This window comes from Camellia sinensis, chromosome 11, assembly GCF_055761805.1.
Source record: "Camellia sinensis isolate YWXY chromosome 11, ASM5576180v1, whole genome shotgun sequence".
NCBI lineage: Eukaryota > Viridiplantae > Streptophyta > Magnoliopsida > Ericales > Theaceae > Camellia > Camellia sinensis.
The window spans coordinates 141,305,340-141,377,428 of NC_138971.1; the positions used below are offsets into that span (position 1 = coordinate 141,305,340).

Below are 72,089 nucleotides of genomic sequence, written 5' to 3' on the forward strand. Positions count from 1 at the left end.
GTTTACCCGAATTTGTGTTTAATGGGGTTGGAGTAGTACCTCCTCCGTATTTGATTTCATCTGTGAAAGCCGTTAAATTGATTAGAAAGGGTTGTAAGGGATATCTGTGTTCTGTATTGACTGTATCTGCTGATGATAGTGCTAATGTGAACAGTATTCCTATAGTCAGAGAATTCCCAGATGTATTTCCAGATAATCTGCCAGGGGATTTGACTGACAGAGAGATTGAATTTACCGTTGACGTGATTCCGGGAACGCAACCAGTATCTAAAGCTCCTTACCGAATAGCTCCAACTGAACTGAAAGAATTGAAAGTGTAACTGCAAGAACTGCTGGATAAGAAATTCATCAGGCCTAGCACTTCGCCATGGGGCACTCCTATTTTATTTGTAAAGAAGAAAGACGGCTCACTGAGACTGTGTATTGACTACCGTGAACTGAACAAGGTAACTGTGAAAAATAAATACCCATTGCCACGTATTGATGACTTATTTGATCAGCTACAGGGTGCTCAAGTGTTCTCTAAAATCGACCTCAGATCAAGATACCATCAGTTGAAAGTTAAATCAGAGGACATTGACAAGACTGCTTTTCGAACGAGGTATGGACATTACGAATTTTTAGTTATGCCTTTCAGAGTTACCAATGCACCTGCTGCATTTATGGACCTCATGAACAGAATCTTTAAACCATACCTTGATGACTTTATTGTAGTATTCATTGATGACATACTGATTTACTCCAAAAGCATAGAAGAACATGAACATCATCTGAGACTTGCCCTACAGACCTTAAGAGAACAGAAACTTTATGCTAAACTGTCTAAATGCGAATTTTGGCTTGATCATGTTATGTTTTTGGGACATGTTGTTAGCAAAGATGGAATTTCCGTTGATCCACAGAAAATTGAAGCTGTAGTAGACTGGCCTAGACCAACAAATGTGACAGAAGTCCGAAGCTTTTTGGGACTAGGCAGATATTACAGAAGATTTGTCAAAGATTTCTCCAAAATTGCCTTACCGTTGACTCAGTTAACTCAAAAGGGGATATCGTTTAACTGGACTGACCAAAGGGAATCTACTTTCTTAGAATTGAAAACTCGACTTGTAAATGCACCGGTTCTTACCCTACCTTCAGGTACGGACGGTTATACTGTATTTAGTGATGCTTCTCATAAAGGTTTGGGATGTGTTTTAATGCAGAATGGGAGAGTTATTGCTTATGCTTCCCAACAACTGAAACCGCACGAAAAGAACTACCCGACCCATGATCTGGAACTTGCTGCAGTAGTATTTGCGCTGAAAATCTGGCCTCACTATCTGTATGGGGCGACATGTGAAGTGTATACCGACCATAAGAGTCTGAAATATTTCTTCACACAGAAAGAACTGAACATGAGACAGCGGAGATGGCTAGAACTGATTAAAGATTATGACCTACAGATTTTGTACCATCCGAGAAAAGCCAATACCGTTGCCGATGCATTGAGTCGGAAATCGACTGGAAATTTAGCCTGTTTGCTTACCGGGCAGAAAGAATTGCTTTGTGACCTTGAAAAATCTGAAATTGAAATTGTTTTACGAGAACAAGGTGGAACCTTAGCTGCTATTTCTGCTCAACCAGCACTGATTGAAGAGATTAAAGAGAAACAGCAACTGGATGACTTCTTGAAGAAGATCATCGAAGAAAGGGAAACTAAACCCAGACCGGGTTTCAAATTTGAAAGTAATGTACTGAAATTTCAAGAAAGACTGTGTGTACCAAGAAGAGTTCTGCAAGAGGGCCACAATTCAAAATTTTCTATCCATCCAGGGAATACGAAAATGTACCAAGACTTGAAACTAAATTTCTGGTGGTTGGGAATGAAGAAAGAAATTGCTGACTTTGTATCGAAATGTCTTCATTGCCAACAAGTTAAAGCCGAACATCAACGACCCGCAGGCTTATTGCAGCCCTTACCCATACCGGAGTGGAAATGGGAACATATCACCATGGATTTTATTGTAGGATTGCCTCGCTCCAGTAAAGGTATGAACTCAATTTGGGTTATCATTGATAGACTGACTAAATCTGCTCACTTCTTACCTGTTAAGACAATTTATAATGCGGACAAATTGGCTATACTCTATATTAACGAAATTATTAGACTGCATAGAGTGCCTATGTCCATTGTTTCTGACAGGGATTCGAAGTTCACATCGAGATTTTGGCAAAGCTTACAGACTGCATTGGGTACTGAATTGAGATTGAGTAGTGCTTATCATCCTCAGACCGATGGCCAGTCAGAAAGGACCATCCAGACTCTGGAGGATTTACTGAGAATGTGTGTCCTTGATTTTCAGGGAAACTGGGAAAGGCATTTGCCATTAGCTGAATTCGCCTATAACAACAGCTATCATTCAAGTATTAGTATGGCGCCTTTCGAGGCAGTGTATGGCAGAAAATATAGATCTCCGATTTGCTGGGTAGAAGTTAGAGATGGACCATTGCTTGGGCCCGAGATTGTATACGAAATAACTGAGAAAGTGAAACTGATACAACAGAGACTGAAAACCGCACAAAGTAGACAGAAAAGTTATGCTGATGTCAGAAGACGGGATAGAGAATATGAAGTGGGTGATCACGTGTTTGTGAAAGTGACACCGATGAAAGGCCAGACTCGTTTTGGAGTCAAAGGCAAGTTAGCACCGAGATACGTCGGACCATATGAGATTATTGAGAAAATCAATCCGGTGGCGTATCAAGTTGCGCTTTCTCCTGAAATTGAGCATATGCACAACGTCTTCCACATTTCAATGTTGAGGGACTACCTCTGGGATCCTTTCCATGTAATAGAGCCTACTCGTGTAGTGTTGAGTGATAACTACACTTACGAGGAACGACCTATACAGATTATAAACAGACGGATCATGAAGTTGAAAAACAAAGAGATCCAATTAGTGAAAGTTGACTGGCAGAACCATGGTGGCGTATATGCCACTTGGGAAAGGGAAGATGACATGGCTAAAAGATATCCTGAACTGTTTCTACTGAACCCTCTTTTCTTCCAGAATGAAGGTAACTCGAGTTTAGAGGACTAAACTCTTTTTAAGGAGGGGAGACTATAACAACCCTCCTCACTGTTTACCGAATAACCACTGATTACCGTTAAACTGAAACTGATTATGACTGATAAGTGAACTGAATAAACTACTGAACTGACTGATTGAAATTGAAACTGAATTAACTGAGTATACCTGTTTAATTATAATTCTATCTGTTTGGTTATTTGATTATCTGTTCGTGTTTTTGTGGTTAAATTGTGAATTGAAGGCCTTATCGGCGGCCGAACCGAAAACCGATTAGTGTTTTATGATCATCGTGATTTATGTGATTTTATAGTGTAATTATCTAAAAACTGATTTAGTATGATTAAACTAGATTAATTTAAGTTAAATTGCATAATTTGACTTAACTACAACTTTGCCATTTGAGTGGCCTACTATTTGAATCATTTTTGAGCCTTATTACACCCGTGGCCAAAACATTTGATCAGCTTTATTGCTTGCTTCAGCCAACAAGAGAGAGAGAGTGAGCTAGAAGAGTGTTTCATCTTGTTTTGCTTGAAATTGAGAAGATTGGAGGAGCTTATGATCAATTGAGCTTCTAGACTTGTATTTGAGGAACCTAGATAAGGAATTTATTCTCTTAATTGTGTTTAGTTAGTTCTTGCATGTTTCATGCTAGATTGAAGAAATAAGGTCTAGAATTGGTTCAATAGTGTTGAATTGAAGCTTAATCTTTGCATGCATGGCATACTCTTGCATTTTTGAGGTTGTTCTTCATGGATTTTTGCATGCATGTCCATGCTAATGCTTAGGACCATGTTTTCATCTTGTTTTTGGAACAATTGGCTCCTTAGAGCATCAAATTAAAGCTTTGAAATGATTTAAATTCATGCATGTTTGCATGTTCCTCGTATTCATGGAAATTGGTTTGAATTGGATTCATTTGAAACACCCTTGGGCTTTGGTTTTACGAATTGAGCTTTGAATCATGTTAAAGTAAGAGTTTTGATGTGTTTTCTGGAAAATTGGCCCAAGAGGATCAAAATTTATTGTTTAAAACTTGGTTTTGAGCTTGAGGTTCAAATCTGGAATTTCCAGAATTTGGACTCACGCTCGAGCGGGGTGACTGGCGCTCGAGCGTGGAACTCGTGCTCCTAGCATTCTGTTCTGTTTTGAAGTCTGCTCGAGCGAAATAATTGACACTCGAGTGGGATATTGTGTCTCATGCTCGAGCGGGTGTCGAGGGCCCAATCGAGCGTGATTTTCACCCATCTAGCACTTTTGACTGTTTTGCAGAACGCTCGAGCGGGTAAGTCTACGCTCGAGTGGAAATCTTTGTCTGCATGTCCGCTCGAGCGGATAGACCTACGCTCGAGCGTGACCCCTGTTTTCTGAAAAGTCTGAAAATACTTTTAAAGTGCATCTTTGTATCCTCATCTCATCCTAGGCATTCTTAGGCCTAGTTTACAACATCTTAATGAGGAAATAGATGTAGAACCACACCGAGGCAAATTAGGGATTAAGTTACTATCTTTCCCAACTGTGTAGCTTAGTGTGTGTTCAATCTGTAAACTGTGTAGGGTTGGCTTTCCGAGGAGACGCTCTAGCTTACTGTAGCCCAGAACTCTGTGAGTAACAACTGTGTAAAGATATGTTCAAAATGATTATCTTCTGAACAATTGAACTGTACTGCTTTCTGAACTGATACTGTTAATTGAATGAATGTATGTCTTATATTCTGAACTGTACTGTGGCATCTTTAGCAACTACTGTTTACTGATACTGTTACAGAGATCTCTGTCGGTTCCCTTGTTGGAACCACTACTGTTTACTGATTGGTGGCCATCATTTACTACTCGGTCTTTTAAGACCTACTGTTTACTGTACTGTTATGCTAATGGATGTACCACATATGATTGTACTGACTGAACGACTGAAATACTGATTTAATGAACTGTTTTCATTACTGTAAGGACATTCATTCTTAACCCCTTTACGCATTGTGTTATTCACTGGGTTTTAGCTCACTGCTCATATATATATGTAGGTGTACAGGCACCAGACTGCAGCTAGAAGCGTCGGGGTAACTCCAGTTTTGTCGAGCCAACCTATGTGCCTCAATGCGAGGTTCCGAGCCTGACAAGTTATGGCTTATGGGTGTTTGAGTTCCCCCTTCTGTCTCTGTAACTGTTTTGTTACTGTACTATACTGTACTGTTTAATAGGGATTAGGTCCCTGACTGAATGATTGTATATATGTACATACTGTTTTATCCGACTGCATATGTTTGAATGAAAAGTCTTTTTGCATACAGATTGTCACAACTCATTGGACATTGTTTATTTACTGTATTGGCTTCCGCCAGCCCCTGTACTCTTTATTATTGTATTACTGTTAAGCAGGCCTTCGGTGATCTCGGATTACTGGCCGGTTACGGTGCTAAACCCATAGGGGCGGGTTTGAGTCGTGACAGTATTTGTCCTGTAAATTGCTTATAAGTTTCAACAAGGATAAACATATAAAGGTTATAAATTTTTATAAACTTTTCTCAAGTTATAACAAGTGTTAAGCAATATATTTGCCTAACTTCAACTTGTAAACTGCTACAAATTTCAACAAGCGTTAAGCATTACTTTGGTTTAACTTCAACTTGTAAATTGCTACAAATTTCAACAAGTGAAGATAAACAATTATCTCGGCTTAACTTCAACTTGTAAATTGCTACAAATTTTCAAGCGTTAAGCATTGCTTCGGTTTAACTTCAACTTGTAAATTGCTACAAATTTTAATAAGTGAAGATAAACAATTATCTCGGCTTAACTTCAACTTGTAAATTGCTACAAATTTCAACAGGTGAAGATAAACAATTATCTCAGCTTAACTTCAACTTGTAAATTGCTACAAAATTCAACAAGCGTTAAGCATTATTTCGATTTAATTTTAACTTGTAAATTGCTACAAATTTCAACAAGTGAAGATAAACAATTATCTCGGCTTAACTTCAACTTGTAAATTGCTACAAATTTCAACAAGCGTTAAGCATTATCTCGGTTTAACTTCAACTTGTAAATTGCTACAAATTTCAACAAGTGAAGATAAACAATTATCTCGGCTTAACTTCAACTTGTAAATTGCTACAAATTTCAACAAGCATTAAGCATTATTTCGGTTTAACTTCAACTTGTGAATTGCTTCAAATTTCAACAAGTGAAGATAAACAATTATCCCGGCTTAACTTCAACTTGTAAATTGCTACAAATTTCAACAAGCGTTAAGCATTATTGTCTTCTCTCTGCCCCCAATGTGAACCTGAGTTCTACTTGGGTTCTCATTATTCAGAAGCAATCATTATGTATCTTTTATCAATTCACAAGTCTTGGAGAATTCTGCTAAGATTTTATTGATGATGTTTGGCAAAAAATAACAAGGAATATCTAATGATAGAAAAATTTCAAATTACAAGTGTTTCAAGGTCTTGGCAATGCTTTGCCCTCATTATTTTCAAGCTGGTATGCTCCATTGCCCAATACCGAAGTAATTTTGTAGGGCCCTTCCCAGTTTAGGCCAAGCTTGCCCTCTCTTGGATCCTTCTTGTTGCCAACAACTTTTCTTAGGACTAGGTCGCCGACTTGAAAATCCCTTGGATTAACCTTCTTATTGTAAGCTCTAGCAAGTTGCTGCTGGTATGTTGCGAGCTGAATTGCAGCTTTCTCCCTTCTTTCTTCTAAGAGATCCAAATCTCGGGCTAGAAGTATATCATTTGTGTCATTCTCTACTCCTTCGGTTCTGATCCCTGGGATGCCGATCTCTAGTGGGATGACTGCTTCTGTGCCATAAGCCATGGCAAAGGGGGTTTCCCCTGTTGATCTTCTCGGCGTAGTCCGATATGCCCAGAGTACATTGGGCAATTCGTCTACCCACTTTCCTTTTGCTGCCTGCAGTCTCTTTTTTATCCCATCCAAAATTACTTTGTTGGATACTTCTGCTTGCCCATTGCTTTGGGGAAAACTTGGTGTTGAAAAGTAATTTTTTATCTTGAATTTCGCCCAGAAGTTCTTGATGAGTTTGCTGTCAAACTGCGTTCCATTGTCGGCAACTATTTCCATTGGGATGCCAAATCTGGTGATGATGTTTCTCCATATGAAATTCTTGACGTCCACATCTCGGATTTTGACAAGAGGTTCTGCTTCTATCCACTTTGTGAAGTAATCTGTTACTACCAACAAGTACTTCCTTTGCCCAGTTGCTTGGGGCAACTGTCCAATGAGATCCATGCCCCATTGGGCAAATGGCCATGGACTGGATACAGGGTTTAGGTCAGCAGCTGGCTGGTGTATCAAAGGTGCGAACCTTTGGCATTGTTCACACTTTTTCACGTAGACTTCTGCATCTTTTTGCATGTAGGGCCACCAATACCCCTAGGTAATGGCCTGTGAGCTAGTGATCTGCCCCTAGCGTGGCTTCCACAAATTCCTTCATGAATTTCGTATAGAAAGTCTTCAACCTGCGAAGGGTGTACGCACCTTAAAAGAGGTCCTGTGAAGGACCTTCTGCAGAGATAACCGTCCGCTGTCAGACTGAATCTTGCTGACTTCAATCTGATCTTGTGTGCCTCCTTATGGTCTTCGGACAGCTTTCCCTCTTTCAGGAATGCAACAATTGCATCCATCCAGCTTGGACCCAAGTCCACACACATTGCTTCTTGTTCTGTGATCGGCTGTTTTATGCTCGGGCTTGACAAATAGTCAATCATTATTGTTCTTGTTTTTCCAGTTTGCATTGAGCTTGCCAAGTTGGCCAACACGTCGGCGTGGTTGTTATCATCTCGACTGACTTGAAGAAGTCAGCAGTTGCGAAAACAAGGCTGCCAGTCTGATGACCTCTTTTGCTTATACCGACATCCTCTCATCTCGGGTTGCAAACTCTCCTGTTGTTTGATTTACTATAAGTTGTGAATCACAAAAAATTATTACCTCATCTGCTTCTACTGCTACTGCTAACTTCAGTCCTACAATCAGTGCTTCGTATTCTACCTCATTGTTTGAGGCCTTGAACCCCAATTGAATAGACTGTTCCAATATCCACCATCAGGAGATATTAACACTACTCCTGCCCCCGCTCCTTGCCGGTTTGAACTCCCATCGACAAACAGGCGAAAGGAGTCGCCGACGTAAATGCTGCAGGGTCTTAGTTTTTCTTTTCCTTGTTCTTTTGTCCTTGGCTAGGCTTCTCCTTGTTTGCTTGGACATCGTTCATCTCGACTCAACGGAGCCTGATGTTTGATGGATTCTGGCGTGAATTCGGCCACGAAGTCGGCCAAAAATTGGCCCTTAATTACTGTTCTAGGCCTGAACTTCAGGTCATACTGGCCCAAGGCCACTGCCCATCTTGCTATTCTTCCTGTTAAGTCTCCTTGCTGTAACAAGGACTTCAATGGGTGCTCAGTTAGCACTATAATCTTGTGCCCTTTAAAGTAATGGTTTAGCTTCTTTGAAGCCATTACTAAGGCCAGCATTAGTTTTTCCAGTGGTAGGTACCTTGTTTCTGCATCGGCCAAGGTTTTGCTTACATAATAAACAACCTTTTGCTCCCCTTTTTCTTCACGAATTAATACCGCACTTATTGCATGCTCTGAAACGGCTAAGTACAAAAATAGTTCTTCTCCAGGTTCAGGTGTTGAGAGGACTGGAGCCGTCGTCAGATAATTCTTTAGGTCGCCCAAGGCGGCCTCACATTCCTCAGTCCATAGGAAGTCTGTGGCCTTCTTTACCAGGTTGAAGAAATGTTTACAGTTGTCTGAGCTTCGACTTATGAACTTGTTTAGGGCTGCGGCCCTTCCTGTAAGCATCTGAACCTGTTTTGCCGATGTCGGGCTTTTTTGCTCAAGGATGGCCTTGATTTGATCTAGGCTGGCCTCAATGCCCTCTCTTGTTACCAGGTACCCCAAAAATTTACCTGATCCAACTCCAAACGCGTATTTCAATGCGTTGAGTCGGAGCCGATAGATTTTGAGTATCTCAAAGGCCTCTTTTAGGTCGGCAAGATGACCTCTTGGTTCCTTGGTCTTCACGACCATGTCGTCAATGTAGACTTTCACTGTTTGGCCAATCAGATTTTTGAACATCTTGGTTGCCAACCTTTGGTAAGTTGCTCCTGCGTTTTTCAACCCAAAAAGCATTACCTTGTAACAATACAGTCCTTTCGGGGTGATAAACGCTGTCTTCTCTTCGTCTGGGGGGTACATGGCTATCTGGTGGTATCCTCTGTAAGCGTTTAGGAAGCTCATCCTTCCATGTCCAGATGTGGCGTCTACCAACTGGTCAATCTTGGGTAGAGGAAAACAGTCTTTGTAACAAGCTTTGTTCAGGCTTGTAAAATCTATGCAGACCCGTCATTTACTGTTCTTCTTCTTTACCACTACTGTGTTGGATAGCCATGTCGGGTAATGAACTTCTCGAATGGCTATGGCCTCCAGAAGTCTGTCCACTTCTGCTTCTACTGCTTCGACGTGCATCAACGTCGGTCTTCTAGCTCGCTGAATCACAGGTTTTGCTGACCTGTCGACATTCAGTCTGTGGCAAGTGACCTCGGGGTCAATGCCAGGCATTTCGTAAGGTGTCCAGGCGAACACCTCAATGTTGGCTCTTAGAAAAGTCTCCAACTCTTTTTCTTCCTTTTCGGCTAAGCCCGAGCCGAGAAGAAAGAAGCGTTCTTCATCCCCATCCTGAACGAGGATTTTCTTTAGCGTCTCTTCGCTCTTCTCGGCTGGTTCTTTGCCGACGTCTTCTAGGACTTTCACGTCCTTATCTTCAATTTTTGCCTTTTCTGGTTCTCGAATGTTGCAGGTGGATTTCATTGCTGCCATGGAGCAATTGTTTGCCTACAGTTGATCTCCTCTGTCTTCTTCAATCCCATGCTCTATTGGGAACCGCAGTAGTTGATGCAATGTTGAGGGAACTGCCCCCATTGCATGCAACCATGGTCTTCCTAAGATGATGTTATATGGTGAAGGTATGTCAATCACCATGAATTATGTCCTGATCTTCTTAGTGCCAGCTTGTACTTCCAAGCTTGTTGCGCCCAGTGGCCACGTCGGCGTTCCATTGAAGCCGACCATCGGGCCATTTGATTGCTCCAAGTCATCAGGATGAAGGCCCAGTTCTTTGTAACATCTAACATACATGATGTCGCAAGAGCTACCTTGATGAATTAGGATACGTTTCACTTGACACTCTCCAACCTGGAGGGGTATTACCAAGGCATCATTATAGAGATGCTGGACTATCTCTAAGTCGGCTTCAGTAAACGCTATCGTCGGTCCCTGACATTCTTCAGGCCAAGGTCATTTATGTCCAACCTGGTTCATGTGTTGTAGGTGTTTTACCTTCTGGGTCTCCCCTCATATGTCGTTTTCGTTCACCTTTGAGTGAATTACGTTAACCACCCGTGGTCCTCCTGCGGGTGGTTGCTGTGCTGGGGGAGGCGGAGTTGCTAGTGCTTGAGGCAATCTTGCCTGTTCTTCTCTAGTCCTGGCTTCATCAACAAGGTCCCTCAGATGTCCTTGCCTTACCAAGTCTTCTAAGTGTTCTTTTAGGGCTCTGGAGCCCTGAGTTGAGTGCCCTTCTTTATTGTGGTAAGCATAACGCCTACTGACGTTTCTTCCCATGAATTCCCCTGGTGTTCTTGTCGGTCCTCTAAAATAGGGTTGGTTTCGTATTTGATCCAAGACTTTATGGATCGGGACTCGGAATATAGTCGTTACTGCTTGTTTTGCCTTCAAGTCCGTTTCTTGCTTGGTCGGTCTGTTATTACCTCAGCTTCGCTTCGGCGAGCCGTTTCCTTTCTCCTGCTTTATTTCTTTATTTCCTGACGTATCCTCTTCGGCTCTAGCGTACTTCTCGATTCTTACCATGAGTTCTTCCATGCTTTTTGGCAATGTCTTTGCCAAAGATTTTCGTAGTGGGCAGTCATCTTTCAGGCCGTTCTTGAAGGACACGACCGCCACCTCTTGGTTGCAATCATGTAGTCGATTGAACACCTCGTAGTACCTTTTTGCGTAGGCCCTAAGGCCTTCATCCTTGGCAATCTTTAAAGCCATCAGTGCATCGACCCTCAAGGGCTGAAGTTTATTTGTCACAAACCTGGCCACAAACATCTCGGCCAGGCTTTCCCAAGTCTTTACACTTCCCTTCGGTAGTTTGTGGAATCAATTTGATGCAATTTCTCCGAAGGATGAGGGGAATACTTTGCAGAGCAACGACTCGTTCCCACTATATAACGACATTGAATTTAGGTATAGTCCAACGTGAAAGTTGGGATCTAACTTACCAACATATATTTGGAACCTCGGCATACTGAATCTCTTTGGTGCTTCAAATTTGTCCAGTTCCACCGAGAATGGTGTCTTCGGCTTAACTAGGGATGTTATTTTGGCTTCAGCATTCTGTTGTTTCCTCTTGAGGTAATCTCTCAAGTCTTCTTTACTCCTCCCTGGAGCTCGGCTATCTTTGGACTTTAATCTTTTCGGCACACTACTTTCAGCCTCGTGGTGGGCTTGTTTTGATCTCTTTTCATGTGTTGTGTCAAAGCAGAGCGCCTGCCCTTGAACATGCCGATGTTCTTGGGGCTCTAGGTCCTTTGTGTGATACATCTTTCGGGACTCCTCTCGTCTCGGCTCCTCTCGTCCGACTTCCCTGGAAGATCGGTGAGAGTGCCTTCCGCTCCTGGTGTGCTGAGGGACTTCGGGAATTGTTCTTTCTCCTCCCTTCTGGGTACTAGTTGCTGGCATCGGTGTATCTTGAAGCGGGTATGGTGGCTACATGATATTGTTTTGCATTATGAAGTTGACGACCGACTGTAGGTCTACCAACTTGTTCGCCAATTCTTTTACTTCCTCATCCCTCCGTAGGCACCTATCCCTCCATACCTGAAGGTTATCTTCGTTATAGTACTTGCTTTGGTCTGTCCTCTTCGAAGTGTCGCCCTCCTGGCCAACGTTTTTCTCTCCGTGGCCCTGGTCATGAGTTTCTACATTGTGGTTGTCTCCTTCAACGTCAAGGTCAATCGGTCTTCCACTCCCTGCAGGAGTGTCGCCCCCAATGTTTTCCTTCTGTCCGTTACTGGCCATCTATTCTTCTAAGTTTCCTACAGACGGCGCCAAATTGTATGGGAAATTTTCTGACCACACTGCCCGCCTAGTAATCAGCTAAAGAGCACCGGCAGAATAGATGGATTCAGCTAACCTGCAACAGAAAGAAAAGGCTCCGGCGGTGGCTCTTCCACCCGGGGGCACTCTGACGATCAAGTCAGTATATCTCTCAAAGATAATCAAGTGCTAAACTTGCTACTCAAAGCATAAAACTGCGTACCTTAGACCCACAGGGGTGCCTCTCTTTTATAGTTTATTTAATCCTAGTCCCACAAGAAGCCTGACTTCTATGAATTCCTGTTTAGTACTTACTTTGGACTCCTCAAGAGATAAAGATAAACTCCCTAAGAGCTTTATCCTTATCTTGGCTAAGTCTCCTCTTTACTCTAGGACTCTTGTCCCTTATCTTTTGCCCATTTATCTCAGATTCCGATATCTTCGGAGATAACCTCGGCCTTGCCGAGATAACCTCGGCGTCACAACCAGGACACGTGGCACCTCGGCTTACACGTCGGCGTCACCTTGCCACGTGTTGGTATTCAGAAAATACATCCCCACAAAAACCTATTTGAGGTTGAACCAGATGGAAAGAAAGAGTGGAGTAAAAGTAGGAAAAAAAATGGATTGCGAGTAAAAAATAATAGTAAGATAGAGATATTTGTGATAGAAATAAACTAACGGACAAAGGAAAATATCACTATGAAGCGATACTCAAAGGAAAGTATGACAATATAATGGGTTGAGATCAGGCGGGCTGTAATAACCCAACCTGTAATATACTTAATTACGCATGCGATTATGTGTTCGATAAGAATATGTATGTTTAATCATGTTAAAAGGTTTGAGAAATTATGATTATTATGAATTAAATTAATTTGTGAGGTATTCAATTTGAATATGAAATTTATCGACAAGGATTTTGGGATTTGATTTGAAATTGAGGGCCTTGGTGATTTACGAAACAAAAATTGATGATGATAATAAGCTTAATTTAATATTTGGAACCTCCTTGTTTTATTTTGGGGCATTGATCGAAGTGGTAACATAATGGTAAAGTAGGAGTAAACCAAGAATTTAATTCGGATAATTTTTCCTACGTTTATTTCCGGGGCTTCAATTTGGACACAAGAACGACCTAAAACGGAGTCCGGATGGGAGAGTTATACTTATTCGAAGTTTTTATATATGTGCTGGAAGCGGGTACGCTCGAACGTAGAAAGCGACGCTCGAGCGGACCGCGCGAATTCAGCATGTTTAAAGGGACTTTTCTAGATCATTCATCACACTTTCCTTTCCTCTCTTCATCCCTCTTGCCCTAGGTCCGAAAACCCTAGGGTTTTGATCCCAAATACTCGTCATTCCTCTAAGTTTTGATCAAGATCTTCCACCAAAAAGAGAAAAAGGCTTGAAGTTCAATATTTTCAACCGATTAGAATTCAGATTCGCGAAGGATTCTTCTCAAAGCTTGCTCCTTTGCTTGATTTTTGAGGGTCAAGCGCAGGGACGAATCAAGCACCAGAACGTTGTGAGTAATAACTTTGTAAAGTTATGTTCAATGTTAAATATTTTCTGAACATTATGATATGAAATGATTAGTTTCTGAAATGCTACGCTATGTTTGAAATTATGAAATGATTGGTTTCTGAAATGCTACGCTATGTTTGAAATGAATGAATGATTATCCAAGATTCTGAAATGCATTCGTGGCATCCTTAGTATCATATGATATGCGTCCCTTTATGGGTCATCAGAATGCCTTTATGGCCGTCCTGTTATGAATCATCAGGTCCCTTTATGGGTCATCAGAATGCCTTTATGGCCGTCCCTTTATGGGTCATCAGAATGCCTTTATGGCCATCTCTTTATGGGTCATCAAAATGCCTTTATGGCCGTCCCTTTATGGGTCATCAGGTCCCCTTATGGGTCATCAGAATGCCTTTAAGGTTGTCCCTTTATGGGCCATCGGATTTGTTAGCGCTAATGGATGAACCACGTATGATCATATACAAAATTTGAATATGAAAATGAATATGAACATGTATATGAATCTGTTTCTGATTTGGAATCTGAATATGCATAAGACTCTGTTTTCGATAAGAACCTGTTTCTGGTATAAACTCTGATTTTTGACTCTGTGATGGACTTATTCATTAAGACTCTTTACCCTGTTATTATTTACTGGGTTTCAGCTCATTGTATTATTTATGTATGTAGATGATCGGCCGTGTTACCCGGCCTAGAGCTTCTGCCTGGACTTTGTTTTGTCAGCCAGCCTATGTGCCTCCCGTGGAGGTTCCGGATATGTCTAGTAGTTATGGATAAGTACATAAAATTCAAGTTTTATTTTCTTGTTGGTTAAACAAGTCTTTGTTTGTTTTGGATACAAGGCTAAGTCCCCTTTTATCTAATCTGTATTTATATGATGACGTAAGAATGATGTGTAACTATGTATATAAAAAGTTTCAATTTTTTTTGTCTCATATGAGTCTGCACAGCTCAATGGACATTGTATATTTGTTGTTTGCTTCCGCTAGCCCCTAATATTATGTTAAAATGTCTCAGAGGCCTTCGGTAATCCCAGAATTACTGGTCGGTTACGATGCTAAACTTGTAGGGGCGAGTTTGGGTCATGACACGGGCAGCCAAGGTAAGGTTGTCGCCCGCCGATAAGGTAAAGAACACCAAGAGTTTAACCTGTAGTCCTGATACCATATTATAATATTTAAGAGAGATAATGAAAATGTTATATTAAATGTTATAACAATGCATATAAGACTCTTTTATATAAGAGGAGAAAAATTTAAGTATGATAATAAATATAATATGATATATATGATAGACATAATATATAATCATTACATTTAACAATACTTATAAAATTTTGTATTAATTTGTACTACTCCGTTCCAAAATAATTGTCTCTTTTGGGGAATTTAATTTTTTTTGGTAGTATAATTATTGCAATTTAAAAAAATTAATTTTTCAAAATTATCCTTTGATAGTATATTTTTTTAAAAATATCAATGTCATAATTGTATATTTTATATTGTTAATAAATTTAAAAGAATGGAAAATAAAAAATTTATATTATTTTTTACTTGATTTTTGAACATAAACTAATATTTTAAAATAATAAAAAATAAAATAAAATACTAATCAGTGTGTTTGGTTTGAGTTTTTTAGATTAAGTTTTTTGAAAATTGAGTTTTTTGATTTTCGTGTTTTTTTGTTTTTAGTGAATATTTTTAAAATTTTAAACATTTTTTTTACTTTTTTAGATGCACCTGATTTATATGTATCTAAAAAGTAAAAAAATTGTTAAAAAAATATTTAAAAAAATTAATAAATACATAAAAATACAAAATATGTACGGAATTCTCATATTTTTTTTGTATTTTTGATATTTAGTGAATTTTTAAAAGATTTTTTTCACAATTTTTTTTACTTTTTATGTATATTTATGTTAGGTATGTTTAAAAAATAAAAAAAATTTATTAAAATATTAAAAAAAATTTAATAAAAACAAAAAAAATACGAAAAATAAAAAAATAAGATTCTCTAAAAATAATTTTTAAAAAACTCTAACCGAACATGTGGAATATTTTGAGATTGAATAAGTAAATATTTTGTTAAGCGTACACTGACGAGCAGTTTCCCCCAGACTTACGTAAACCGACACGAAACCTCACTATCTTATGAACTTGACCGCGTGCAAACATCACTTTTTGCGAACTATTGCGTGGCAGTTCTTCATTGGTTCACTAAAACCTTTCAAAACGACAGTTGGATCTTGGTTGTCAACATTAATTTTACCTTACATTCACACTTGTAATAATAAGAAAAGAAACAAAAACACATGCTATGCTGCCTAATTTTTTTTTTTTTTTTCCCCATTCATATAGTGGGTAATCATTCTGGTCTTACCTTTTACCAGAATTTATGTAATTCACATGATCCAAATCAAAAAAAAAATAGTGAGTCGTGTATTATATATAAATTATATTATTTGTGAGTTTAATTTTTATAAATGTCATAATTTTATTACATGAGAGTCATAATTAAAAAAATTATAATTAATTTTTTTTTATAATTAATATTTTAATAAATTATAACTAATATCATAAATCATAATCAAATATCAAAATTCATAACCAAAATACATGTGACACAAAATTTTTCTAAATTTAATAGTAGGGAAGATTATGGTACACATCCCTCAAAAAGTGTGTACTATATACACTTCATAAATATAAAAAAATGATATAATTTCATATTTTTTAAATTATAATTAAAAAATATTATGATAAAATATAAAACATGTCATGATTAAATATTTTAAAATAATGTTATAATTAAAGAAAATAATTGATCATAATTATAAAAAAAATAACATAATTAATGGTAAATATGATCTAGAAGCATGTGTAATAAAATTCACCCTGCTTTACTAATGGGAGAGAGATACAGTTGACATATACAGAAAGAGAGAGTGTGGAGAGAGAGAGAGAGAGAGAGGGAGAGAGTGGGGAAATTGAGGGAAAGAACCAAGAAGGTAACAATGTAATAAAAAACAAGAAAAGAAAAGAAAAGAAACCAGACAGCAGGGCAAGAAGGTGAAGTACCTGACTTTATTTAAGGTTTATTATTCCTCTCTATCTCACTTGTGTGTGGGTTGTGAGGTTTGAGTTACAGAGTCTCTCTCTCTCTCTCTCTTCTTTGGGACTCTGAGAGGTCTCTCAATCTCAAACCCATCTACCCAAGTTCAATTCTTGAAACATTATTGTTGTCTTTGTAGGTAACCAAGTGCGTTCTCAAAGCTGAGCTACATTCCCACCAAGAAAGGTACTAGTCTGATTCTCACTCTCTATCTGTTTGTTTTTTTTTTGGTCTCTGTGAGTCCTCTGTTTTTCTACTTTCTTTCTTGGTAAGATCTCCTTTCAGATCTTTAAACTTTGTCATTACATGTACATTGCTTCATCTTTGTCTCTCTCCTATTGGGTTTGTTGCCAAATTTTCATACCTTCCAATTGGGGGTTTCTTTTTATTTTGTGAAACAGATCTGGTTTCAGTCATAGGTTTATTTTTTTCAGCTTAGTGTAGTTGTAGAGAGCAAAAGATTTGGGAATTCTCAAATGGGTCTTCAAGAAAATTTTTTTTATCAAATCTTTTCACTTTCTGATTGAACTGCATATTTCTAATTTGCCATTTCACGAAGATTCCTTTAGTTAATTGCTTGAATTTCACAAAGCATCGAAGACTTCTATCGGTTTATTTGGTGGGTTTGTTTTGAAGGGAATTCTCAAATGGGTCTTCAAGAAAAAAAAAAAATTATTAAATCTTTTCACCATGAAGATTCCTTTAGTTAATTGCTTGAATTTCACAAAATATTGAAGAATTCTATGGGTTTCTTTTCTTTGGTGGGTATGTTTTGAAGCTACATGCTTTTGCTTTTTCTTGTTAAACTGCCCTTTATGTGGTCACTTTTGCTATGGATTATTCGGGAAAAAAATAGTAACACTGATAATTGAATAGTAATAACTTATCTTCAGGTTTAGGGAATGATAAAAATTATCTGCATGTGAATATATACAATTTTTTTTAAAAAATGTGTGTATATATATTAGATGCTTTTTTGCATGGTTAGTTGCAAGATTGATTGATTGATTTTTTTGCAACTTTCTTGACTTGGTGGGTAAGAGGGTCCCGCATCCTCATTTGGACGGCTAATTCATAGGGGTTTGGGGCCAATGTCATTTGGAAAATATTAGGAAAAGTCACATGATAAGTGTAACATGTCGGAAGTTGCTTTCAGATCTTCTAGGGTTTGCAGATTTTTCAAGTCCTGTTAACAGTGGGTTTTGGCCATCAGATCTGAATTTAATCACCAATCCCCTGTTTTTCTCTGACTTTGATGTGAGTGTTGCTTCTTCCTTTTATTAGTAACTAGCGGGCCGCATAGTATAAGAATAACGGAAGTGATGGAGACCCCACCACCCCACCACCCACACACATGGGGTTGGTGATTGGAGGAGGAGAAGAAAAAAAAAGAAAAAGAAAAAAAAACTGGCCAATCATAGGCCAGAGGGGGTCGTCAGGGTGCTCAGGTCCAAATCATTTTTCTAAGAATAATGACAAACAAAAATGTTGCTCATGTGGGGACTTACTTTTCTAAACCCATTATCTTGGTTCTTTTCCTCTTCTTTTTTACATAAGCATCAACTAAATGGGTATTTTAGAAAAATCTAAAATATGAGACACAAATGTGTCAACAGCACCAGCAACCTTTACGTTATATATTAGAATAGACTTCTTCTTTCCCTTCTCATTTTTGCTGTGTTTTGGAACTTTGGATCTGTTTGGATTTTGGCTTTGTGAAAAGAAAAGGTATTGAAAATTAGTAGAAGAAGCTAAAAATTTGTTTTGTTTGGTTGGGTTAGGAATATAAGAAGAAAATTGGTGGATCTGTGACGACAACAAAAAAAATAAAAATAAAAATAAAAATCAAAATCATTTTTTGTTTAGTTAACCATAAAAAATGAATAAGCATCAAATCATTTATCCAAACACATCTTTAATTGATTTATAGCTGATAAGGCCTTGCATAAATACTTGGATATCATTAAAGGCTTGACTGCTCTGTTTCAGTCACTTCATAATTAGAATTCTCAGTTATAAACTTGTTTCAATCAGTTTGACTGCTTTCCCTTATTGATTTGTTTGATTACTGAGAGGACATATCCAAAGAAATTAAACTTGATGCTAATTTTTTGATATTTATTATTATTATTTTTAAATATATGTTCAGATAGTTCATAAGGTTTTGGGACCATGAAGCACAAAGAAGGAAAACCATTGATTCATCCAGATAAAAGATCCAGGGTAGTCCCCATTTCGATTATGTTCGTCGTACTATGTGGATTTTCATTCTATCTTGGCGGCATATTTTGTTCCGGGAAGGACAAGTACTTTACTAAAGATGTTGTCAAAGTGGTTGAATCGCCTAAGGAAACCAATGCTGGGCCTCTCCAAATGAAGTCCTTTGCCTTCCCTGAATGCAGCATTGACTATCAAGACTACACTCCGTGCACAGACCCAAGGGTATTTTTTTTATGGCTAATTTCGTAGCACCAAGTCTTTTATGCATCTGATTTTAGCTATGGTTTAAAATTGTCTTAAATTTATTAGCTTAAATTATATTATAACCCAATTTTTTTTCAGCGACTAATTTCATATTACTGTTGTTCCAGAGGTGGAGGAAGTATAGTGTTCATCGACTCACTTTCTTGGAGCGCCATTGTCCCCCGGCATTTGAAAGGAAGGAATGCTTAGTCCCCCCACCAGATGGGTACAAACCACCAATCAAATGGCCAAAGAGCAGGGATGAGTGTTGGTACAGGTAATTATAATGCGAAAGCATTTTGGTGAGATTTGTGTTGTTTGGATCGGCTTACTTCATGAATGTTACTGAATAAATGATTTGGATCTGGTTCTAGGAATGTGCCTTATGATTGGATCAACAAGCAGAAGTCTAATCAGAACTGGCTAAGGAAAGAAGGGGACAAATTCCACTTCCCCGGTGGGGGTACTATGTTCCCCAAAGGTGTTGGTGCCTACGTTGATTTGATGCAAGATCTGATCCCGGAAATCCATGATGGGACGATTCGAACTGCCATTGATACCGGCTGTGGGGTGAGTCCCATGTCATTATTTTCTTCTTTCTTCATCAGTTAACATGTGGAACATTGTGGTTAGAGGTTTTCTTGGGTAAAAAAATGTGTGATCATGAAAATTAAGCAGTTCTTATTTTTAATACATGTTGAATGCTGTCACTCGATCTTTACAATCGTTCTATATGTATGTAGGTTGCTAGTTGGGGAGGCGATTTACTAGATCGTGGAATTCTAACGGTCTCCCTTGCCCCAAGGGATAATCATGAGGCTCAAGTCCAATTTGCACTGGAACGTGGCATTCCCGCGATTCTGGGCGTCATTTCCACTCAGCGACTTCCTTTCCCTTCGAATGCCTTTGATATGGCTCATTGCTCGAGATGTCTTATCCCATGGACAGAATTTGGTAATTAATCTCTCTCAACACATAATGGCAATTTTAACTTTAATTAAGCAGCACAATTAACCATGTCATGGGATTTGGATTTTCAAAATTAGATCTTCTTTTTTTTTTTCATTTTTTTTTTCTGTTACGTTACTTAAAGAACATCCTATTCAATTTAAGTGCCTTGTCTTACTAAATCAGTAAAACTTGATCTACTCACCAAACATGGTATGTTCTTTAAAAGCATCAAATATAGCTGTTTTTCATGTTTTGTCATGCCTGAACTTCCAAGTTATGTGATATAGCTTCAATCTGCAAAATAGTAAAAAGAATATAAAAACAAACACATAGAATACAAAGATACAAATCCACTATGTACAATGAGGTCTACAAAGCTCAGAATCTCTCAACCCAGCCGCCCAACAATACCGTGACACTCATGCAAAAAATTCTACTCCGAAAAAATACAATACGTACTTCCGGGCCTCAGCCCTCCACCCTCCGGAAAAGGCTCATTATAGTAAATCTGAGTATACAGTAAAAATACTAGACACCTCACAACATTTCTTTCATTAGATTCTTTGCTTATGAAGAACTTTGAGGTTGACCAGGTGGTAGGTAGGTAGAACCATGTTAGGGACATTTAAGAGCATACACCTGACATCTGTTATCTAATTAGATCACCACAGTTTTTGTTATTGTTTTGTTTGTTTGTTTCTTTTTGTGTTTATAACTGATCACAACTTCATTATGTGTCTCATACACTAATAATAGCCAAAGTGCAAATTTTCTTCCATTATTTGTCATAGCAAATCATTTATAACCTGAGAAAATATCCTTTTTTTTCAGGTGGGATTTACCTTCTAGAGGTATTCCGCATTCTCCGTCCTGGAGGCTTCTGGGTTCTGTCTGGTCCTCCTGTGAACTATGAAAACCGCTGGAGAGGCTGGAACACAACCGTGGAAGAGCAGAAATCTGATTACGAAAAGTTGCAAGACTTGCTAACTTCAATGTGCTTCACATTGTACAACAAAAAGGATGACATTGCTGTGTGGCAAAAATCGAAAGACAATAGTTGCTACAGTAAGCTTGCTGTCCCGGATGCCTACCCACCAACATGCGATGATGGCACCGAACCTGATTCAGCATGGTACACTCCTCTCAGGCCTTGTGTTGTTGTTCCAAACCCGAAGCATAAGAAGATAGCACTAAAATCGATCCCCAAATGGCCAGAACGGTTGACCGTGGTGCCTGAACGCATCGGTGACATTCACGGTGGCAGTGGCGGTGCGTTCAAGCATGATGACAGTAAGTGGAAGGTGCGAGCAAAGCACTATAAGAAGTTGCTTCCTGCAATTGGGACCGACAAGATAAGAAATGTGATGGACATGAATACGGTTTATGGAGGTTTTGCTGCGGCTGTGATTAATGACCCGCTTTGGGTGATGAATGTCGTCTCTTCCTATGCTCCCAACACACTTGCTGTCGTCTACGACAGGGGCCTCATTGGAGCCTACCATGACTGGTAATTACAATTACGTTCATATAACCCTTTTGAGTCTTTAGCGATGCTACATCCCAAAAAAAATATCCAGAATTTGAAATGCGTGGATTAGATTCTAATTGTTGAAACTTGATTGGATATTTTTTTTGGGTACATAGAGTTTTTGTTGAGTCTTTGAGTCTGTGTATGGCTTACTTCTAACATACTAGATGGCATATCTTAGAATCATTTGTTGCTTGTTTTGTAGGTGTGAGGCTTTCTCAACATATCCTCGAACGTATGATCTTCTTCATCTTGATGGCCTTTTTAGTGCTGAAAGCCACAGGTAAGGGTTGCTATGCTTAAATTTATTGATTCCTTCAGTCAATCTGCTTGAATACACATGATTGTTTGCTTTATGTTGTGACGTGTGTGTTACTAATACCCTAGCAATTTACCTTTTCAAACACGCATTTCAAAACATGGTGCAGTTTCATTCCAAAATTGGTAAATTTAGTGATTCAAAACGATCTTCAAAGCTTTTTCTATTTATTTCCTTAACATTCAAAAAACAAAAATAATAAATTAAAATTTAGAGAGTGGACTTTTATTAAGAACAAAAAATGTCATAATACACTTATTTTTACATAGTTATTTTGGAAAATTATATACTATATGGTTTATTGATTTTGAAAGAAATTCTCTATACAAACCCAGTTTTCTTGTACCACAATTTTGGGTATGAGGTGTATCACGTTCCGTTCCTCGTACCAGAACAATTTGTGTTGCGGGTAATGTAGGCTGTGACTTGTAGTTAGGCTTTCAGAATTTATTTACTCGGTTATGGATCAATCACAGTAAATATCGATGTGAACTTACCTATAAATAGTGGAGTTACCAAGCTGTCTATGCAAATCATGAAAAAAAAAAATTTAATTACCTAATTGGTTGACCTATATCAGGGAAACAAAAAAAAAAAAACAAAAACAAAAACACGCATCCAGCTAGAACCAAAATAATTATTCTTTTTGTGAAAATGAAATATTTGTGGTTTTTGACATTTTTGGATAATTGTTATGCAGATGCGATATGAAGTATGTGCTGCTGGAGATGGACAGGATCCTGCGTCCAAATGGGTATGCGATAATCCGGGAGTCCAGCTATTTTGTAGATGCAGTTGCTACCATTACCAAGGGGATGAGATGGAGCTGCCGCAAAGAAGACACGGAATACGGTGGAGAGAAGGAGAAAATCTTGATTTGTCAGAAGAAACTCTGGTATTCCTCCAAGAAGAGTACCAGATGATAAAGAAACCAATACAAATATTGTGGTGATATTCATTATAACAAGTTATAGGACAGAGGAGTAAGTTACCAATCGCATAGAGAGAAAAAAAAGAAAAAAGAAAAAAGAAAAAAGAAGTCTATTCTAAGAATCTTGAAATTCAATTTTAAATTAGTTACTCAATAATTTTTTTACCCCCAAAAATAGTGGCTTTTGATATAATATATTTTTTTGCAAGTCAACAAGCACTCAGAATTGTACTCTTCCCTTTTATCTTTTTTTTTTTTGTTTGTTTTTGTTTCTGTTTTATGTCGTGAAACCTAAATGTGAAATATGTAATTTGTTGAAAGGTCACAGCTTGTGATTTTGATATGTATCTAATGCAATTTGCTGCTTCACTCCCTTTGCTACTACCCTATATTCTATGATTTAGTTTCTTGCTTGTAGAAATGTTTCTGACTTGAGTGAATGGAATAGGAATGGCATGATGAATTTTCTCATGCCCCATTAACCAATCTCGCATTATTAAGTCAAAAAATAGCATTACTAGAAAGCCACACCCCCTTTGATACAATAAATTTGGTAGTGTGGTATAAATTTCTTATCTCCATGAACTGGTCTCACATTTTACTCTAAATGACTTGAACTATTCATGTATTGTTTTTTTAAATTCAATTCATTTGTTTACTTATATATTTGAATAATTCAAATTTGCTAAATAAAGTTAACCATCACAAATATGTTTTACGTTACTTATGATTTTAATAAATGACACCGTTTTCTATCTCTGTCTCTACTTTTCCCTGGTATTAGTCTTGGCTTAGGTAGAATTCAATTCCAAAAGCGTTATATATTATATATTACTTTCATCTACTTTCATACTCAGGTGGTGTGAAATTTTGTTTCACAGGTTGGAGTACTAATTTGTCCTCCCTCTCTCATAGCCCCTGTTGGCCGCCATAAAAAAAAAGCTCATTTGCAGCCACACTTATTGTGAACCACCATTGCAAATACCAGTTTGCAATGGGAAAATAACTATTTGCGACGACATTTTTCATGACAAATATATATATATATATATTATAGTAGCAGGACTATTAGCCCTCTTTTCTTTTCAATCACTGCCAAGGATCAGATTTTTTTTTTTTTTTTTTTTTTTTGTACAAAATATACAACAATTTTAATACTTTGTTTTTCACTAATTTCTCAATCTGTTAACTTCTCAACAATAAAAGATGATCAAATTTCACACTTTCCTCATCATGAGAGGAAATGCTTTGGCATAGTAGTCTGAAAAATAACACACAAATTAAGTGCATAAAACCATATATAAGACAGTGGGGAAAGGAAGAAACAAAAAAGTAACATAATATAATGGCATCATAAAAAAGAAGGCAAAATCAAAATCAAGAGTGTAATGGCATCATATTGAGTTGGGTGATATGGAGCTCTTGAGGAAGAAGATGATACTTGATACCAAGGTTCTCAAACATTTTCTTCAATTCCATGATGAGTTCTGATATCCTACTGGTCCTCTCACCATAGTTCTGGTGGTTGATTGTGTGTAGAACACACAGAGCCATTGTCATCTTGTTCATGTTCTGTATCCCTGTCACTATCACTGTGTGCTTTGGATTCCAATACTTCGGTTTGCTCTCTATGTATCTGCACCAACCCATTGTAATAATATAGGCATCAGATTAATTTATTGTCTTCATTTTATCACTAGTTTTTAAATTTGGTTTTCTGGAAATTTTAGTTTAGAAACAAAAAAGTCATTAAACTCGTTTGGTACACCAGATGGCCCAATAATAAAATAAATAAAGCCCAATTTTTAATATATAAAAAAAAACAAAAAAGCACAAGTCTGGTCCAGACTTGACCTGAACCAGGTCCAATCCGGTTCGGTGTTTGTCCATCCCTAGTCAAGAGTGGTATATAGGACTAGTAAAGAGGTTTCAAGTTCAAATCAATAAAATAGTGTTAGCCTAAAATGTATGGGGATTTTATTTGTATCTAAAAGTTTTTTTTTAAGTGCGTCTAATTTCTCAGTACGCTCTATTAAATTATTTAGAGTTATCTTTTAAGGTACACCTAAATAATACACAAATCAAAACCCCAGTTTTACACACAAACTCAATTTATGAGATCAAAATTAGGGGTTCATGTAATGGGTTGTTACTATATAAAACTTACCATTATCATCAATATCAATTGGTTTGTGTAATGAGAATGATATATATATATATATATATATGTATATATATGAAAGAGAGAACGCTTACAATTGAATGGACTTCTTAAGAGCAGCAATGGAGTCCAAAGAAGTAGACATGTCAACGGAGAAAGTAACAGTATCACCCATTTCAGGACTTCTACGGAAGTTGCTGATGGGTTTAGTGAGTAGAACTGAATTTGGGTAGTAAATTTTCTCCTTGTCATATCTTAGGAACACTGTCGTCAATATGTTCATCTCTTCCACCACCATCTATATATATATATAGGAAAATAAATAAATGTTATGGTTCTAAATCTTCAAAATAAAAATTAAATTATATAATTGCGAGTGACCCCAATGGGTTAAGGTTCATGTAAAATTCTATTTTTGTTCTTAACCGTAGTTGATCACGTGCGGTGCATATGATTATTTTTCATCGAAAGTTTAACATTTGTCATCTATTGTCCTTATTTAATACAAAAAGTGAAATTATAGGATAAATATGTTGTAATTGAAATGAAAGGACCAAATTACAATTCAGAGAAAATTACAAAGGCCATTGGTAAAATTTACCCAAATGTGATTTTAGCTTATATTTTTTATTATCAATTTTCAATTTATAAGAAATTACACCAAATAAGTCTTAAGAAATGCTTGATAATTTTTTTTTTCTCTAAATTTTAAAAAATTATTTTGGCACACAAAATAAAATCCATATAAAATAAGTGCATTTTTTCAAATATTTTTTTGAGAAAATTACAAAAAAGAAAAGAAAAAGGTCTTAGGGTTTGACCTTTGTAATAAAATATATTTTTAATTTTTAATTTTGTCAATTTAAACCTTAATTTCTTAGATTTGTTTCCATTTATTAAAACTGATGGAAAATTAGTATTTTAGTTACTAAATTCAATAGAAAAAGATATTTTAAATATTTTTCATACACCTACATTGAGAATCTGTTTGAGAACTTGGCTTTTTTTTTTTTTTTTTTTTTGGCCTTTTTTATGAGATAAAAAAATTGGAATAATTTTTTTTTCGTTAAATAGATAGTTGTGAGAGAAACAATGATTAACTGATATACATGATGTGATATTTTGACCTTTTTAGCTACCAGGAAAAGTTTCTCCCAAGCAGGCAGGAGTATAATGACTAAAATGATTAAAATATTATTATTTTTTATTAGTTTTATCTAACGTAAATAAACAGATGATTTAGATTTAAAACAAATCAAAAACTTAAAATTATTAAATTAACAAAATTAAAAATTCAATACATATTTTATTACCAGAATTAAATCTTGAGTTTTTTTCTTGAGAAATGTTAGAGATCATAAAAAGTCTTTCATGAAAATGATCATGAAAGATTTGTGACCCTTAGATTACCTTGATTAGTGTGTGGTGCTTTATTCTAAGTCTAATCCAAAAGTCACAAATCTTTCATGATCATTTTCATGAAAGATTTTTCATGATACCTAACATTGTTGTTTTTTCTTATTATTTTTTTAGGTGTCACGCATGTCCAAAAACACGAAGAAAAAAAAAAAAAACAAAAAGGAAACAGAAGCAAATTTATATATATTTGTTGAGATGAGTGTTACCTGGACACCATCGATGACACAACGATCTCCGATGTCGAAGGGATGCATGACGAAGACAAAGATAATGGATTCAAAAATGGTCTTGCAAGTGTTTTGGAACATGAATCCCAGGAGTAAGAGTTGAGAGCTTACTAAGAATATCACATTAGTTGTTGCCAAACCCATTACCAACACGAACACAACAACTATGATAATACTCACCATCGCACTTGCTAGCTTGTGAAGTTGATGCACTGCTGTTTTTGTGTCGTTTAATGAACATGCTAGCAGCTTTCTTTCTACAAATGCTGTTACCTGTCATCATCACCATCATCATCAATTACAAATCCAAATTCATTCATTAATCAGTTTCCAATAGCCTCATTTGGTATTAGATTTACGAAAAATGATTAATACATTGAATTTAAATTTGCCCAAATTGCCTGAATTTTGTAAATCGGATGACCGCCTGAGTAACCGCCAGAACAACTAATGCAACCTTTGTCAACCGCGATTGTCACCTTTGTTTTCAAATGATCGGCTGGACAATCGGCATGTACAAATTTAAACAATTTGGGAGAGCTAAAATTTGGTGGAGGTAGCATCGCTGCTTTAGATTTATATAGCTTTTTAGATTATTTTAATTTAAAATATTTAAAATTTGATTGATGTAGTTTTTGATAATTTATAAATTTAATCACATGATCCAAGTAACGAAAAAGGACGGACACCGGTTAAACTTGAGTTGAGCATGTAAAGAGTATGCCCCCTGACCAACTAGGCTACCCCATTTAAAGGGAATTTTTTTTAAAAAAAGTTGAACTTATTTGGTTAAATAATAATTGGTTACATAACCTTATTTGTTATGTAAATATATAATTAAGGTTCGTTTAATATTTCCAAAAAAAAAATCCGCTTGTTTAGTTTGAATTTTTAGGATTCACTCTTTAAAAAATTAAAATTTTCTATTTTTCATATTTTTTTTTAATTTTTACTGAACTTTTTTAATATTCTAAGCAATTTTTTTTTAAATTTTTTTTTAGATACACCTAACATAAATATACTTGAAAAATATAATATTTATGAATTTTTTTTAAAAAATTCACTAAATACCAAAAATACAAAAAAAAATACAAGAATTTAGTATATTTTTTGTATTCTTGTGTATTTATTATTTTTTTAAATATTTTTTTACAAATATTTACTTTTTAGATATTTTAAGTAAGGTACATCTAAAAAAGTAAAAAAAATTGCTTAAAATTTTAAAAATATTTACTAAAAAAAATACCAAAAATAAAAAATTCAATTTTCAGAAAATTGAATTTAGAAAATTAAAACCAACCACACTGAATGGTACCTATAATTAAGGTTTTTTTTTTTTTTTTGGCATTAACTACAAAAAATAGTTGTGGTGGATTTTTATTTTACATTGTGTGGAATGTCTGAAAATTCTTTTTTCCCCAAACAAATGGAATGTTAAATAAAAAGAGATGAGACTCTTTTATCTATACGTATTTAAAGATTTTAAATAAGTTTCACAAAAAATTACAAATTGTAATTTAGAAAATCTTACCTTTTTTTTTTTTATACCAAATAAGATGAAAAATCAAAATAAATTATAATTTAAGATTACAATCAACCACTAATAATTAATTTTTTTAAGTAAATAAACCAATTAATTAACTTATAAATACTATTATGTCAATCCCAAATTTTTCAGTTTAGCATTCGTACTTGTTACATAGGGATTGACACGTTTGTTATTGATATATGGGAAAGAATAATGCTTGGGACCCCTTTTTGGGGGTCACCCCCTCACCCCCCCTTTGCCACGTGGCGGGTGGTGATTGGAGGAGCAGGAAAAAAAAGAAAAAGAAAAAGAAAATGTAACCAATGAGAGAGAGAGGGAGTCAAAGGGGGTGGGAGGAAAAGGGGGATGAATCATTGTTGTATGGGAAATTAATATTCAGTGGTAATTTTTAAAAATTATTATACATTGGTTGAGAAATTTATAATTTTAATTATTAATATTTATCATTAATTAATAATTAATTTTTCTCATTCTCTGATATGTAATTTTGCCTTGATACATCCATAATGTTGTTCTCTTTGTTTATATTCAATTTGAAAATCTGAGTGAATTTGGTATTGTTTTATTTATTTTTAACATTTTTGGGCAAATTACATATACCTCCCTTGAGGTTTGGCTAAATTATAGATATTCCCCTGAGGTTTCGGAAATTACATCCCGTCCCTTAATGTTTGTATTTTCATAACAATTTGCTCCCTGAGATTTAAATTTCATAACAAATTACCCCCTAATTTGTTATGCAAATATAGCATTCAGGGGGAAATTTATAATTTCTCAAACCTCAGGGGGTATTTGTAATTTGGCCAAACCTCGAGGGGTATATGTAATTTGCCCTTTATTTTTTAATTTTGAAAATAAAATAAATGAAAATTTGGTTGACGAATTGTTTCTGATTTAAAATATCTGAAACACTTTTAAGTTGTTATGTTATAACGAAAACAGACTGCCATGAAACAAACATACATACAAATCAACAAAATAAGAAATTAAAAAACAAATTTTTTTGAACTTATTGCTTACCACCCAGTTTCTAAAAGAAGATTTTGTAATCCTTCCAGTCTCAAGGGCTCCTTCAAAAAGGGGAAATATAGTATGAATTTCAACCCTCTTCAAGAATCTCATCAGGTCCTCCTCCTCAATATACCTGTTAAAATAGACTTTGGTTATTTTATTTACACAATTAAACACAAAATCAAACACGATCATCTCAAATAACGTGCGTGATTCATTTTATGTAAGAGAGTTGTGCCTAATTCTGTAATTGATTTTGTGTTCATCAACTTTTTCTTAACTTTTCAAATGTGTTAGACTAAAAAGACAATAAAAAAATTAAATAATCGCTAAAGTCAAACGTTAAATGCCCATTAAATTTTTTAACATTTTTTTTTATTTTCTCTTTTGTGAAAACTTTACAGACAAGTGTCAGCTTATTTTGAAGAATTATTTCGTGATTCAGAAGCATTATATCTTGTTTCTCAATTGTTCAATACAAAATTATAAATATTTTTCTTTTACCAATCACAACACATTTAGGGTATTATACGGCCGCACTCAGGACTACCAAATAACTTCTCACTTATTATTGTAGAGGAGATTGATTTTGATGAGTAACAAGTACTTCAGGGTGCTTTTAGGAAGAAAGTATTTTAGTAAAAAATAGAAGTTCAATGTCATAAAAAAGTTAAAGAGTGTGTGAGTGATTTTCTGACCACACTGCCTGCCTAGTAATCAGCTGGAAAAGCACTGGCAGAATAGATGGCCTCTAGTTAACCTGCAACAGAAAGAGAAGTCTCCGGCGGTGGTTCAACCACCCAGGGGCACTCCGACGATCAAGTCAGTATATCTCTCAAAGATAAATCAAGTGCTAAACTCACTAGCTTGAGTATCAAAAGCATACCTTAGACCTATGGGGGTGCCTCTCTTTTATAGCCAACATAAACCTAGTCCCAATAGAAGCCTAACTTCTATGGACTCAGGATTACTGCTAATCTTGGACTCCCAGTAAGACTAGGATAAACTCTCTAAGAGTCTTATCTTAATACAAACTGAAGTCTTCTATCATTCTAAGACTCTTGTCCCTCATCCAGGTTGAGTTCCCTTTTCATTCTAGGACTCTTGTCCCTTATCCACTTATCTCGGATTGCGATATCTTCGGAGATAACCTCGGCCTTGCCGAGATCACCTCGGCGTCACAACCAGGACACGTGGCACCTCGGCTGACACGTCGGCGTTACCTTGCCACGTGTTGGTACTCAGAAAATATATCCCCACAACTGCCCCCTAGGTTCTATTACCTCGACATTCTGAGGTGATGGAACCTACACTGTTCATTCATCTGTGCCCCTCTGTCCGAGATCAAACTTGTCGACCTCAAAGTTCCCTGGACTTTGTTGTCCACTGGTGTCAAGAATCAAGTTTCATGCTTTCCAAGCTGCTTGAAATCGCACCTCCTAGCCGAGGTTCTGGTTTCATTAATTCGTAAACTCCAAGAGCTTTGCAACTGCTCCACTCACACTCTCTGGTGAGTTCCCGATTTCCAGTCATCTATTTGACTTCGGCGATTTTCATATCGGTGTTCATTTCACTTGGTAGGTTTATAAACTCTTTTCTTGCTATTAAGCTTGATCTTTCATAACTCTTCTGAATCTGTTTACTTGCCATCTGTTGCCTTCTATTTTCGTCTGTCTTTAAGTTTTGAATTATTTGAATGCCTGTCACTGTTCTTGTCATATCCGCTTTCTGTTGCTAGCATCGTATCTGGGTCATTACTTTCTTGTTCTTCACATATTTACTTAGTGCCTGTGTACTTGGCTTTATTCTTGAACTTTGTCGTCTTCTTGACTATTTTTCTCTTTTTTCATTCAATCCTTTGGCTTTTTCTCTTTCTAGTTCTTTTGCTTAAATCCGTCATTGTTCCAAGCTTTCAAGCTTCTGCAACTGTCTTCGTTCCTCTCCTTCGGTGAAGCTTACGTCATTCTGTCATTGTCGTCAGACTTCGGCAATTCTCATTCCGGCTTCTCTTTTTCTGGTAAGCCACTGTTCTTCCTGGTTTTATTTCTTGTTGCTTTCCAAGAAGTTCTGCTTCATTGTTAATCACTATTGTTATTTTACCCGTTGTTTCCAAATCACCTTCTTGAATACACACTGTTCACACATCTGTTGATTTCTGCCACTGTTCTTGGCTTGACACACTTGTACAATATTTTTGTCTTGATTTCCTGATAGCTTCATCACCATTCTTGATTACGAATTACATTCTTGTTTTTGTTTTCTGTGTCTTTTTCCAGATTCTTGCTTTCTTTTCTATTTTCTTTATAGTCTTAGAACCACGTCCCTTCTTAAAATTGTTGTCGAGATAATGGTAGAGAAGCTCTCCCAGCTGACTGTCAATGCTGAACCACCGTCAACCGTTGAAGTAGGTTAGTCCGACGTTCTTACCCTAGTCCCTAGTTCTTAGGGTCTTCATCTTTGTACTTTTATTTTCTTTGCATATGTAACCTTTTTTTGCTTCTGAAAAATGTCTGTTGTTGGCCAATGTTAACATTCCTTGCTCCTTGATTATCATTCATTCTTCCACTGTATTTGATAGCCATGTCGGGTAATTGACTTCCTGGATGGCCCTGGGCTCCAGAAGTCTACTTCTTCCTCTATTGCTTCGACGTGCATCAGCATCGGTCCTCTTGCTTGTTGGATTAAAGGTTTGGCCGACCTGTCGACGTTCAATTGGTGGCAAGTGACCTCGGGGTCAATGCCAGGCATTTCGTAAGGTGTCCAAGCAAATACCTCAATGTTTGCTCTCAAAAAAGCTCCCAATTCTCTTTCTTCTTTTTCGGTTAAGCCTGAGCCGAGAAGAAAGAAGCGTTCTTCATCCCCCTCCTGGACGAGGATTTTCCTCAGTGTCTCTTCACTTTTCTCAGCTGGCTTCTTGCCGACATTATCTACGACCTCTATGTCCTCGTTTTCAATCTCTGCCTTCTCTGGTTCTCGAATGCTGCAGGTGGATTTCATTGCTGACATGGAGCAATTCTCCGCCTGCAGTTGATCCCCTCTGACTTCTTCAATCCCATGTTCTATTGGGAACCGCAGTAGTTGGTGCAATGTTGAGGGAACTGCCCCCATTGCATGCAACCATGGCCTTCCCAAGATGATATTGTATGGCAAGGGCGTGTCAATTACCATGAATTCTGTTTTGATCTTCTTCTAACTGCTCTTGCATGATTCTATACTTAGAATATTTTGCATATCTTATGTACTTTTCCTTCTTTGTGCAATCTTCTCGGGGTGACACACCTCAGTTATGCCACCTGACGTTTTACTTCGGCAAGTACTTGTCCTGTAAATTGCTTACAAATTTCAACAAAAACATATATTAGTTTAATCTCAACTTTGTAAACTTTTCTTAAGTTATAACAAGTGCTAAACAATGATCTACTTGTAAATTGCTACAAATTTTCACAAGTGTTAAACAATATATATCGGCTTAACTTCAACTTATAAATTGCTACAAATTTCAACAAGTGAAGGTAAACAATGATCTCGGCTTAACTTCAACTTGTAAATTGCTACAAATTTCAACAAGTGAAGATAAACAATTATCTCGACTTAACTTCAACTTGTAAATTGCTACAAATTTTAATAAGTGTTAAGCATTACTTCGGTTTAACTTCAACATGTAAATTGCTACAAATTTCAACAAGTGAAGGTAAACAATGATCTCGGCTTAACTTCAACTTGTAAATTGCTACAAATTTCAACAAGTGAAGGTCAACAATGATCTCGGCTTAACTTCAACTTGTAAATTGCTACAAATTTCAATAAACGAAGATAAGCAATTATCTCGGCTTAACTTCAATTTGTAAATTGCTACAAATTTCAACAAGTGTTAAGCATTACTTCGGTTTAACTTCAACTTGTAAATTGCTACAAATTTCAACAAGCGAAGATAAACAATTATCTCGGCTTAACTTCAACTTGTAAATTGCTACAAATTTCAACAAGCGTTAAGCATTACTTCGGTTTAACTTTAACTTGTAAATTGTTACAAATTTCAACAAGTGAAGATAAACAATTATCTCGGCTTAACTTCAACTTGTAAATTGCTACAAATTTCAACAAGCGTTAAGCATCACATCGGTTTAACCAACATGTAAATTGCTACTAATTTTAACAAGTGGTAAACGCATTCTTTTTCTCTTTGCCCCCCCAGTGTGAACTTAAAATCCACTTGGGTTCTCATCATACATGTAGCTTTGACCTTGTCGCCGAGGTTGAATTCAAGCTGAGGTTGTCGGCCTTGGTTTCTCTATTGATCTTACTTGGCTCCAACCTGAGTTTGATTTTTGGCCTCGCATCGACGAGCCGTTTCTCTTTTCTTTGTTCTGACGCCTTTGTTTCCGACATGTCCTCCTCGGCCCTAGCATACTTATCAATTCTGGCCAACTTTAGTCTGATCTTGTGTGTTTCCTTTTTATCTTCTGGGATCTAAGATCTGCTCATTGTGCTCTTCTCTTTTTGGACTTAAGTGCCGAGATCTTGTCTGCTAGAATCTTGGATCTGCTCACTCAGGTTGAGCTCTTCTCTTCTCGGACCTACTCATCTAGGCCGAGATCATGTCTTCTCGGATCCGGGATCCAGGATCTGGAATCCGGGATCTGCTCACTTAGGTTGAGCTCTCGTTTTCTCGGGCCTACTTGTCTAGGTTGAGATCATGTCTTCTCGGATCCGGGATCCAGGATCTGGAATCCGGGATCTGTTCACTCAGGATGAGTTCTTCTATACTTGAATGTTATCTCCTTGGGAGCGGTCATGCCACCTGTCTTTGCATCCCTTCTGGAAGGGTCTTCGTTCCTCCGCAGGTATCTATCCTTCCATACCCGGAGGTCATCTTCGTTGTAGTATCCGCTTCGATCTGTTGTCTTTGGTGCGTCACCTTCCTGGCTAGCGTCTTTCACTCCATGACTCTGGTCACGAGTTTCTGTGTTGCTAGTGTCCCCTTCAGCGTCGAGATCGATAGGTCTCCGACGCCCAGCAGGAGCGTTGTCTCTAATCTGATCCTTCTGTCCGTCATTGGCCATCTATTCTTCTTTCTTTCCCACAGACGGCGCCAAATTGTGTGAGTGATTTTCTGACCACACTGCCCGCCTAGTAATCAGCTGGAAAAGCACTGGCAGAATAGATGGCCTTTAGTTAACCTGCAACAGAAAGAGAAGTCTCCGGCGATAGTTCAACCACCCGGGGGCACTCCGACGATCAAGTCAGTATATTTCTCAAAGATAAATCAAGTGCTAAACTCACTAGCTTGAGTATCAAAAGCATACTTTAGACCTATGAGGGTGCCTCTCTTTTATAGCCAACATAAACCTAATCCCAATAGAAGCCTAACTTCTATGGACTCAAGATTACTACTAATCTTGGACTCCCAGTAAGACTAGGATAAACTCTCTAAGAGTCTTATCTTAAAACAAACTGAAGTCTTCTCTCATTCTAGGACTCTTGTCCCTCAACCAGGTTGAGTTCCCTTTTCATTCTAGGACTCTTGTCCCTTATCCACTTATCTCGGATTCCGATATCTTCGGAGATAACCTCGGCCTTGCCGAGATCACCTCGGCGTCACGACCAGGACACGTGGCACCTCGGTTGACACGTCGGCGTCACCTTGCCACGTGTTGGTACTCAGAAAATATATTCCCACAAAAAGTAATATAAAAAACCAAAAATTTCTTTTTTATTATCTTTACTTTTATACGTTTTTTATTATAAAAAGTTAAAAAATGATGATTTTGATTTGTACAATACATTTTTTTATCTTATATTTTAATCAAAAAATTTAAAAAGAGATTTTTATTGATAAGTCCAATTTAGAAGTGTTTTAACCCAAGAAGTCCATGAAGGAATTTTTTAACCCATTTAGTCCCATGTATGTATAGTTTTATTCCATAAAGTCCATTTTCTTGATTTACACTATTTTCTTGGACACTTATGCCTTTATATTTAATTTTAATACCCTTATAAATATTTTTTCAACGATTAGCAATTTAATGATGTGAACATTCATATTTTAAAATTCACATTTGTAGGAATGTAAATTGGCCCGTGGACGGCCCGAAACCCGCACGCGAGCCAGGGCGGGCCCGGCCCGTTGACAATGTGAATATTCACATTGACATGTTAAAATTCACATTAATAGGAGTGTAAAATTGGCCCCCGTCCCGTGGCGGCGCGAAACCTGCCCGCGGCCCATAGGCGGCCCGGGGCGGGCCCGGTCCGGCCCGTTGACAATGTGAATATTCACATTGACATGTTAACATTCACATTGATAAGAGTATAAAATTGGGCCGCAGCCCATGGGCGGCCAAAAGCCCACTCGTGGCCCGGGGCGGGCTCGGCCCGGCCCGTTGACAATGTGAATATTCACATTGACATGTTAACATTCACATTGATAGGAGTGTAAAATTAGCCTGTGCCTCGTAGCTGCCCGAAACCCGCCCACAGCTCGTGGGCGGGCCCGGCCCGGCCTGTTCACAATGTGAATGTTCACATTGACATGTTAACATTCACATTGATAAGAGTATAAAACTAGACAGCAGCCCAAGGGGGCCCGACTCGGCTCGGCCCGTTGACAATGTGAATATTCACATTGACATGTTAACATTCACATTAATAGGAGTGTAAAATTGGTCCCCGTCCCGTGACGGCGCGAAACCCGCCCGCGGGCCATGGGTGGCCCGGGGCGGGCCCGGTCCGGCCCATTGACAATGTGAATATTCACATTGACATGTTAACATTCACATTGATAAGAGTATAAAATTGGCCCGCGGCCCATGGACGGCCAAAAAGCCCGCTCGCGGCCCGGGGCGGGCCAGGCTCGGCCCGTTGACAATATGAATATTCACATTGACATGTTAACATTCACATTGATAAGAGTGTAAAATTGGCCCGCAGCCCGTAGGCGGCCCGAAGCCCGACCGCAGCCCGAGGCGGGCTTGGCCCGACCCGTGACAATGTGAATATTCACATTGACATGTTAACATGCACATTGATAGGAGTGTAAAATTAGCCCGCGCCTCGTGACTGCCCGAAACCCGTCCACGGCCTGTGGGCGGCCCGGGGCAGGCTGGACCCGGCCTATTGACAATGTGAATATTTACATTGACATGTTAACATTCACATTGATAAGAGTGTACAATTGGCCCGTGACCCGTGGGCAGCCCGAAACCCAACCTCGGGCCAGGGCGGGCCCGGCCCGTTGGCAATGTGAATATTCACATTGACATGTTAACATTCACATTGATAGGAGTGTAAAATTGGCCCGCAGCCCGTGGGCGGCCCGAAACCCGATCGCAGCCCGAGGCGGGCTTGACCCGACCCGTGACAATGTGAATATTCACATTGACATGTTAACATTAACATTAACATTGATAGGAGTGTAAAACTTGTTCGTTGCCCGAAGCTCGCCCGTGGCTCGGGGTAGGCCTAGACCCAAACCCGGGCCACCCCGGGCCATCCATGGGACTCGAGTCAATTTTACACTTTTATCAATGTGAATGTTAACATGTCAATGTGAATATTCACATTGTCAACAGGTCGGGCCGGGCCCGCCTCGGGCCGCCCACGGGCCGTGGGGGTGTTTCGGACAGCCACGGGGCACGGGCTAATGTTACACTCTTATCAATGTGAATGTTAACATGTCAATGTGAATATTCACGTTGTCAACGGGCCGGGCCCGTGTCGGCCCGGGGCCGGGCTTCGGGCTGCCCACGGGTCACGGGCTAATTTTACACTCTTATCAATGTTAATGTTAATATGTCAATGTGAATATTCACATTGTCAACGAGCCGGGCCAGGCTCGCCCTGGGCAGCGGGCGGGCTTCGGGCTGCCTACAGGCCACGAGCCAATTTTACACTCCTATCAATGTGAATGTTAATATGTCAATGTGAATATTCACATTGTCAACGGGCCGGACCAGGCTCACCCCGGGCCGCCTATGGGACGCGAGTGAATTTTACACTCTTATCAATGTGAATGTTAATATGTCAATGTGAATATTCACATTGTCAACAGGTCGGGCCGGGCCTGCCCCGGGTCGCCCACGGGTCGTGGGCTAGTTTCGGGCAGCCACGGGGCGCGGGCTAATTTTATACTCTTATCAATGTGAATGTTAACATGTCAATGTGAATATTTGCATTATCAACGGGTCGGGCCGGGCCCGCACAGGGCAGCCCACGAGCCGCAGGCGGGTTTCGGGCCGACCACAGGACGCAGGCTAATTTTACACTCCTATCAATGTGAATGTTAACATGTCAATGTGAATATTCACATTGTCAACGGGCCGGGTCGGGCCCGCCCCGACCCGGGCCCGGGCTGCCCACGGGTCATGGGCCAATTTTACACTCTTGTCAATGTTAATGTTAATGTTAATATGTCAATGTGAATATTCATATTGTGAACGAGCCGGCCCGGACCCGCCCCGGGCGACGGGCTAGTTTTGGGCCACCCACGGGCCGCAGGCCAATTTTACACTCCTATCAATGTGATGTTAACTTGTTAATGTGAATATTCATATTATCAACGGGCTAGGTCGGGCCTATTTTTTTGGCTTGTAGGCCAGCCCGGCCCAGCCCGGCTTGAATTTTTCCCGGCACCCACGAGGATCGACATGAGCCGGGCCCCTATACATTGACGATATAAACATTTATATTGACGGTGTGAACATTCACATTAAGGGTATTTTAGTAATTATGTCGCCCATAGGATTTATTGAAACATAAGAAAATAATGTGAACTAAATAGAACATAAGTAGATGAAAATGGTATTTTGGTCTTCTTATCGCAAATTGGACCTAATGAAATAGTAAAAAAGAATATGGGTGGGATGAAATAAAACTCTTAGAAAATGAATTTATCAAAAAAACTCCCATTTAAAAATTACTAAATATCACTTCTTAAACAAATCCTTACTCTTCAAAATGAAAAGCAACAATGGACCCCGAACGTTTCAAAAGACATGGATTAAGTCAAATAATAAGATTTAAATGAATGAAATCATGAGAAAATGCAATTAAAGGCACTTAATTGTGGACACCTTTGTTATCACAAAAGTAAACAACTCTTCCATGAAGTCTTGATTGTCACTCAATTGCACTCCTTTTTTTTTTTTGGGAATTAGTCAGGTCGTGTTTTCTGTTGTCACACATAATCAAACATAATGAGTGTTTGGAATTGATTTTTTTATTAGCTATTTTTGCTTTCGTTTGACGTAAGTTAAAATGGAGGTTTTTGGTTAAAAAAGTCACAAAAAAATAAAATAGACTTTTTAGTCTAATAAGACACATATCACATTTAAATCACAATCATTTCATTTTTTCTTTAACAAAAGTAAAAAAAGTCAAAAAGTCTATTCTAAACGAGACTTTTTAATCCCAAACTAAAATAATCAAAAAGTCAAAAAACCAATCTACTTCCCAAACGAACCCAGATATTTTTTTTGTCCAAATTTTTTTAAAAAGTTACTTTTTAGATTACTCAACCAGACGAATTCAGAGAATTATAAAAAAATAAAAATAAATAAAAAATCACTAAAAAAAAGATTAAAAATAGTTCGATTTTTTTTTTTTGGCAAATTTTTTTTGAATTTTGAATTTTTAAATTTTTATACATTAGGCAGATTACAATATAAAAAATTTTGAAACATATTTAAAAAAAAAAAATCACTAAAAAAAAAAAAGTGATTTTTATAAGTGAATAGCAGGAGACCTTAATTCTCAGTATGTCAAGCATGTAATTAATTAAGAAAATGAAGCAAAAGAATAAAGAAAAATGTTTGTACTTAAAAAAAATGTAGCAATTAGACAGCTAATTTTGGATGGACAATTGCCAAGATAACATAGAAGTTATATACACTAATGCTTTGAGTAATAAAAATATTTCATAAGAATTACAATTCTTTTATGTATATAACTTTTTTTACATGGAGCAGAGCCAGAGTGACGTTGAGCCTAGTTTAATGAAAATGATATCCACTAATTAAGGTTAATTTTAGTCTTAAAAGTATAATCCCAAAATTTTTATCAAATATATCACATAAATATGAGATTCATACAAGACATTTGATAAAGATTAATGACGCCAAAAATTATCATTTTTGCTAATGATAACACTAGCATTAGTGGGAAATACCAGCTGGACAAATGATCGATAAACGTGATTAATATGGTTGCGCTATCCTCTGCCACGTGGTGATTATGGCGCCTCAACTTTTTGCTTTAAGTTTCTTTATTCTTCTTCTACTTCCCCTTGAATTTTTTTTTTTTTTTTTTAAAGGGAGGGGATCATCATTCACCCTTTTTTTTAATGTCAAAATCTTTACATAAAAAAAAAAAAGAAAAAGAAAGAAGAAGCATTTAGAATTAGTTTTTTTTTTTTAACTTTTAAAATTGTTTTTTTAAATAAAATAAAATTGCTAATTAAAAATAATAATAAGAAATTGTTCAGAAATTAGGTTGACTTTTTGAGTTTGGGGCTACAAAGCCTCATTTGAAAAGAGTTTTTTTGGTTTTTTTGATTTTTTGTGAGAGAAAGAATGTAATGATTATGAGTTGAATGTAATGTTTTATTTTATTTGACTAAAAATCCCATTTTATCTTTTTATAACTAAAATAACCTGAAACCCAATCTAACCCAACTCTTCTTTCCAAACGAAGCCAAAGCCAAAAAATGTTTATGCACTTAGGATGGACAGCGCAGATTGCTTGTTGTGGCCTATTTCATTAATTTGAATTGTTTAATTTTTAGTGTCTTTTTTAAATATAAATGTAATTTAAATATGTGACTATTGATATTACATCAATTTAATTTTTTCATTTGATGAACTATTTGAAACACACTAAGAGCATCTTCACCTAAATTTTCAAAATTTAGTGTGTCAAATTTTTTTAAAGTCTTAGGTAGCAATTTGACATAGAAACTCTCTACCCGATATGTCAAATTTATTATTCTATTATTTTTAAAAAATAAAATTATTTTATCGGGTGAACTCAACATTTGACATAAATATGAAGCATGTCAAATTGGATATGTTGAATTCATGTCAAATGTTAACTCAGTATTTGACATATTGGATGGAGTCATATCTGATGTCAAAATATAACTGTTAGAATGTCACATTAGATTTAAAGTATAGAAAGGAGGTATTCAAAAAAGAGAAAAGATAGGGATCATGAAAAAACTTTCATGAAACTGGTCATGAAAAATTTATGACTCTTGGATTATCTTGATTAGTGTGTAGTGCTTTATTTTAAGTGTAATCCAAAGGTCATAAATTTTTCATGATCATTTTCATGAAATTTTTTTCATGATACCTAACATTGCTCTTCAAAAAAATAACAGAATCATATCAATAAAATGAACCCAAATGGGCTAAAAATGACCATAAGCTTCATTCATTAAACAAACTATTAAAGGGATATTTATTTATTTATTTTGGGTTTGGGTTTTGGTTTTGGGATATTAGTATTTTAAATATTAACCATTACATAATAGAATTTTGGCATTTCAATACTATTATTCAATGTTATATCAGTTAATACTATCAGTTACTCTCAAATATTAATCAATATATGACTGTGTAACTGATATCGATATATATTTTAATATCGTTATTTTAAATCATTAATCTTGAAGTGCAACCCTAACAAACCAAGAGAGCAAAAGAGCTACACTTACTTGGCACCCGGCTTGGCCACGTTTTTAAAGATTCGATTGGCACAGCTTCTAGCCTCCCACTCATTACTAATCTCAGACTCAGCTTTCCCAAACTCATCAACAGTTTTAGATATGCTTGACAGCCCAGAACACCTCACAAAGTTCACCAGCCTCTTCACACTCCAAGCTGAAGCCCTAGTCTCCAAGCTCAGCTTCCTCAGCTTCTCCTTATCAATCCTTCTCCTTGACCCAAAGCTCTTTGTCCTCCACTCCTTCCCCCCTCTCTCCTTCCATTTCCTCGGCAATGACTTCGACTTCAACAAACCACGGCGGCACATGTCCTCCTCATGCACCGCCTCTTCCTCTTCCATTGGAGGACCAGAGAGCGTCTCGAGAATGAAGTGGTGGAACACACTTTCTTTCATCCGATCAAAATAGGTCTCTACGTGAAATGACGAAGCTAGTACCTATTATTGAGAATATAAATAATAAAATTATTTATCTCTCTAATTATTTATGAAAAATCAAATTTAAGGACGGTTTGATTTTATTTTTATTTTCATTTTCCAGAAGAAAAAAAATTGACAAGATAATTTTTATTTTAAAAAAGTCTAAAAATAACCCACTTTTTAAATACTATAAAAGTTATTTTTTAAAATTATTTTCATACAAGAATGAAAACAATGTGCATATTATAAGTATTTTCAAACTTTTTATGCTTTTATTTTTCAAAACACAAGATAAAAAACAAAGAAAACAAAACATAACAAGTCCTAAATTTTGATGTGGGTTCAAATTCTAAAATTAAAAACTATGGATAATAAAAAGAAAAAAAAAAATTACATTCTAGTTCAATTGACACCCATATAGTTTACTCATTCTGAATAAGTTAATGGTTAACAATTAAACAACTGTACCTTGACGAGAACTATCTTGATGAGCCAAATGGTTGCACCGATCAACACAGCTACAAGAGCTTGGAAGATCTTCTTAAGCATGGTGTTGTTCTTATGGACATGTGGGTTGAACATGAATGTCCAAGCAAGTAGAACTAGGGCAAGCCAGGCACAGTTTTGGAAACTCTTTCGGAGTCCATAGACGAAGTACAAGACCTTCTCGCGGAGCATGAAGTTCCTTTCGATGAGAACAACAAGAAAGGCCACCACCCAGCCTGAGACAAGGCGGCCGCTAAAAACCACCATCACCATCACACACCATTTCCAGACCTCCAATCCCCATTTGACCTTTCTTTTGAGAGAATCAATAGTAATAGAACAAATCAAACAAGTTAATATAATGAAAAACAATACCCATTCGGTTAAAGCTCTCCAAGTGAGCTTTTTTCGCTTCCTTTTTCTTTCCTTTTCTTGAAACACCATTTCTCTCTCATCATCTTCATCTTCATCTTCGTCTTCATCATCAGTTGAAGATGGGTAGTTTTGATTGGAAATGAAATGATCGACTTGTTCCGATTCGAGGATGGGTTTGGAAGAGAGAGGTGGGTATTTTTGGTCGGTGAGGCGGGATTTGGGTTTTGAGAAGCTGAGACGACGAAGAGTGCTTGTTTTTGTCGGGAGGTTTTTGAGGTCGTGAATCTGATGATCTTGTTCTTCTCTCGAATTTGAATTTGGAGGCTCTGTTGCTGTTTTTGAAGATTGGGGTGGTGGTGGTTTGAGATCTTGCTGATCCATCAAAAGAATCACTTGATCATTTGTTGTGTTTTCCATGATCTCTTCTTGGTTCTGCATCTCACTCACGCTTGAATTTATAATCTGATTAGTAAAAAATTAAGGGCACTTACTAATCAGTAAGTCAGCCCCATCAGCTAAATTGAGAGAGACTAAGGTCAAGTTTGGCAATTTAAAAATAACTCATTTTTTTATCTTTTTTTCATTACATCACATCTCTACTTTTTTGTACATCTTTTAGTAAAAAGACAAAAAGTACACTTATTTAGGTCATCCCAAATAACTCTTAATAAATTAATAAGACTTAAAAGTAAGGCTTATTGATAATTCACCCTAAAAATTGTAAGTATTCTATCTAAAAAATGTATTTAACTTGTTTAAAATTATCAAAGATTTTACAGATCAAATAAAAATTTATTATAAAAAATATTAGAATGGCGATTTTCATTATCATCATTTGAATTGCTATGAAAAGTTAGTTTTGAAAAGTCAAAAATATGACTTTTGTGACGAATATATTTGAAAATATTGCGTCTTAATATTATTTTAAGAACAAAATAATTTCTTATTTTTAAAAAATTTTGATCCCAAAATATAGTAATTCATTACTAAATATGAATTACTCCATGGAAGGCTCTGCTGAAGAAAATGAAGGTTCTCGCTCTCTTAATTTTTCCTTTTTAAGAAGCTCTTATATTCACCCAAAAAAACAATACAACTTCTTGGTTTCAGGAAAATGAAGGCAGCAAGGTTCGGAGGAAGATGGCTGGACATTTGGCCGGTCAATCGGTCAATTGAAAAAAAAAATTAATGTTTGTTATTTGAAGGGTCTGGACAATCCCATGGCACTTCCCCCCGTCCCCTCTTTCTCTCTTGCTAACTAAAACGGTGGTTATAGTTAACACATAATACTAACAACTGACACTAACACATTACTTAGCTACTACATTCAATACCTAACTATTACCAAAAATCCAACTATATAAATCCCATTTCATAAAATACTATTCATTACTCACTTGAGAGAGAGAGAGAGAGAGCGCGATATCCGACAGAGATTTCTGGCGATAGTGATTTTCAGTAGAGGCAAACCAGAGTTCTCTCTCTTTGCTATCTCTTCTCTCTCTTTTTGTGATCTCTTTCACTACAAGAATTTTTACTTTTGGCGACTAAATTTTTAGTAGCCAAAAGTCATCTTTTAGTCGCCTATAGTCTTTAGCGACTAAATTTTTTGGTCAGAAAATTAGTAGCGAAAGAGTAGTCAGGAAATCTAATTGCCGACTAAAGCTAAGTTAGTCGCCAAATACATACCTTTGCTGACTAAATATTTAGTCGCCAATAGGTTGAAAAATTAATTAAATAATACATTTTTGCCGACCAATTTTTTGTCGCCAAAAGCCAATTATTTAGTCGTCGAAAAATTTTTAGCTACTAAATTTTTTAGTCGCCTAAAGCAAATACTAGTGTTTTGGCTACTAAAATTTTAGTCGCCTAAAGTCAATCTTTTTTAGCTACTAAAATTTTAGTCGCCAAATACTATTTCTTTTGGCTACTAAAAATTTAGTCGCCTAAACATCTACATTTTTGGCTACTAAAAATTTAGTCGCCTAAACTCAGACATTTTTTGCTACTAAATTTTTAGTCACCAAAAGTATTTTTATTTTTCAATTTTTGTTTTTAGCTACAAAATATTTTAGTCGCTAAATGTTTGCTTTTCTTTTGGCTACAAAACTTTTAGTAGCCAAAGATTTGATTTTCTTTTGGCTACAAAACATTTAATAACCAAATGGTTGTTTTTCTTTTGCCTACAAAAAATTTAGTAGCCAAATGTTTGATTTTCTTTTGGCTACAAAACTTTTAGTAGCCAAATGTTTTTTTTTTCTCCCCTTTTTATTAGCTACAAAACGTTTAGTCGGTAAAAACATGATATTATGTTTTATTACAAATATTATAATGTGTTCATAACCGGTCTGTATTCCATGCAACCTGTAATACGTATATGAGAGGGTAATTTATAAGTAAATTGGGCCGAGCTGGGTAAATGGGCCGATCTGTGGGTCATTGTAAGAGAGGTCGAGTAAAAGGGCCTAGAAGGTAGCTTGGTCCAAAAGAACTTTGCAGTTAGCCCGGTCTCAGAGAGCTCTGCAGTTAGCTCGGTCACCATACTCAGAGCAGTAACAGTTAGCTCGATCATACCCATCTGAACCAAGGTATGCTGAGCTTTTCTCAGGACCTTGCTACGGGTTAGCTCGGTCCAGGCTCAGTATGGTTTGCACGGTCTCTGCCAGAGAAGCTGATATACGTACAGTGGAGGGGAGGACCGAGCTAAGTAAAGCTCGGTCATTTCAGCCAGTTTAGCATGGCTGATATAGCTCGGTCGTTTTGTCATACCGCCGAGATAAAACCATCTCACTTGGTTTAAGCAGTGAGGAGGGTGTTGAAAGATAAGCATTATCTTTTAGGAATATGATTCCTAGGAGGACTCTGCGTGGAAGAATAAGAGTTCTATTAGGACTGTGCCACGCAAAACCTATAAAGCTCACAACATCACCCATGGAGAGGTAACACAACTTTGATTCCTGAATACACAGAGCTTTTTGTCTATTTGTCCATTTTGCTGACTTAAGTATCGGAGAGGTATCCGGCACACACCTGCCAACTAGCTCACGTTTATGTTTTCAGGGAGTAAAGCGACGTCATACGAAGGAGCGCAGACTTGATCAACAGGATTATACGAGAAGGTTTATTTCTTTCCCGTACAATTGGCGCCGTCTGTGGGAATATCAGACAAAGAACAAAACCTCTTGATCAAGTTTCCCTCGCTAGTTGAATAGTGCACAACGAAGATTTGCCGCAATCCGCCATCGACGGACAAACCCCAGAGGGGGGTGGGAGGCACGAAGGATTACCCTCTATCCCTCCCATGGCGGACTTAGAGCCCCAACGACAGAATCCTCGGAGGGATGCGAGGGGGAGGCAGAACAATAGCCCCCGTCGCTCTCGCTCACAAAGTCTTGAAAGGCAAAGGCGAAGAATCGACCCTCAAGGTCTGGAGGATCGCGTAAAAGAGCAAGATGAACTAATGAGGAAGATGGCGGCGGACATGGAGGCCATGAAGCACCAGATCAAGGGAAAATGAGTGGCAACAGGAGAGGGACGCAAAGGCAATACGCCTCCTCGCCACTCAGAAGATCGTGGTAGACATACCACGCCATCGCAAGCAGAGAGTAGGAGCCTCAGGACAAGCGACACTCAATCAAGAACTTCCAGAACTCGTTACTCTAGGTCTAAGAGAACGAAATCATTGAGGTCTTACACTGAGGGAAGTACCTATCGGTCCTCACATACGCACTAGACATCGTCCAGACAAACGGAGTTGCCTAGATCGTCCGACTTACGGACTGTGCTTGAAGAAAGGGCACGACGAAAGGAGGATGCCAGGGCACGCAACCCACATAGAGTTTTAACCCCAGAGGGGGGTGGGAGGCACGAAGGATTACCCTCTATCCCTCTCATGGCGGACTTAGAGCCCCAACGACAGAATCCTCGGAGGGATGCGAGGGGGAGGCAGAACAATAGCCCCCGTCGCTCTCGCTCACAAAGTCTTGAAAGGCAAAGGCGAAGAATCGACCCTCAAGGTCTGGAGGATCGCGTAAAAGAGCAAGATGAACTAATGAGGAAGATGGCGGCGGACATGGAGGCCATAAAGCGCCAGATCAAGGGAAAATGAGTGGCAACAGGAGAGGGACGCAAAGGCAATACGCCTCCTCGCCACTCAGAAGATCGTGGTAGACATACCACGCCATCGCAAGCAGAGAGTAGGAGCCTCAGGACAAGCGACACTCAATCAAGAACTTCCAGAACTCGTTACTCTAGGTCTAAGAGAACGAAATCATTGAGGTCTTACACTGAGGGAAGTACCTATCGGTCCTCACATACGCACTAGACATCGTCCAGACAAACGGAGTTGCCTAGATCGTCCGACTTACGGACTGTGCTTGAAGAAAGGGCACGACGAAAGGAGGATAACAGGGCACGCGACCCACATAGAGTTTTAGCCTTTTAGTGGTTGGCTCCTCGGACGTATGGAAGTGTCGAGGTTGGAATGCCAATACCGCACCTTGCCTACGAACCAACAGATAAAGCATTGGCAAGACTACATAGCTCGCCGTTCGTTCCAGCGATTGAGAACGCACCATTACCCTCGGGCTTCATCCAGCCTAAATTTACCACGTACGAAGGGAAGACAGACCCTTACATGCACTTAAGCCACTTTCGCCAGGTTATGGCAGTATACCAGCGGAATGAAGCTTTGATGTGCATCTTATTCCCATCCAGCCTTGGCGACCTAGGTTTAACCTGGTTCGAAAGGCTACCAGAAGGCAGCATAACCTCCTAGGCACAATTAGCGGAGGCGTTCATAACAAGGTTCAGAACGAACACCAAGACGCCAGTGGAGATCGATCAGCTACTCTCCATTGACATGGGCGACAAGGAAACATTGAGATACTACAACAGTCGTTAATGGGAGACATTCAACCAGATAGGGGACTGCCCCACCAATCTCGCCATCGCACAATACAAATATAACAACCCACATTTATGTCATAGTCATGTTCATGTTCATTTACATAACCTTGTCTTGTTAAGTTTGCATTCCTGAATCTTGTCTTGTTTTGCTTAAGTGTTGCTTGCATGCTTTGTCCCTTCCCTGCTATGTTAAGCCTAGGTCATGTCAAGCCTAGGTTATGTTACGCCTAGATCATTCCAAGCCGAGGTCATCTTCAGTCTAGAATTATCTTGGAACCACTTTGTTCGACCTCCACCTTCGCCCTGACATATTGGCCGAGATGTCATCATCTAGGCCGAGGTGTTCATCACCAAGGCCGAGATATGTATTATCTAGGTCGAGATGTTACCTTGGTACCTAAGTGATCTTGTCCTGGAGTGGTATAACCTAGACCGAGGTGTGGCACAGCTTAGTCAAGTGTTGTCCTTCCTAGCCGAGGTCATTGTCACCTTAGTTGCAAAGCTTTGTCCTTAGCCGATGTCATCACTTGCCGGAGTGCCTTACCGGGTAACTTGTTAGATACACTTTATCATAGTCTTGTCTTGTCAATCTATCACCTTTTTGAGGAGAGCCAACCAGCCGTTGCCACGTGTCCGAGCTGAGGGTTAAGTCAGCCGACAGAGGGAGAAAACCTATCATTTCTATATCCTTGTTTTGAAGAGGAGAGAGAAGCTCTAGGAGAGGAAGAGGAGTTCTTGAGGAAGAGTAGATTTCCAAGCTTGATTCCTAGAGATCGAACCGTTAGACCCGTGTTCTAAGGTTAGATTCTTGATCTACCCATGTTGTTCTTTATGTTCATGTTGTTGCATTGCATGATTGAATATGATGTGTAAGCCATGCATTGCTTTGAAGTTCGGTTTTAGAAAGAGAAAATAGTATTCATGTGTTCTTCAAGAAAAGTCATATTTTGATCCGAAAACTCATGCCAAGATCCATGTTTTTGTGTTTGTTTTCATATGATTTTCAAGTATGGGTACCAAGGTCCATGTTTTCGAACTCATAGCATGAAATCCCAGATTTTTGTAAATAAAGAAGTTATGATTTTAGCATTCATGTTCTTCATGATCTTCATGTTCATGTTCTTCCTGTTCTTCACGAGTGGAAACCCAGATCTCCAGACCTCACTTCCCTAAGTGTAGTCGCCGAGATCACTCTTACCTAGACCTCACACTTAGGCCAAGCATCGTATCTCACCTTGGCCTACCTTGCATGATCACTTACACCTTTAGTTTGTCTTGTGCGCACCTCGGCATGCAGCCGCACGCCGAAGCCTAGGTAACCACACCTCAGCTAGGAGGTGTGGGACCTCGGCAAAGACCTGGTTGGTACCCAGCATGTCTTCCTGACATGTAAAACAGTGTTTTGACTTCCAGTATGTTTTCTCTAGATGTTTTCCAGCATGTGTTTCCCTAGATGTTTTGCATTCATGTGAAGCTTGTTTTTAAGAGTGCATTCAATAGGCTTTACCATGTGTTTGTAGGACTTGGACCTTTGCCTTGATCCCGACGTCCCAAGAACTATGTGAGTGGTATTTTTAATAAAGCTATGTTATACGTTTTGATAAAGGCTTTGATTTGCTTTGTTTTGAAAAGTATTTGATCAAGCATGAATGATTATCCCTATTTTGTATATCAAGTATTATTTTGTTTTGATGACATTCTCGGAAAGTCCTTAGTGCCAGGGGACTATAATGCAACTGCACATCTTGTTTTGAAAGTCCTTAGTGCCAAGGGACTATAATGTAACTGCACATCTTGTTTTGAAATATCTCCCTTACTTTGTCTTGTTTTGCCACTGACGGTTTACCGCGTGGGTCTTGTAAGTCCAGAATGTCATCCCTTGTATTATGTAGATGCTATTAACATCCAAAGTAAGTAAGTAAGTAAGTTTTGTAAGATCAAGTTGATGAACTAGATTCATCTCAAGTTTTGTACAAGCTATGATATGTATGTTTTGCAAAGACTTCGGATATCATTCATGTAAACCCTTTTATTATTTATACCATTCACAGAGTATCCAAGCTCACCCTCCCTATGTATATATGTAGGTAACAGGCAAGAAGTCGGCTACGCCGAGATATGTGTTTTGTATGCATGTTGTGTCGGCAGTGAGGATGTCGGCAATCTTGAAGCTTACGTATTTTGTTCATGTCGGCTTGAGAAGACTTTTATCAAGATGTAATATGTATTTTTGTACTTCATTTTATTTGTATTCAAGTTTTAAAGCTATGTAAAGATGTATGCCATTTCATTTGATCTACGCACTGCTCTTATGGACCACTTGTATTGTAAATTATTGCTTCCGCACTTGTTAGCCCCATATGTAATACTCTAATTGTGTATGAATTTTGAAAGTTGGCCTTCGGTAATCTCGGATTACTGGCTATCACGGCACCATTCTACTAGGGGCGGAATGGGGTCGTGACAATAAAAGAGGACTTCCAGTCGGAAATAGATTGAGGGATTCAATTACTATGACTCCACCCCTCACGATGAAAGCCTTGATGGAGAGAGTGCACCAACATATTCGGGTGGAGGAGGATGGCGCCCGTGCCAAGGTAAAATCTGGTGCAACAGCAACACTAGATAAGAAGACCACAGCAAAATCAACACAGTAGAACGTCCAAGCAAGAATGGACGAGGCAGACGAGACAACGAAAAAGACCGAGATAAAAGATGGTTGAGAGTCCGCACTGCCATTACCACGGTATTCAAGAAACCAATCTGCCGAATTCTCAGCGAGATACGCGATGAACCTTTCGTCAAATGGCCCGCTAAATTGGGAGAGGCACAGAAGGACTACGATGAAAGATCTCGGTGCACCTTCCATAAGGAAAAGGGGCACCGCACTGAAAACTGTACGCTGTTGAGACAACATCTAGAGGAGTTAGTGGCAGCTGGTCACCTGGACCGGTACATAGAAAGAGGGACGCAGCCAGCCCCCTAAAACCACGATCATCCAGATAGAACACCAATTGACGGCCCACCTCAAGGCGAGATAAACGTAATACATGGGGTATTCGAGCTTGAGCGAGTATGTGAACTCAGGGGAATGATAAAGAAGGCCAACCACTTAAGGGAAGTATTAAGTGCACAGTCCACCATAAAAAAAGGGAAAACAAAGGCCACGAATGTCATGTCTTTTCAGACAAAGACTTGGAAAGGATATATTGCCCTCACAACGATGCACTGGTCGTCACTCTTCGCATCAAGGATTACGACGTCAAGCGAATTTTGATTGACCAAGGAAGCTCATGTGAGATAATGTACTACGAAACTTTCAAACAGTTGAAATTGAAGGACAAAGACTTGGCACCCGCCGTATCTCCCCTGATCGGGTTCAACTCAATGCCGGAATGGCTAGTCGGCAAGATAATCCTCCCAGTCAGAGCAGGAAGCAAGACTAAACAAGTAGAATTTTAGGTATTGAAAGTGCCCTCTACTTACAACATAATCTTGGGAAGGACATGGCTGCATGCCATAAGAGCAGTAGCATCAACCTACCATTAAGTAATGTGATTCCCCAATGAAGTCGGGGTAATTGAAGAGGTCTATAGAAACCAAATTATGTCCAAGCAATGCTTTGTCACAGTAAATGGCAGCCGACCTGCCAAAGGGTTTGTTCAGATGGTGGAAGAACTTGAGAGCAATGAATTGTTTGCAGATGTTGGCAAAGCCGCTGAACAGAAGGCAGTGGAAGATTTGGTACAGGTAAGAATAGATGAAAAAAACTCGAATAAGTTCTTTTTGCTTGGCTCATCTATGTCGAGCATTAAGAGAATAGAGGTCATGGAATTCTTGACCTCTAACATCGAAGTGTTTGCTTGGACGCCGTATGACATGCCTGGTATTGACCCAAGCTTCATCTGCCACCAATTAAACGTCCACCCAACTGTCAGACCAGTTATACAGCGCCCTCACAGATCGGCACTCCACCATGCCGAGATAGTGGCAGAAGAAGTAGAAAACCTGCTAGAAGCAGGAGCTATCAGAGAGGTGCACTACCCCAGATAGATCTCCAATATGGTAGTGGTACCTAAAAAAAATAAAAAATGGCGTGTCTGTGTAGACTACAAAACAATCAACCAGGCATGCCTAAAGGACAGCTTTCCTCTACCATGGATAGATCAACTGGTAGATCTGACGGCAGGACATAACCGTCTTAGCTTTCGCGATGGGTACAGAGGTGCCATCAAATCGCAATGTATGAGCTAGACCAGGAGGTTACATCTTTTACGACGCCAAGAAGACTATATTGTTACAAGGTCATGCCTTTTGGCCTTAAGAATGCAGGGGCAACATTTCAACGGATGGTCACCAAGATGTTCGAACCATTGTTAGGCAGAACGATGGAGGCCTACATCGATGACATGGTGGTCAAGAGCAAAAATAAGAATGACCATCTCAAGGACCTAGGTGAGATGTTCCAGATCCTGAAGAAGCACAAACTACGCCTTAATGCATCCAAGTGTGCGTTCGGCGTAGGATCTGGCAAGTTCCTAGGCTTCCTGGTGACCAACCGAGGTATAGAAGCAGGCCCCTCTCAAATCAAAGAAATTCAAGAACTAGGGAGATCTAACTCATTAAAAGAAGTACAGTATCTCACCGGTATGGCAGCTGCGCTAAACCGGTTCATAAGTCGGTCGTCAGACAAATGTCGACCATTTTTTCAAGCATTAAACGCCAAGTTTGAGTGGGATGAAGAATGCAACAGCGCCCTAGAAAGTTTAAAAGAATACATGTCCTCTCCACCATTGCTAGTAACCCTAATACCTGGAGAAGAACTATTTTTGTATCTGGCAGTTTCATAGCACGCAATCAACGCAGTATTGGTCTGAGTGGAAGGAATCCAACATCTGTCCATCTTTTATGTCAGCAAGACATTGTTGGACGCGGAAACCAGGTACTTACCATTGGAAAAATTGGCCTTAGCCTTGATGATGGCATGAAGAAAATTGTCGCATTATTTCCACGCCCACACAATAATCGTCCTCACAGCCTTTCCATTAAAAGCTTTGTTTGAGAGGGCGAACTTTTCTGGACGAGTCTTGAAATGGGCAGTTGAATTGGGACAGTTCGACATCAAGTTCCAACCCAGAACCGCGATAAAAGCCCAAGCCTTGGTAGACTTTGTCGCAGAATTCACCCCAGGAAGTCATCATATCTGCCCAGTCGACCTGACTGATACAACCGAACTAGGATTGGAGGTTGACCCCAGAATAGCGCAACCCCTGGTGCAGGATACCCAGTCAAACCCTAAGGCAGGCCGGAGAAAAGTAAGGGAGGAAGAAACAAACCATGCTACACCAAGCCAAGACTCACTAACAAATAAAGACTTGGTACAAACAAATAGCGAGGGGCAAACAGCAAGCATGAACCTTGAAGAAAACACCAGCAACACTCTTGATCCCAACGCATCATCTGATCCCTTCACTTGCTGGAAACTGTTTGTTGGAGAAATGTGGAAGCTCTTCGTGGATGGAGCGTCCAACAGGCATGGTGCAGGACTAGGCATAGTCTTCATCTCACCAGATGGCCTAGTGGTGGAACAAGCAGTCAACCTTGGCTTCCCAGCATCAAATAACGAAGCGGAGTATGAAGCACTTGTAGCAGGACTGAAATCAGCATTCTACATGAAGGCAACCGAGGTAATGGTTTACAGTGACTCACAGCTGGTGGTAAACCAAATTTCAGGAGACTACGAGGCAAAAGATGACAGGATGGCTAAGTACCAAGATTTAGTCAGAAAAGAGATCTAGAAATTTGAAGTAGTGCGGTAGAGCAGATCGGCAAGGAAGAAAACAGTCGAGCAGATGAACTAGCAGACTTTGCTTCAATGGCAGATACATCCGTCCCACATCCGTTACTGATTGACTACTTACCAAGACCAAGCATTGAAGAACCAGAAGTAGAAGAAGTATGCTGTGCCGAACTAGGCCCTTCATGGATGGATCCCATCATAGCATTCTTAAAAGACGGCGTCCTACCAGAAGAGAAGAAAGATGCCAACAAAATAAGAGCAAAGTCGCAGTGATTTTGGCTCTCCCCATCAATGGCCTTGTATAAGAAATCCTTCACAGGACCTTACCTAAAGTGTGTCCATCCTAGCAAAGTTGAAGTGTTCTTGTTCGAGATACACGAAGGCGTATGCGGAAGCACCAAGGAGGAAGATCATTAGCCTACAGAGCCATTTCGCAAGGATATTGGTGGCCATACATGCAAGCAGATTCTGAGAAGTATGTCAAGAAGTGCGAGAAATGCCAGAAGTTTGCACACCAAATACATCAACCAACCAGAGAACTTCTACCTTTAACTAGTCCATGGCCCTTTGCAATGTGGGGCTTGGACATAGTAGGACCACTTCCAACGGCACCCGGCAATAGAAAGTTCTTTCTTGCAGCAACAGACTACTTCATAAAGTGGGTGGAGGCGGAAGCACTAGCATCAATAAAAGAGAAAGATGTAAAGAAGTTCGTCTGGCAAAATATCATCACTCGGTTTGGCATACCGAAAGCTCTGATATCTGACAACGGTACTCAGTTCGATGGCAAAATTTTCAGAGGCTTTTGTGAAGAGTACAAGATAGAGTCTACAATTCTACACCAGCATACCCCCAAGCGAATGGCCAGACGGAAGCATCAAACAAAGTCGTCTTGGATGGACTAAAAAAAAGGTTAGAGAAAGCAAAAGGCAAGTGGGCGGAGGAGCTCCCCCATGTTTTATGGGCTTACCGTACCACACCACGGCGGTCAACTAGCGAAACACCATTTTCCTTAGCCTATGGCATGGAAGCAGTAATACCACTGGAAGTTGGCCTCTCCACCATCAGAAGCGAAAATTTTGATCCAGACTTAAATAGAGAAGCCATAGCATTGGAGCTCGACCTTGCAGAAGAAAGAAGAGAAAGAGCACTGGTTCACATTGCTTCATACCAGCAGGAGTTGTCCAGAAAGTATAACAAGACAGTACACTTAAGGCAATTCAAGATTGGAGATTGGGTACTACGCAAAGTAATGGGAAACACCGTGGTACCCGGAGATGGCAAGTTGGGGCCTAATTGGGAAGGACTTTACAAAGTGGTCGGACTAGCAGGAAAAGAGGCATACCATTTGGAAGATGAGGACAACAAAGCCATTCCCAGGCCATGGAACACTGCCAATCTCAAACTATTTTATTTTTAGCTTTTCTTCTAAGTATTTGTAATTTTCTTTTTTTTTTCTTTCTCAATAAAACAAGTAGTTTCTTTTCAGCATAGTTGTTTCATTATGTCAAAGATTTTGCTTTAGTGAGCTAGGGGCATTGAAAGTATAGTTGGCCGGAGTAACCAACACTCCTCCTAAGCCCAGGATAAAGGCTGCAGGACATTTGGTCGGAATAACCAAACACTTTACTCTAGATTGGCAGGTTGGCAGGAAAAACCAACTTAGAGGTTGGCTGGAAAAACCAACACCCCTCCTAAGCCCAGGATAAGGATCCAGGCTGCAGGACGTTTGGTCGGAATAACCAAACACTTTACTCTAGGTTGGCAAGAAAAACCAACTTAGAGGTTGGCTGGAAAAACCAACACCCCTCCTAAGCCCAGAATAAGGATCCAGGCTGCAGGACGTTTGGTCGGAATAACCAAACACTTTACTCTAGGTTGGCGAGAAAGACCAACTTAGAGGTTGGCTGGAAAAACCAAAACCCCTCCCAAGCCCAGGATAAAGGCTGCAGGACGTTTGGTCAGAATAACCAAACACTTTACTTTAGGTTGGCAGGAAAAACCAACTTAGAGGTTGGCTGGAAAAATCAACACCCCTCCTAAGCCCAGGATAAGGATCCAGGTTGCAGGATGTTTGGTCGGAATAACCAAACACTTTTCTCTAGGTTGGCAGGAAAAACCAACTTAGAGGTTAGCTGGAAAAACCAATACTTAGGACTCCTCAGCCGAAATAAGGATCTAGGCTGAAGAGTGGTTAACTGAAAAAACCAACACTTATTGTTCTTCAACCGAGCCGAGATAAGGATCTAGGCTGCAGAAGTTAGCTGGAAAAACCAACATTTAGGACCCCTCAGCCGAAATAAGGATCTAGGCTGAAGAGTAGTTGGCTGGAAAAACCAACACTTATTGTTCTTCAGCCGAGGTAAGGATCTAGGCTAAAAAAGTTGGCTGGAAAACCTAACATTTAGTACTCTTCCACCAGAGTAAGGATCTAGGCTGAAGAGTGGTTGGCTAGAAAAACCAACGCTTATTGTTCTTTAGCCGAGATAAGGATCAAGGCTAAAGAGGTTGGCAGGTATGGCCAGTCAGATTGCAAAGCTAAAACCGAGATATTTACCTCGGCTGGAAAATGTTATACTACATTCAGAGTACTTTTGAAAAGTAAAGGCAAGCATAAGAATAAACCGAAATAACAGTTGAAAAACAAAAGAAGTTTTCATTGAAGATTCAAATCAAGTACATAGGAGGGGCCTCAGCCCGGTTACAATTTTTTGTCCAAAAGCAAAAAGAAGAAAAGTACAGAATCAAGCAAAAAGATCATCTAAGTCAGCATCAAGAACAATCCGGTCTTCACCCAGGGGTAGCTCGGTTGTGGCAAGCACTCCTTGGTTAGGCTCGGTCGAAAGCACCGCATCAGCAGGCAAAGGTGGGATGGAGACCTCTAGAGTGTGGGAGGTAGACTGGTGACCGGGCTGAGTGTTGTCTTCTGGAGCCTCATCCTCATCCTCCTCCTCCAGAAATTATTGCTGAATGGTAGCAGCATACTTCACCAGTGAGCTTGGTATGAAATATGGAGGAGAATTGAAGACCTCGGTCTTAGGTCCATGACCGAGCTGCGCCACAGCCCCCCTCCACCCACATTTAAAGAACAGGTCCTTCGCAGCTTCACACTGCTTGATGTACAGGGCTTCACCGTCTTTGAAACTGCAGTCCTCCGCATCTTCCAGCTTCTTCTCGAGCTTTGCTATTTCGACATTCTTTTTTCCTTCAAGCTTGGCTAGCTCGTGAAGATATTTATCTTTTATCATGGCCGCAACCTTTTGTTTGTCTGCTTCAGCCGAGCTAACAAGACCGGTCAGACGACCATTCTCGGTTTGTAGCTCGGCTATCTGCTTCCTGGCTTGTTCTAGCTTTGTCACGACCCAAACCCGCCCCTATGGGTTTAGCACCATAACCGGCCAGTAATCCAAGATTACCAAAGGCCTACTTAACAGTAATACAGTAAAATGGAGTACAGGGGCATGGCGAAAGCCGAAACAGTAAATAAACAATGTCCAATGAGCTGTGACAGTCTGTACGCCAAAAAGACTTTTCATGCACATATACATGAATAGTACAGAATAGTATGTACATATATACAAACAGATACAGAGACAGACGGGGAAATTAAAACACCCCTAAGCCATAACTTGACGGGCTCAAAACCTTGCAGTGAGGCACAGTGGTTGGCTTGACAAAACTGGAGCTTACCCCGACGCTTCTAACCACGGCCTGGTGCCTGTACACCTACATATATATATGAGCAGTGAGCTAAAGCTCAGTGAATAACGTAATGCGTAAAGAGGTTAAGAATGAATGTCCTTACAGTAATGAAAATAGTTCGTTAATTCAGTATATCAGTTATTCAGTCATATGTGGTACTTCCATTAGCAAAACAGTACAGTAAATAGTAGATCTTAAAAGACCGAACAGTAAATGATGGCCATCAATCAGTAAACAGTAGTGGTTCCAACAAGGGAATCGATAGAGATCTCTGTAACAATAGCAGTAACAGTTCAGTAACAGTATATTGCTATGGATGCCACGAATACAGTTCACAAATAGGACAAACATTCATTTAGCAAACAGTGTCATTTCATAAAGCAGTACAGTTCAATTGTTCAGAAGATAATCATTATTGAACATATCTTTACAACATTGTTACTCACAGAGTTCTGGGCTACAGTAAAGCTAGAGCGCGTCCCCAGTCGCCAACCCTACACAGTTACTAATTGAACACACACTAAGCTACACAGTTGGGAAAGATAATAACTTAATCCTTAATTTTCCCCGGTGTAGTTCTCTATCTATATCCTCATTAAGATGCCTTAAACTAGGCCTAATAATGCCTAGAATGAGATGAGGATGCAAAGATGCACTTTAAAAGCATTTTCAGAATTTTCAGAAAACAAGGGTCACGCTCGAGCGTAGATTACTCCGCTCGAGCGGACATGCAGACAAAAGTTTCCGCTCGAGCGTAGACTTACCCGCTCGAGCGTTATGCAAAACAGTCAAAGTGCTGGATAGGTGAAAATCACGCTCGATTAGGCGCTCGATACCCGCTCGAGCATGAGACACAATGTCCCGCTCGAGCGTCAATTATTCCGCTCGAGCAGACTTCAAAACAGTGCAAAGTACTGGGAGCACGAATTTCATGCTCGAGCGCCAATCACCCCGCTCGAGCGTGAGTTCAAAATCTGGAATTCCCAGATTTGAACCTCAAGCTCAAATTCAACTTTTAAAACATAAATTTCGATCCTCTTGGGCCAATTTTTCAGAAAACATCCCAAAACTCATAGTTTAACATGATTTCAAAGCTTAATTGTAAAATCAAAGCCCAAGGGTGTTTCAAACAACTCAATTTCAAACCAATTTTCAAGAATATGAAAAACATGCAAACATGCATGAATCTAACCAATTCAAAGCTTCAATACAAGCTCAAATGAGCTAAATCTTACAAAAACAAGGTGAAAACATGGTTTATGATCAAAACACAGACATGCATGTGGCAAATTCATGAAGAACAAGCTCTAAAATGCAAGAGTATGCCATGCATGTAATAATTAAGCTTCAATTCAACACTATTGAACTAATTCTTGACTTAACTCTTTAAACTACCATGATCCATGCTAGAAGGAACTTAAATACACAATAAGGAGGATGAAATTCATACCTAGGTTCCTCAATTACAAGTCTAGAGGCTCAATTATACACTTAAGCTTTCAATTTCCCTAAGCCTCCAAGAAAAATTAAGATGAAAACAAGTTGAACTCACTTCTCTCACTCTCCCTCACTCTCTAGCCGGTTATACACTCAACAAGGCTGATGAAGTGTAGAAAATAGAATGAAGGCAAGTCTCAAATGTTCCATGTAGTGGGCCACTAAGTGGCATTTTGCCAAATAAGTCCAACTATGCAATTTAACACCATTTAGCCTAATGTAATCATACCAAATCACATTTTAGATAAATACGCCATAAAATCATATTAATCCTAATGATCATAGAACATCAATCGATTTCAGATTCGGCCGCCGATAAGGCCTTCAATTCGCAATTTAAACAAAAAGGCATGAACAGATAATCAAACAGTCAACAGATAGACATACAATTAAACAGATATACTTAATCAATTCAGTTCCAGATTTCAGTCAATCAGTTCAGTACTCTCAGTTTAGCAGTAATCAGTAGTTAATCGATAAACAGTGACGAGGGTTGTTACAAGCTTCCTGGCTTGTTCTAGCTCGGTGGTCTTTTCGTTGGCCTTTGCCATGGCCTGCCTAGTGGTTTTTCGAAGTTCCAACACTCGCTTGTGAGGGATGTGGTTCTTCTGTATGGCCTGCAAAAGGATGGAAAGAAACTTTTTAAGTACGACCAAGCAGAAAGTTTTAAGAATTTGAAAGATAAGCAAGGGAGCTACTTACTAGCACCATGGATTTTGTGGACGGGCGAAGAGCCTTCAGCTCAGTTAGGTGGTCATGGTGCTCCATGTCGGGTGGAAGGCAAACGCTCTTGGCCAGATTGAATGCCATTAGGTGGTCTTTTTCAACAACCACTGAATCAGTGTCCCGAATAGCATGGTTCTGAAAAGTGATCTTGGAAGCCCACTTGGAAGAGCTAGCTCGGTCGGAACGCTCCGGTTGTGGGTTCGGTGGAGGGCTTGGCGGAAGGATGGGATCTTCTTCATCAACAAGGCGTGGCTCGGTTGTGGAAGTCCGAGCACGCTTGTTAGGACGTGATGATGAGGGTTGTTAGGATGGAAGGGCCACCATGGTTTCCTGAGTCTGACCGGATAGTGGTACCTCGAGCTGGTTTGTTTCGGTCAGGAGTGCCCTTACAGCTCGTTTCTTGGCCATCTCTTGCTCAGCGGTTAGAGGGATCAATCTGATTTGGGGCAAGTTTGGGTCCGGTTCAGGAGAGGCTTCCAACAAAAAGTCAGTTACCTTGGTCTTTCGTTTACCGCTATATCGGTAGGTCGGCTCAAAATCCAGTAGCTCGGTCCAACTTCGGTTTGGATATCGCAGCGCAGCGCGAAGAACGTTCAAATTGGGGTAGCTGTATTGGGACTTGAAAAAGTTTAAATCTACATGAAGGAAAACAATAGTTATTGCGGTTTTTGATGAGAAAACCAAAGTAAAAAAAGGCATAAAATGAAGCCGAGGTAACTCTACCGGCTACACCCTTGTTCCAATTTATTCTGTCGCCAGGGATCTGGGCTTGTTGGTCCTCAAAATTTCCAGATACCTAGAGGAAATCATCATCGTTCACGTCTTTATCTGGGGTATCCTTTATTATCTTTTCACGCCGGCGTCTTATTCTTAAATAATAGACCCATCCATCTTCGGCGGAGCCTATAGAATATTGATGGAAGAGCTCGGCTAAACCGAGATTAAGGCTAGCCTGGCGGTTTAGCTCAGCAATACCATTTATTATACGGTAAGAATTGGTGGAAAGTTGGGTTCGGCAAAGGTTGGTCTGCCTAAGGAATTCACAGAGAAGAGGCTGTACAGGGAATCTTAGTCCGGTTTCTACTATGGACAGAAGGGTAAAGGGAACGAAGCCGTGTTTTCCCCATGGTATGGTATCCAGGTCAGCTAAGGTGAGATAGATATCATTAGGGATGTTATAATCCTTTCGAAATTTGGCCATGGCACCTGGTGAGTTAACTAAGAACCTATACTTTCCCATTTGCGGTTTAAGTTATAAATAAATTAAACAGGAGTATTAGCTCTGTCAAAGTATGATGCTAAGTAGCTCGATTGAGCGCTCAAAGGAGTGCCTGGGCAACCTAAGTTTGCAAAGTGAAAAACAAAGGTGTTAAGCACAGATCGCTGGATCGTGTTACAAAAAACAAGGGCAAGATAAATGAAGTCCGAGCTCGGCTACGCAAGATGCTATCAATTTTTAGCTCAGTTTGAGCAAGGGGCTTTTTAGCCCGGTTGAGCCTTTGGGGTAGCATCCTTAGTACGGTTGGTACTAAGGAAGCTGGTTTAGCCTCAAGTTTTAGCTCGGTCGGTAATGGCGGCTTTCTAGTGCGGTGATGTGCAAACCTAATCTAATTTGCTAACTCGGCTAGGCAAAGCACAAGGTATTTTGGACTTATTGAAACTACAAACGAGTGTTAGTTCGGTTGTTTAGTTTTGCTGGGTTCACACCTACTACAAACAATATCCTAGTTCGGTTAAAGTATAATTTTGGATCAAACGCATTGTTCTTCAGATTATTCATGAATATAATGGTTCTAGTACGAGTATAATGCTACATGCTACCAAAAAGTAAGAAAAAGAGCAAAGATTTTGTTACTTACTACTATAAAGTGAATGATCTAAGAGTGAAACAACAGAGGCATTAGCCAAAGATGCAAAGCTTCACAGATAAAATGATGAGGAAGAATGAAGGCTCAAAACGAGAGAGAGAGAAGGTGAATAGTGCAAGGGAATGATTCAAAAAAGTAGGGTTTGTTTTGTGGAAAAGGAAGCAAAATGACGGGACTGTTCAAACTTTTGCGAAATACGAAGACGGCGTGACAGCTACGCCAAGCAAATGACAGTTCGCCATGTGTCCTAGGAATGGAAAGCGATTCAGTTTCAGTACGACTGAAGAGACGTTTTGTACCCGTACCAATCGGTAGCCCGACGGCATACTAGCTCGATGAAAAGGCTAGTTTTTTAGCTCGGCTGGAAAAAGATAATCCCTATCATGCTGCGCAGATGGGATTAAGGGGCAATTGAGAGGGTAATTTATAAGTAAATTGGGCTGAGCTGGGTAAATGGGTCGATCTGTGGGTCATTGTAAGAGAGGCCGAGTAAAAGGGCCTAGAATGTAGCTTGGTCCAAAAGAACTCTGCAGTTAGCCCGGTCCCAGAGAGCTCTGCAGTTAGCTCGGTCACCATACTCAAAGTGGTAACAATTAGCTCGATCATACCCTTCTGAACCAAGTTATGCTAAGCTTTTCTCAGGACCTTGCTACGGGTTAGCTCGGTCTAGGCTCAGTATGGTCAGGACGGTCTCAGCTAGAGAAGCCAATATACATACAGTGGAGAGGAGGACCAAGCTAAGTAAAGCTCGGTCATTTCAGCCAGTTTAGCATGGCTGATATAGCTCAGTCGTTTTGTCATACCGCCGAGATAAAATCATCTCACTTGGTTTAAGCAGTGAGGAGGGTGTTGAAGGATAAGCATTATCTTTCAGGAATGTGATTCCTAGAAGGACTCTGCATGGAGGAATAAGAGTCCTACTAGGACTGTGCCATGCGAAACCTATAAAAGCTCACAACATCACCCATGGAGAGGTAACACAACTTTGATTCCCAAATACACAGTTTTTTGTCTATTTGTCCATTTTCCTGACTTAGGCATCGGAGAGGTATCTGGTACACACCCGCCGGCTAGCTCACGTTTGTGTTTTCAGGGAGTAAAGCGACGTCATACGAAGGAGTGCAGATTTGATCAACAGGATTATACGAGAAGGTTTATTTCTTTCCCGTACAGTATATAAATAAAATGATACATAAACTATCAATCATTCCACAATTTACATCCGTATACAAAAAATAAATTACTTTAACTGTCCAAGTACATACAAACGAACTATTGGCCAAACTAAAATAATAATTCCATACAATATATACAATCATACAAAAAGTAAAGCTCTCCATATACAAAAATTACATTTACTATACCATGTGAAATGACCATTTGGCATAATCTGTACCACGACAATAGGTGATGTATGTACCAAACCAAAAATACATCTATACCACGACAAAAAATCATATATCTATACGGCATCAAAAGGTGATCCATCTACCATGCTAATAATTATCTGTTCGCTGCCAAAAGTTTTCTGTATTAGGAATAGTTAACTGCATAAAAGCCAGAGATGACAAAAACATTATATTACTTCTATACAAAAGTACAATTACTTCTCCATTCACCAAAATATCTCTGCAAGTCCATGCAACGAAGTCATCTACAAAAAACAAAAAAAAACCATTAGAATTGGACCCAAAAATGCCCAACTTCAAGAATGAATAACAAATAAAAATAAGTGAGAAACAACCTTCCATGATGAATCAATTATCAGTCATTGTACAGTCTTTCTAAAGTCTTTTGTTATGAGGAACATTGTTAATGCAGAACAATCATTAGTAAATCTTTCATTAGTAACATAAAGCTAATGTAACAATCTTCTATTTGTATGCAACATGTATCCAAATTCTGTGGCTAAACCAATATCAAAGCCCAATATGAATAGAAAGTATTCTTTTTACCAACTTCCTCATTATTTGTTTGCAAAAGGCACTTGAATCATTAGATTGGATATAAAACCATTGGTGCTTATTAATGTATGTTAGTGTCATTTTAGAAAGGATATTAGAACATGTGATAAAAATAATAACACACATGTGTACGTTCAAAAAATTAGCAAGTTTAAAAGAAGGCGTAAACTGAGTTCATATTGGTTTCTGAACATTTTCTCCATAATTTTCCATTACTATACATCTCCAATACATTCCGTCAGTTGTCACAAGTCTTATTTGTAATGGCAAAGCTACCCGTGAGAGTCAGACGGAGGTTCAAGAGTTGTTTTGAAGTTTCACCCCCGAAGCGTCCTTTGTCGACTAAGTATTCGGCGTATTCGGCTCTAAATCCCTACTTACGAGACCGAATAACATTTCGTCATTTGTCACAAGTCATATTTGGCATGGGGAAATTGTTCGTTTCGACCACACGGAGCTTCGGGGGCTGTTTTCAATTTTCGCCCTCAAAACGCCATTTTTTGACTAAGTTTTGGGCATATTCGTCTGTAAATCCCAACCTACGGGTGCGAATAACATTCCGTCAATTGTCACAAGTCATATTTGGCATGAGGAAACTATTCGTTTTGGCCACACGGAGGTTCAGGGGCAGTTTTGAATTTTAGCCCCCGAAACGCCCTTTTTCGACTAAATTTTGGTGTATTCGTCTCTAAATTCCAACCTACGGGTCCAAATAACATTCCGTCAGTTGTCACATGTCATATTTGGCATAGGGAAGCTGTTCGTGTCAGCCACACGGTGGTTCCGAGGCTGTTTTGAATTTTCGCCCCCGAAACGACATTTTCCGACTAAGTTTTGGGCGTATTCGGCTCTAAATCCCAACCTATAGGTTCGAATAACATTTCGTTAGTTGTTACAAGTCCTATTTGGCACGGGGAAACTATTCGTTTCGGTCACACGAAGGTTCAGGGGCTGTTTTGAATTTTCAGCCCCGAAACGACCTTTTTCGACTAAGTTTTGGGCGTATTCGTCTCTAAATCCCAACCAACAGGTCCGAATGTGATTTCGTCAATTGTCACAAGTTATATTTGGAATTGGAAAACTGTTCGTTTCGACCACACGGAGGTTCGGGGGCTATTTTGAATTTTCGCCCCTGAAATGCCATTTTTCGACTAAGTTTTGGGCATATTCGTCTGTAAATCTCAACCTATGGGTCGGAATAACATTCCGTCAGTTGTAACAAGTCATATTTGGCATGGGAAAACTGTGCGTTTCAGCCAGACGGAGGTTCGGGGGCTGTTTTGAATTTTCGCCCCTAAAACGCTTTTTTTCGACTAAGTTTTTGGTGTATTCGGCTCTAAATTCCAACTTACGGGTCCGAATAACATTCCGTCAGTTGTCACACGTCCTATTTGGCATGGCAAAGCTGCCCGTGTCGGCCACATGGCGGTTCGGGGGCTGTTTTCAAGTTTCGCCCCCGAAACGCCATTTTTCGACTAAGTTTTGGGCGTATTTGTCTCTAAATCCCAACCTACGGGTCCGAATATCATTCCGTTAGTTGTCACAAGTCATATTTGGCATGAGGAAGCTGTTCGTGTCGGCCACACGGTGGTTCGGGGGCAGTTTTCAATTTTCGCCCCCGAAACGCCATTTTTCGACTAAGTTTTGAGCGTATTCGTCTCTAAATCCCAACCTACGGGTCCGAATAACATTCCGTCAGTTGTCATAAGTCCTATTTCGCATGGGGAAGCTGTTCGTGTTGGCCACACGGCGGTTCGGGGGCTGTTTTTAATTTTCACCCCCGAAACGCCGTTTTTCGACTAAGTTTTGGGCGTATTCGGCTCTAAATCCCAACATATGGGTCCGAATAACACTCCGTCAATTGAAACAAGTCATATTTAGCATGGGGAAGCTGTTCGTGTCAGCCATATGGCGGTTCGGGGGCTGTTTTGAATTTTTGCCCTCGAAACGCTATTTTTCGACTAAGTTTTGGGCGTATTTGGCTCTGAATCCCGACCTACGGGTCCAAATAACATTCTATCAGTTGTCATACATCCTATTTGGCATGGCGAAGCTGCCCGTGTCGGCCACACGGCAGTTCGGGGGCAGTTTTGAAATTTTGCCCCCGAAACGCCCTTTTTCGACTAAGTTTTGGACATATTCGTCTCTAAATCCCAACCTACGGGTCCGAATATCATTTCGTCAGTTGTCCCAAGTCATATTTGGCATGAGGAAGCTGTTCGTGTCGGCCACACAGCGGTTCGGGGGTAGTTTTTAATTTTCACCCCCGAAACGTCATTTTTCGACTAAGTTTTGAGCGTATTCGTCTCTAAATCCCAACCTACGGGTCCGAATAACATTCCGTCAGTTGTCACAAGTCTTATTTGGCATGGGGAAGCTGTTCGTGTCAGCCACACAGCGGTTCGGGGGCTGTTTTCAATTTTTGCCCCCGAAACACCATTTTTCGACTAAGTTTTGGGCGTATTCAGCTCTAAATCCCAACATATGGGTCCGAATAACATTCCATCAGTTGTAATGAGTCATATTTAGCATGGGGAAGCTGTTCATGTTAGCCACATACGGTTTGGGGGCTGTGTTGAATTTTCACTCCCGAAATGCCGTTTTTCGACTAAGTTTTGGGCGTATTCGGCTCTAAATCCCAATCTACGGGTCCGAATAACATTCCGTCAGTTGTCACAAGTCCTATTTGGCATGGGGAAGCTGTTCGTGTCAACCACATGGCGGTTTGGGGGCTATTTTGAAGTTTCACCCCCGAAGCGCCCTTTTTCGACTAAGTTTTGGGTATATTCGTCTCTAAATCCCAACCTACGGGTCCGAATATGATTCCGTCAGTTCTCACAAGTCATATTTGGCATGTGGAAATTGTTCGTTTTGGCCACATGGAGGTTCGGGGGTTGTTTTGAATTTTCGCCCCCGAAACATCATTTTTCGACTAAGTTTTGGGCATATTCGTCTGTAAATCCCAACCTATGGGTCCGAATAACATTCCGTCAGTTGTAACAAGTCATATTTGGCATGGGGAAACTGTTTGTTTCAGCACACTGAGGTTTGGGGGCTGGTTTGAATTTTCGCCCCCGAAACGCCATTTTTCGACTAAGTTTTGGGCATATTCGGCTCTAAATCCCAACCTACGGGTCCGAATAACATTCTGTCAGTTGTCACACATCGTATTTGGCATGGCGATGCTGCCCGTGTCGGCCACACGGCGGTTCGGGAGCTGTTTTGAAGTTTCGCCCCCGAAATGCCCTTTTCGACTAAGTTTTGGGCGTATTCGTCTCTAAATCCCAACCTACGGGTCCGAAATCATTCCATAAGTTCTCACAAGTCCTATTTGTCATGGGGGAGCTGCCCGTGTGTGCCACACAGTGTGTCACGACCCCACTCCGCCCCTAGTAGAAGGTGTCGTGATGGTTAGTAATCCGAGATTACCAAAGGCCATCTTACAAGGATTCACACACAATCAGAGTATACATATGGGGTTTACATGTGCAAAAGCAATAAATTTCAATCTAATTAGTCCATAAGAGCTGTGCATAGATTAAATGAAATGACATACAAATATGGTCTTACAACTTAATTACAATAAGATAAGTACATAATACATCTTGATCAAAAGGCTTCTCAAGTCGACATATACAAAAGAAATGAATTACAAAGCCAAGAAGCATAATCTTCAAGATGCTACAAATAGGAATCCAAAACATCTTGCAAATAATCATCTAGGCGTCACCGTCTTCTTCCTCATCGCCTACATATATATATATATATATATAAGGAGAAGGTGAGCTTGGATACTCAATGAATGGTATAAGTAATAAAGGTTTGAAGGAATAATGTCCGGGATCTTTTCCAAAACAATACATATCATAACTTTATAAATCAAAGGGATGGACCAAGTTCATCTATCAAGTCTTTCAAAGCTTCTTGGATGTTAATAACATCTACATAATACCAAAGGATGACATTCCGGACAAATAAACCCAGGCGAAAAACCGTTAGTGGCAAAACAAGGGTGCAGTTGCATTATAGTCCCCTGGCATTAAGGACTTTCAAAACAAGGGTGCAGTTGCATTATAGTCCCCTGGCACTAAGGACTTTCAAAACAATGGTGCAGTTGCATCATAGTCCCCTGGCACTAAGGACTTTCAAAACAAGAGTGCAGTTGCATTATAGTCCCCTGACACTAAGGACTTTCCCAGAATGTTATCAAAACAAATATAATACGTGATACAAAACTAGGGACAATCATTTATGCTTGATCAAATACTTTTCCAAAACGAAACAAAGCTTTATCAAAACTTTATAACATAACTTTATTAAAAATACCACTCACATAGCTCTTCAGACGTCGGGGTTAAAGCAAGGGTCCAAGTCCTACAAACACATGGCAAAGTCTACTGAATGCACTTCAAGAAGACAAGAAAGAATGTTCAAAGATGGATATGAAATGCACTCTTAAGACAAGCCTTACATGAATGCAAATGATCCTAGCATTTCCTTCAAGACTAGGTCAAGTCAAAACAAAATATGCTAGAAGTTAAAACACTGTTTTTCTTCTCGGGGGAAAACATGCTGGGTACCAACCAGGTCTTTGCCGAGGTCCCACACCTTTTGGCCGAGGTGTGGTTACTAAGGCTTCGGCGAACGACTGTCTGCCGAGGTGTTCATGCAAGATAGACTAATGGTGCAAGTGATTATGCAAGGTAGGCCAAGGTGAGATACGATACTTGGCCTAAGTGTGAGATCTAGGCAAGAGTGGTCTCAGTGACCACACCTAGGGAAAGGTGAAGTCTGGAAATCTAGATTTCCCTCCTTGAAGCACATGAAGAACATGAATGCTAAAATCATAACTTGTTACCACAAAATCTGAGATTTCATGCTATGAGTTCAAAAACATGGACCTTGGTACCCATACTTGAAGATCTTAAGAAAACAAACACAAAAATATGGATCTTGATACAAACTTTTGGATCAAAACATGATTTTTCTTCAAGAACACATGAACATCATTTTCTCTTTCTAAAACAACTTTAAATCAATGCATGGCTCATGAATCATGCAAGATCATGCAATGTGATCGGATCAACATAAAGGATAACAAGAGTAAATCAAGAATCTAACCTCAACACTCGGATCAAACGGTTTAGACTCTAAGGATTAAGCTTGGAAATCTACTTCTCTCTCAAGAACTTCTCTACCTTTCTTCCTAAAGCTTCTCTCTCTACCATGCAAAAGATATGACAAAAATGATATGTTTGCTCTACTGCCAGCAGACTTAACCCTTTGCTGGGACACGTGGCACCACCGGATTGGGTTTCCTAAAAAAGGTGATTGAGAGACAAGACATGTGTAAGACAAAGTGTATATAACAAGTAAGGTGACATGGCACTCCGGCAGGTAATGACCTTGGATCAAGACATAGGCTTCGGCAAGTAAGGTCTCAATGATCTCGGCTAGGAAGGATAACACTTGGCCTAGCTATGCCACACCTCGGCCTAGATGTGCCACACCTTGGTCTAGGTCATAGCAGTCTAGGAACAAGATCACCAGGTGCAGGGATCAAAGATTTAGGATGTCTAGATGATAACATCTCGACCTAGATGATACACATCTCGGCCTAGATGACGACATCTCGGTCAATATGCTAGGGCGAAGGTGGAGGTCAACCAAAGTGGTTCCAAGATGGTCCTAGGTGTAAGAGGTTCAAAGGCTTAAGATGACCTCGGCTAAACACACACCAAACAAGGAATAAAGCATGCAACAACACTTAAGTAAAACAAAACAGGATTTCATGAATGCAACTTAACAAGACAAAATCATATAAATGCATGTGAGCATGACTAAGGCAAAGTGAGGGTCGTTACACAATGGTTCGGGGGCTGTTTTGAATTTTCTCCCCCGAAACGCCATTTTTCGACTAAGTTAGGGCGTTTTCGGCTCTAACTCCCAACCTACGGGTCCGAATTACGTTCCGTTAGTTGTCACAAGACCTATTTGTCATGGCGAAGCTATCCGTGTGAGCCATACGGTAATTTGGGGGTTGTTTTGAATTTTTGCCCCCGGAAAGCTCTTTTTCGAGTAAGTTTAAGGCGTATTCGGCTCTAACTCTCTACCTACGGATCCGAATTACGTTCCGTCAATTGTCACAAGTCGTATCTGTCATAGGGAAGCTGTCCGTGAGAGTCACACGGTCGTTCGGGGGCTACCCAACCTGCCCTAAGCTACCCAAGTACAATTTGTATATTTTAAATGCTCATTCCCCTAATACAGTAGATTTTAGGTTGGATGTCTCTAAAAATCTAACACCCACAATTAGAAATATCTAAGTCTTATTTCTCAAGAGTAAACTAAAAAAAAAAATTCTTTTTTTTAATCCCAAGTCTAGCAAATATCCTTGAAGAGGTATGAACAATTGAAAAGAATTTGGTTATTGCAAGGTAATATGTAACAAATGGCACAATCATAAGAATAAATAGGAATATGCCAAAAATAAAGTGTATCAGTGCACAAATAAAATATAAACACAAGCCAATCCCCTTTATCACATTTTCTAATCCTTTGGTTATCTGTTTCTTATCTAATGCACCATTGAGTACATGAAGGATTTCCAATAAAATATACAAAGAACATAGATTCTACATAGAATAAACCTTATATATGATTAGTACCACCACAAAATTCAACAATAGACCATTATAATATCAAGTACAAATCCTAATATCCTCCTCAAATTTAGCTAACATGTAATCCCATTCATTGAGTAGGATAAAGAAAATCAATTATCATAATTAACAATTAAGAGAAGCGTTTGGTATTATAAATATATTACAATCAACAATCTCCTTAATTAATTCTCTAGTCCATGTGCATTTAGGAGATTTGGTGGTTTTTTTGTGGGCATGCAACATAATAGCTGTTGTAAAGTAGCAACATGAAGCATCCTAAGAAATTTTAGAGAACGTGTGGGCGTATTCGGCTCTAACTTTTTGCCTACGGGTCCGAATTACGTTTTGTTAGTTGTCACAAGTCCTATTTGTCACGGGAAAGCTGTCCGTGAGAGTCACACGGTGGTTCAGGGGCTGTTTAGAATTTTCGCCCCCGAACCGCCTTTTTTCAACTAAGTTTAGGACGTATTCGGCTCTAACTCTCTATGTATGGGTCCGAATTACATTCCGTCAGTTGTCACAAGTCCTATTTGTCATGGGGATGCTATCCGTGAGAGTCACACGGCCGTTCAGGGGTTGTTTAGAAGTTTCGCCCCCGAAACATCCTTTTTTGATTTAGTTTATGGCGTATTTGGCTCTAACTCTCTACCTACGGGTCCGAATTACATTCCATCAGTTGTCAAAAATCCTATTTGTCATGGGGAAGCTGTCCGTGAGAGTCACACGGTGGTTCGGGGGCTGTTTTGAATTTTTGCCCCCGGAAAGCTCTTTTTCGAGTAAGTTTAAGGCGTATTCGGCTCTAACTCTCTACCTACGGGTCTGAATTACGTTCCGTCAATTATCACAAGTCCTACTTGAAGATAAAGAGTACACATATTTTAATTCTTCAATTGCATGATCTTAGCTTGTTTAGTGAATATGTAAATCGAAGTTTGTATAAGTTTTAGTATGATATGAATAAAATTCTTCTTACCAAATGTGTAATTTCTCATATCTTCAAACCTTATATTTTTTTTCTAGGGGGAAAACATGGATTCTTTGGCCAACTTGATTGGAAATGAATAAAACATGTTAAATCAAAATTGTCAATGCATATATACATTCAAATGTGAAACCATACTGAGAACAACTACAACCAAAGTGATTTTCTTTTTCTTAGGGTTTAGCATTTGATCTTTTTACAATTCAGTCTGAAATAATAAAAAGCTATTGCATGACTAAACAGGACACTTGTTTGTTTATAGAAAGAGCCCAAAAATTACCTTTAGTGTCTGCTGAAGAATCAAGATGATCTAATTCTTGGAGTAGGCCTGAAAAGTTACTACCATAGGCTTGCCTAGCATAAGAAAGGGGCAGAACCAAACAGTTAGTGTTATGACCAACCAACATAACGGCTAATTCTTTTACATCATTTTTACATAGGATACTTTGATGAGGGATGGAGAATGGGGTTAATAGACACCTACCAACGGACACTGCACCAAGTAGTGCTTAAGAGTTGCCTCTAGCAGTTGTAATGGGAGATGAGGCAGAAAGAAATAAAAAAATGATATATCCTAGCTAAAAGGACAAGTAACATGTATATTCCCAAACAGGTCTTAAATTGATTCCATACCAAGGAACGGGTTTTAAGTTTGGAATATTCAGAACTTATAAAGCACTATTTATAGCTTCTAAATTACAATCAACAATTCTTCCTTTACCCCCACTGAGAGAGAGAGAGAGAGAGAGAGAGTGAGAGAGGTATAACCAAATATTACAACAACTATCCTTCTTGATGGAAACCAACAAAGCTGTTTGGGAGAGAAACCAAATATACATTGGTTGTACAAAATTATGAAAGAAATTATTCAAAGGGTATAAACATATTTACAATTATCATACCTATCGATATACATCTAGAGAATGGGAAAGTTGTGAGCATAAAAAGATCATGAAGCACAGCCCGGTCTTTAGTTATTAAATAATCCAACTCAGAACCAGGATTCTCATCTAACATAATTGTTTTAACCAAAGAATCAAAATGTGGATTTTCAATAACCTCTTCAATATGAACTCACACAAGAGCTTTGACCATTATGAATGAAGTTAACGGTTAGTACTTTGTCAACTAGTTAGTACTTTGTTGAGTCAATGTAGCTGTTTTTGTTCTTAAATACTCACCTGAAATTCTTCTACATACATGCAAGACTTTTTAGCAGCAATTAAAGTAAGAACTATGTCATCACTAATCAATGCAAATTTCAAGAGATATTGGCATGAAATTAGAACATAGTGACAAAAGAATGACCAAGAAAAAAATAAATAAATAAATAAATAAAAAGAAGAAAACAAAGAAAGTGATGGCAATGTCACTCAGATTTTACATCTTGTGGATTGTTAGAATCTTCTATGCTTATTACTTCCTATATATGGAAGAAATTACATCTTGTGGATTGTTAAAATCTTCATTTCCATGGATTTTTTAACTCCTTACAAAGAATCTAACCTACTCATTAGAACAGCAATAACACAAGGAATACAAATCTATGTATTCCCTAAAATGAGTAT

At 39.0% G+C, this 72,089-nt stretch overlaps 2 protein-coding genes across 4 annotated transcripts; one reads left to right on the top strand and one right to left on the bottom strand.

The window, feature by feature from the left end:
* The first annotated feature begins 16,124 nt into the window (after positions 1-16,124).
* LOC114318194 (putative methyltransferase PMT20) lies at positions 16,125-23,412 on the top strand. 3 transcript variants are annotated; one of them, XM_082895751.1, is made up of 9 exons: positions 16,125-16,808; positions 16,991-17,037; positions 19,001-19,293; positions 19,443-19,591; positions 19,689-19,884; positions 20,058-20,268; positions 21,097-21,772; positions 21,999-22,076; positions 22,813-23,412. In XM_082895751.1, the coding sequence occupies exons 3-9, from the start codon at positions 19,024-19,026 to the stop codon at positions 23,033-23,035; spliced, it is 1,803 nt and encodes a 600-aa protein (XP_082751877.1). In that variant the 5' UTR covers positions 16,125-16,808; positions 16,991-17,037; positions 19,001-19,023; the 3' UTR covers positions 23,036-23,412. The 3 variants fall into 3 exon arrangements, with proteins under 3 accessions (XP_082751877.1, XP_082751878.1, XP_028120856.1); XM_082895752.1 differs by having other exon boundaries at positions 16,652-16,832; XM_028265055.2 differs by lacking the exon at positions 16,125-16,808 and having other exon boundaries at positions 16,855-17,037.
* Positions 23,413-24,250: 838 nt separating this feature from the next.
* LOC114318195 (mechanosensitive ion channel protein 10) lies at positions 24,251-42,893 on the bottom strand. The gene is made up of 6 exons (XM_028265056.2): positions 42,017-42,893; positions 41,121-41,566; positions 29,420-29,543; positions 26,830-27,123; positions 25,300-25,502; positions 24,251-24,679 (listed from the first exon to the last, which is right to left on the bottom strand). Exons 1-6 carry the CDS (start codon positions 42,845-42,847, stop codon positions 24,421-24,423), a joined length of 2,157 nt encoding a protein of 718 aa, XP_028120857.2. The 5' UTR covers positions 42,848-42,893; the 3' UTR covers positions 24,251-24,420.
* Positions 42,894-72,089: the final 29,196 nt, after the last annotated feature.

Coding starts and splice junctions, on each gene's coding strand:
- LOC114318195 (XM_028265056.2), bottom strand. CDS start 42,847: ATGCAGAACCAAGAAGAGATCATGGAAAACACAACAAATGATCAAGTG. Junction 27,124..29,419: donor CTTCTTTTAGAAACTGGGTG/GTAAGCAATAAG, acceptor TGATGATGACAG/GTAACAGCATTTGTAGAAAG. Junction 25,503..26,829: donor GTGTCATCGATGGTGTCCAG/GTAACACTCATC, acceptor ATATATATATAG/ATGGTGGTGGAAGAGATGAA.
- LOC114318194 (XM_082895751.1), top strand. CDS start 19,024: ATGAAGCACAAAGAAGGAAAACCATTGATTCATCCAGATAAAAGATCC. Junction 19,592..19,688: donor AGGGATGAGTGTTGGTACAG/GTAATTATAATG, acceptor ATCTGGTTCTAG/GAATGTGCCTTATGATTGGA. Junction 19,885..20,057: donor CCATTGATACCGGCTGTGGG/GTGAGTCCCATG, acceptor ATATGTATGTAG/GTTGCTAGTTGGGGAGGCGA.